We start from the raw sequence: 72,089 nt of genomic DNA on the forward strand, positions 1-72,089 counted from the left end.
AGTGGCTTGATATTTATTTTTAATACATTGTATTATATTTTTAAACTTTAAAAACGTTCTCCTGAAAAATCTTTTTATTTTTATTTTTGACGTTCTTGAAAGAAATAAGCGACAAATTGTTTGAATATTTATTATCAAAAAAAGTAATAATGATTTTAATTAATTAATGTAATTTTGATTTTAAAATGCAAAAATGACGCTATATCTCTCCATCACCAATTGAAATATTGAATTCAATAGTAAATAGTAAATAATATTAAAATATTATTATGTCTGCGGTGACATATTTCTCGTGTGCACAAGAAATTAGCAACAGCTTTTTTGCTTCATATGTAATAAATCACATGTGTAGTCATCTTTCCTCGTCTGAAAATTTCTAGGTCACACTTAAAATATCACTTGGCATTCTGAAATCTATCATTCAGTGACCATTCCACACCAGTTGAGTTTATACCTATAAATAAGTGTAATAAATATTAATTTAATATTGATAACTATCTAAATAAGTAATAACTTTTAACTTTTTTACTTGGTAAATACCACTATTTATAGGTAAAATATCTATTGTGAAACGTATTTTGATGCATTCCGCATCATTTTGAAACGTCGTATGATGCATTTGAAAATAATGAGGAATGCATCGAAAGTCGTGTCACAATAGATTTTAAGGAATAGTGGTATTTACCAAGTAAAACTTAAATTAAAAATGGATAGATATTACCGCGAAGTGACTGCCGAATCAATTAATGAAACTTATAACTTATACAGAAAAGCGAAATAAAAATTGTGCGAAATTCGTTCAAACATATTAACGTAACGATAAATGAATTATTATTTAAAAGTGAATATTTTTATGCGGTGGTTTTATAATCGATAATTGGACGAGAATCGAGAGTGAAATTTCAAGGACGCGTCACGTTTATTAGGCGCATTTCGTTACCCGAGAGAGAAGAAAGATATAACGTAGCGAGAAGGAGAAAGAAAGCTATACATTCCGACGCCACGCGAGTGAAGCAAAAGAGAGCGACGTATACACAACGATACAAGTGATAGAGTGAGATAGTGTCGCGCATGCGCGCCTTGTATACGTGCACGTCAGACGCTATATATGAACACCTGAGGTACCCCACGTTGTGTAAGTAATATTTATTATTTTCTTCTCTCTCTCTCTCTCTCTCACACACACACTCACACACATACACACACACACACACACACACACACACACACACACACACACACACACACACACACACACACACAAATCTCTCTCAGTCTTTATTTTTAATGAATTTTAGCTTCTATCGCTATACAGTGCTGCCTCGCATTTTTTCTTCAATATCCGAGAATGCTGATTCAAGTTTTTTGTAAATTTTTAATAAGTAAATTATATTGTGTTATTTTCATATTAATTTTGGTTGTTATAACTCGATAGATTAACTTGTTAGATTACCTTCTTAAATTTTGCAACTTCATATTGTAATACAACATTATGATGTTATATCTTAGAAATTATTCAGAGAGTTAACTGCAGCTCGGTAGCCTGTTATGCGGAAATTGACCAACCCAAAAGAAAGTATGTAAGTATGTGAATTTCATAATAGTTGAGTTATATTATTTTATTAACACAACCAAAGTACATATTCATGAGTTTATGCTCTTAAAACCATAAACTAACTAACCAACTAACCATCAAGCCGCTTCCCCTCAGGGGAAGGCAGAGTGAATAGAACGCCACACCAATCTGTCTTCGCAAACAATTTTCACCTCTTTCCCACATTCGTGCTTCTCTTCATACATACCCGAATATTATATCGATTCTTGACTTTACCACAGTCAAGTATTTTAAATATTTGTTAATATACTCATTAATATACTCGCTAATATACAATGTTTATTGATTGTACTTAATTAAGGATATTTGTAATAGCCAATTTCGTTGTATTATTTTTGTATTATTTTTTTCAATTAACATTTATATCCGAAAGGTTATTAATAATTAATTGATTCCCAAATTAGAATTTGTTGGATTTGTTGATGTAGCATTTTGTTATTCTAAAATCATTTTGGAATCTCAAGGATGTACTTTTTAAAGCGGTGTTGCATAAGCCGTAGCAACTTGGCTTAGCCATAGCTACGTAATTACTTTCCAGGGATCAAAGGAACTTGATCGTTTTATAAATATATAGTTAGTTTTATATTTATATTTATATATATATATATATATATATATATATATATATATATATATATATATATATATATATATATATATATATATATATATATATATATATATATATATATATATATATATATATATATATATACTACTACTACTACCATCACGCCGTTTCCCCGCAGGGGTAGGCAGAGAGGATGGAACGCCACACTCTTCTGTCCTGACATACACTCCTAGCCTCCTTCACATCCATACATCTAGTCATACATGCCCTCCGATTACGCAGACTATATATATATATATATATATATATATATATATATATATATATATATATATATATATATATATATATATGTGTATATATATATATATATATTCATTCGAACCCTTATCCGCACCCCAATGGTGCATAGGGCACTGCATCATATAAACGCAGTGTTATCTTGATCGTTAACACATGAAGGAAAGGTGATCAGCCTTCCGTTTCAGGTACCAGTCCAGGGTAATATGGAATAAATATTAGAGTGAAAAAATCACTTATATTTATTTGACCCCCCTGGGAATTGAACCCGGGACCTCCAGATATATATATATATATATATATATATATATATATATATATATATATATATATATATATATATATATATATATATATATATATATATATATATATATATATATATATATATATATATATATATATATATATATATATATATATATATATATATATATATATATATATATACATATATATATAAACACAAACAACTATAGATTGTTCCATGGTTTCTACATGTCTACATTGGGAACTTGATATATATATTTTTTAAATTACTTTAATATTTGTTTTCTGAAATTTGCTAGCATAATTTTGACAGAGTTCAGAGCGTTGTTGTACGCTCCTAATAATTATTGTAACAAGAGTGTAATGTTTATGCCTTTTTTTCAGATGATGCTATCACTGACAGTTGTATTGAGCTTTCTTTTTATACATGGCACAAGCTCGACTCCCATACAATGGAAAGGAGTCCAGCAAAATGACAAGTTTTCAACTCCAGCCCAATACGGATCGATGCCGAAATTCCCCGAATACCAAACACAACAAAATTACACAAATAACACAATTAGACACATAAATAATGACGTTTTTGAACCTATGAGAAGGAACGACGAAGAAAATGTAAGAAATGAGGGATGTAATTGTGAAAAAGAGATGATGGAAATCAAAGGTGAAAGACAAACAAATCGACCACCAGAGAGAATGCAAACATTTGCTAAGGTGGCTATAGATGTTTTATGTAAGTTATGATTTATTTGAAATATATTTACAATTTATTATTATTTATTTAAAGTGATATTTCAATAAAGATGAAGAAGAATATGGAAATCTAAGTATTTACATATTGAATAAATATAAGAGTGAAAATCACTTATATTTATTTGACCCCACCCCCCCTGGGAATCGAACCCGGGACCACCAGCACGGTAGGTGAGCATGCTGACCATTACACTACGGAGGCGGACATTGATTTTTCACTCTAATATTTATTCAATATTACCTTGGACTGGTATCTGAAGCGGAGGGCTGATCCCCTTTCCTTCATGTGTTAACGATTAAGATAACACTGCGTTTAAATGATGCAGTGCCCTAAACACCATCGGGGGCAGATAAGGATTTAAAAAAGGATTTACACGACTTAAGACCTGTTATAGACTGGTTAAAGTGATCACTTTATACACGTAATATTCTATTCATCATTCTACCCATGATTGGAATAGTTCATTTCTATCATGGGAAGAATGGTGAATGTTACACGTATATAAAGCGATTATTTAAACCAGCCTATGATAAATCGTAAGCCCTGTAAATACCCAGACTCCGTATTTTAATTGTAATGATGTCAAAAATGTAAAAAAAAATGTGTTTTAAAAACTAAAAATAAATAAAGTTATGTATAATAAATTAAAAACTTAATCATCGTTTACGAGAATATGGTCTTTTCAACGTATGAGGAGCTCCAGAGAGTGGCGCATAATATACCAGAATGGCGAAGGAGGTGTCATTTGTTACTGCAGACCGATCCACAAGATTGAGACCACAGAAAAAGAAAGAAGAAGTTTTTCCACATAAAGTACACGTGGAAAAAATTATATAGTTGTTATTTTATCATAATATATAAAATGTATTTCCACCAAGAAATGACATTATAAAACTTCAATGCTATTTAAATAAAATATCTAGATATTTTTAGTGACCCTCATCCAACCCTTGATCGGACTACCAGGAAGAGTACTAGGAAACGTAGTGAAGCCTCTTCTGGTCTACCTCGCATCGAACATGTTCTCCAGCGGAACTAACTTCTTCATGAACATGATGAACGACGAGTAAGACATTTATGAAGACAAAAAATACCAGAGATTGGAAATGAAACACTCGTACTTATATTTGTATAATCTTTCAATTTCAGAAGTCAGAACGCGTTTCGCGATGAACCATATGCAGCATATCCAGTCTTTATCCCTGGTTATGGATCGTATATACTCCTGTCCAACATCGGACCTTCTGAACTTTTAAATATAACCTCGTTAAATCAGGAAGATTCGGATGAGATGGAAACAGAAAACGATCATAAAACTACAGAAATGATCAATGATGATAACAAATCAGAAGAAAATAACGACGCCGAAAAACAAAAAGGTCTGAGAAGAAAGGATTGTGAAAAAATAGACAAAGTAAGACATAAACCAAGTGATAAAGATAAAAGTGACGATACCGAAAGCGGTGAAAATACTGCAGATAAAAATGGTAAAGTTAAAAGTAAGGACACAACATGTAAACCCTGTCAAAACGATGATACAGAGGAGGGAATAGATGATGGTGAAAAAAATAAGACAGAAGAAGAGCAAAGTGATTCAGAAAAAGAGAAAGAAAGTAATCAATCAACCAAAGATCAGACAAAACATGTTATAGATAATTCCAAAAAGACTGACAACACTAAAACGAATTTCAACCCTTTGTTTTTAGGTCAGACTCATTTGATACCAATAGTCCAGAAACCAAACGTGTTTGAAAGTGAAAAAGATATAGAAGAAGCTAACTGGAGCGGAGAAACAGACGAGTCTATAAGAGAGAGTATAAAACAAATTGTTGGATCTGGAACTAGAATGAAATCTTTGAAAAAGAGACTTTTGTTAAAGATTTTGGAGAACTTACGCAAAGCTATTGTCGAAACATAAGTACAGCTAGCTTTAACCAATTAAATTATGTCATTTATAACAGAGTGGTATTAAAATGTGATTCTTGGAATTTATTTATTTTAATGGGAATCGAATTGGAAAGGGAATCAAGAAAATGGTTATTGGTTTATAGGGATGCAGTCGACGAGACGTTTTGTGATATTATTATTATTATTTATTTTATAATCCCACCAAACAAAAATTATGAGGCCGACCGGATCACTTCTTTATTTATTTTTAATTTTAAATACATACTTCTATAACGTTTTCAAAATAATCAAAAGTTATTATTTTTTATTCTACAAATATTTACGAGTAAAAGTGGTTCGAATATTATGTCAATTGTTAGTTTTTAATCATTATGTATATTTTTTATGTAAATAAAGGCTTTACTATCGTGATATGATTTTATTTTAAGTAGCATTTTACCCTTTGTTTAAAGCAAAAAAAAAACTTATCGTGCAATGGATATCCAAGAAGAAAAAACAATTAGATTGTACAAAGTAATAGTACATACTTAAATAAATTTTTTAATTATTTAATAATTTTCTTTATACAATGACACTGGTTTCATTACTCTCACGATATAATCAGTTTGCTAGGATAAGACTGTTACGTATATCTCAAGTAAGAAAATCCAGTAGAAAATTTATGACTCATGGTGTGAAGGAATTATAACAAATGCAGTGAGATGGAGAAATAAGGAAACTCACTCACTAGATCTATGCATCAGGTCTCTTCGCCTACGCATTGCCGTCCTAGTCAGCCGTCTCATCACCGGCGCTGTCTTCACCTCTACCCTGGACGTTTAAAAGTAAAGAAGTGGTGTTTCTACACTATCTAGAAGGCACTGGAAGAAGTCATGAATACACTGTCACGCACCATAGGTAGGTAATACCTAAACACATAAAACACACCTGATCAATATCACACGGAAAACCGGAAAAACATATTGTATGTATTTTTTGCTCTCACAAAAATGCACTGGATTAAACAAAATAGTTAGAAAAGATACGAAAATTGAAGGTTTTGTATTTGAATTTGAACTTTATATTAAAATAATAATTTTAGATAGGTACGCGAAATAAAACACCGGGTCCTCAACGATCGCGAATTTTTAACTGGATTCAAAAGTTAACAATACATTGTGACAATATGATTTCAATTTCATTGCAGGAAATGTATTTTTGTTATTGTTGTAAAAATAGACCGAATCACAATCAGGTACCAGACGGAATGTAAATAATTTCGATTTTAATAAAAATAATAACTAATAACTAATAATACAGATGATGATGACTAATAATAAAAATACAGATGGTTTTAATATGTTTAATTGTTTTTATTAGATATCATTCACGGCATTCCTTGTAAACGTTTAGTTTTATAATATTGCTTTGGTGGTAGTATATGTAGTAAAATAATATAAATTAAACTGTATTATGTATTAAAAACATGAATTATAAAGTACCATTTATAAATAGTAGTGATAATAATAAAATAAAAATTAACTAGGTAGGTACCTCAAAATGAGTATTTAACAAAACATTTTTCATTAATTGCTATTATTATTTCGTTTGTTAATAAAAATAACACATGACATTGGCAGCAACATCCTCTCACTGGGTGATATGCCAAATAAATAAATAAAACAAACCTGAATTTTAAAACAGCAGGTGAATTTGCAAGAATATCATGAATCGGAGAGATTTCGGTTTACTCCGGTCAATTCTAAGCCATCAAGTATAATTAAGAAAAAAAAAGTACAATAAAATCCAAAATCAACATGAACACAATGGGGAGAAAATAACCATTTTATAAAAAGAAGAAGAAAAATTATATTTCGTAAAGAGCGCTATATTGCATGAAATGTGTCAACATTGCGTGTTCATATCAGTTGACAATTCTTTTACGAACACGCCTCAAATGAAAATGGCTACCTCGCAGGTGTAGGTGTCTTTGGTGGAACGTCTGTAAATGTCAGCGTTTGACATATTTAATTTTGAGTGATATGTGGAATATATTTTAGGCAGCGGAATAAGTTTAAAGTAAGCATAATATTTAACACCTCAAGTATCCGTTCACCGCTTGTTTCGTTTGTTATTATCGGTTCGGTGTCGACGTCACCTTTGGTTATGTCTTTCGGTCATTACGGCGGAAATATGCTGGTGTTTTAAGTGGTTTATCTCCCTTTTTGCAGAACATAGAAGATGTCGTCTTCCGCGATTTATATTTTGGACGTGAAAGGGAAGGTGCTGATATCCCGGACGTATCGAGGTGACATCGAGCTCGGGGTAATCGACAAGTTTATGCCCTTGCTGATGGAAAAGGAGGAAGAAGGGATGTTGACGCCTCTGCTGCAGACCAGCGACTGCACGTTCGCCTATATTAAAACCAATAACCTGTACATAGTGTCGACGACGAAGAAAAACGCCAACATCGCTTTAATATTTGTGTTTTTGTATAAAATAGTTGAGGTTATGACTGAGTACTTTAAAGAGTTGGAAGAGGAGAGCATACGGGATAATTTCGTCGTCATCTACGAGCTGCTGGATGAGCTGATCGACTTCGGGTATCCTCAGACCACGGACAGCAAGATTCTGCAGGAATACATCACGCAGGAGGGCCACAAGCTGGAAATGCAGCCCAGGATACCGATGGCGGTGACTAACGCGGTATCGTGGCGATCCGAAGGCATCAAATACAGAAAAAACGAAGTTTTTCTGGATGTTATTGAGTCTGTTAATTTGCTGGCTAATTCCAATGGGAATGTTCTGAGAAGCGAAATAGTCGGAGCAATCAAGATGAGGGTTTATCTGTCAGGCATGCCGGAGCTAAGACTCGGCCTGAATGACAAGGTCCTCTTCGAAAGCACGGGGCGCGGTAAGTCAAAATCAGTAGAACTCGAGGATGTGAAGTTTCACCAGTGCGTGAGATTGTCGCGGTTCGAAAACGACCGCACTATATCTTTCATTCCCCCTGATGGTGAGTTTGAGCTGATGTCTTACCGCTTGAACACGCACGTAAAGCCTCTGATCTGGATAGAATCCGTCATAGAACGCCACGCACACTCGCGCGTCGAGTACATGATCAAGGCCAAGTCCCAGTTCAAGCGGAGGTCTACGGCGAACAACGTCGAGATTGTAATTCCCGTGCCTGCGGACGCCGATTCTCCCAAATTCAAAACCACGATAGGAAGCGTCAAGTACACTCCGGAACAAAACGCGATAACATGGTCCATCAAATCCTTCCCCGGCGGCAAAGAATACCTGATGCGAGCCCACTTTGGCCTGCCGTCTGTGGAGTGCGAAGACAGCGACGGCAAGCCGCCGATCCAGGTGAAGTTTGAGATCCCGTACTTCACCACATCCGGTATCCAAGTCCGGTACTTGAAGATCATCGAGAAGAGCGGCTACCAAGCCCTGCCGTGGGTCCGCTACATCACGCAGAACGGTGACTACCAACTGCGGACCAACTGATAATAGTTGCACATTCCATTTTGTTGATAAATGTATTTTATACGCAATATTTTAATTATCATGAATTATTTAATTGTCATTTATCTTTTTACATCAAACACAGTGGCTATTCGGTTGTCCAAACTCAAAACACAGTAAGGGACATTTTTTTGTAGTACATTTTTTTTTGCATTTTTGGAGTAGATTCTACTTAGTCCAAAAATGCAAAAAAAACGTACTACTACAAAATGTCCCTTACTGTGTTTTGAGTTTGGACAGCCTTATTGGTGACATAGACAATTTATAAATTGATCTATGGCCGTAATGTCAAATATAAGATTATAATTTATATTTAAAGCAATAAATTTGTGATTTTACATTTAATAATTAAAATTTAACTTAGTTTTAAAATCTCTATGAATATTTTATTATAACTTAATTATAATGTCTACCAGTTAGCTGAAAAAGAAGCGGCTAGCTTCGAAACCAGTAGACATTATAATTAAGTTATAATAAAATATTTATAGTGATTTAAAAGCAAAGTTATATTTTAATTATCATTATCAATTATTTAAATGTCATTTATCATTTTACTTATTACACAAGAGGCTATTGGTATCATAGACAATTTCTAAATTGATCCATGGCCTGAATGTCAAATATAAAAACTGGTTCAAAGACAATTTTACTAACATATTTGCGAGAAACGCTTAGCGTCTTTTACATACTGTTAGTAGAGAGCGGGAGACGCTTACAAGCGTTTCTATTTGCTTACTTTTGGTAGAGCGCGATATATGTCAAAAAACATTGTACAGATCGGAATTGGGTTTGCGGTTACGTATGATTAGTATACTGACGGTCGGGTGACTGTCTGAGCATAATAGGGTGGGGGTTGATGAAAAAACCGCCCAACAACAATGTGTTAATATTTGGTACATCAAAAAAATATATAATTCTATGTGATATCTCCAACAAGGGATGAAGTAAGTGTACTAAGAAAGATATAATTATATTTATTGATTTGGCGTTTGATTTGTAGAACACCATTTTAATTTATGTATTCATTTTTAAATCCAACATAGATTTTTTGAGTCCACTAAGTTGTATTTCATTAACAAAATTAGCTTTGAAACAATAATTTAAAAAAAAAATTGTTGTGTCAATAAATTCTTGCCTTTCCCAGAAAATAAATATAAGGGTACATACCTACATCCCCCATTAGTTGTCTCCCATAAATTATTGCTGCATATGTTAAAACTGTCACTTAGAATTGCTACATAAGGACCGTTTAATCTTCACATTCGTTTGAAAATGCCATTACTAGGCGAAACAATTGTCGCAATATTAATTTTTAATGTGTTTTTGTTAATATAATACAACTCAACAGACTCAATAAATCTGTTTGATTTAAAAATTAATACATAAATATAATTATATCTTGGGCTGGAATTTTAGTGAAAAGATAGTATATGAACTGAGTATTGTAAATCACTTAAATCTCTTTGTGCGTACTGTCCCAACTATAAAATAGCAGGCCAGATAGTGTATGGCCTCATGTTTGGGGCTTAGTGATTATTTCTCGAATATTTCCATATTATGTCAGGATTTCGGCCACCAACATTGATTATTGATGATACAACACAATTAAATCATTTATCGGCTAGTTACCGTAGAACGGGGCTACTTGAACTTTGATGCGTTACTTGAGCCCAGTACAAAAAAAAAATTTAGATCTGTATTTGGTCTACAATAATGAATGTATCGACATGATTCATTGTTTCCCTGACAGGTGACACTTATTGACACAATACGTTCATTATTGCGGACCAAATACAGATTTAAATCTCTTTTTTGCACTGGGCTCAAGTAACACATCAAAGTTCAAGTAGCCCTGTTCTACGGTACATGTTTTCTTCTTCTTCAAACCCTTATCCGCACTCCAATGGTGCATAGGGCACTGCATCATATAAACGCAGCGGTATCTTGATCGTTAAAACATGAAGAAAAAGTGATCAGCCCTCCGCTTCAGGTATCAACCAGTCCCGGGTAATATTGAATAAATATCAGAGTGAAAAAGTCACTAATATTTATTTAATCACCCCCCCTGGGAATCGAACCCGGGACCTCCAGAAGAGTAGCTGAACGTGTTGACCATTACACCACGGAGGCGGACATTACATGTTTTAACGACTGAATGAACAATGTTTTAAAATATCATTAATATCTTACTACTTGGGAGATTTACTTTATTTCTGGACTTTTAATTCTAACGTATTTGGCATTTTGAAACTGGTCATCCAACTGTTTTGTCAAGATGTTAATAATACCGAAAATAAAATTAAAGAATATTTATTTTTCTCTTAATCTTCAATTTTTATTTTCATAGATTTGGCAGTCACTTTGTGGTAATATATATCCATTTTGAATTTAAGTGTTACTTTATAAATATTACTATTTCTTAAAATCTATTGTGACGTGTGTTACGATGCATTCCGCATCATTTTTACGATGTTTGAACTTAAAGTTAAACTTCAATTTAAAATAGAAGATTTAGTATTTTAAACTAACAAACATTAACATTTTTATTTAAATAGATAAATAATATTTTAAATTAGTTTTTATATTTGACGTTACGGTGATAGATTCCTTCATATATTGCTCACTCCTTTCAACAACGTCATATATCAAAAATCGTAAATTTTCAGTTGTGCATGTTTTCGGAATGCCCAGAAAATGTACTATATCCCAGCAAAAGTGGCTTATTTTTAACTTAATATTTACCCGCTACAGGGCAGAAAGTGTTGTTTTTGCGTTTTGAAGAAAGGTATTGGTTTTTTATTTTTAAATATACTTAATATTTCTCAAATGGAGAAAAAACATTCTGGTTTTACCTAAATAATCTGTTGCATAGTAAAAAGTTCAATAAGTAGTTTGATATTTATTTTTATTACATTTCATTATATTTTTAAACTTTAAAAACGATCTCCTGATAAATCAAGTTATTCGATTTATGACGTTGTTGAAAGGAGTGAGCGATAAATGAGTTGTCTCTGTAAACATGAGCTTCACATACAATCATATTTTAAGTTATAGCGTTTCAAAGTTAGCGAGTGAAAAGTACTTAGTCCAGAATAAATTGGGTTTTTGAATTCAACGTCTTTTTGGCTTTTCGAGTTAGTCAATTACCTCGAGTATTTTATCACAAGTTTTGAAATATGGAATCTTTTACGTATAAGTGCCACATTATTTTATAGGTATGCTTTTATTTTTAAATTGACCTATAATTAACTGTCCTACCTTGGAAAAAGTAGGTAAAAAATCCTCAAACTTTTTTTTTTCATAAGTTTTCTCAATAGCAATACTTATTTACAATGTATTAGACAATTTTTTTGAAAAATAGACCTATTTATGACTTTTTTTATATATTTATTGAATTTTTTCGCAGATACTTTGTGGCACATTTTATAAACATTATAAAATAAAACAACTCTTTTTCAACCACTTTTTATTGGTACACTTTATCCAAACAAAAAATATAATTTAAATTATTATTTTTAAATCATATTTTCATATGGTGTACGGAGTGTGTGGAGGTTTGTGATATCGTAAGGGGAGGGTAATGAACTTTATATTATTTCGAGAAATAAAAATACTTTGTGTTCTGATCCACTCACATTTTTATTAACCAACTAGTTTCGGCAATTCAATTTTTTTCAATTTCAACAACAACCTGTTGCCCTCTTCAGGGTTACATTTATTACTATAACTTCAGGGTTACATTTATTACTAGTAATAAATGTTACCCTGAAGAGGGCAACAGGTTGTTGCCGAAACTAGTTGGTTGATAAAAATGTGAGTGGATCAAAACACAAAGTATTTTTATTTCTCGAAATAATATATCAATATGATCCACAAAGTTAATGCTTTCAATATTCAAAACATAATGAACTTTAACCTAACTATGAGTATTTCAATGTTTTAGAATTTAGTACATAAACCCTGATGATGTCAAGGTTCTTGTCGAAACCGGTTGGATAAAGTGTACCAATAAAAAGTGGTTAAAACAAAGTTGTTTTATTTTGTAAAGCTTTTTATATACTTTGCAAGTCAGATAAGATGTTGCCAGATAATTCTTTGTAATAAATTTTGAATATATTCTGTATTCAATGTAATATAATAATAATAATAAAACCCTTATCCGCACCCCAATGGTGCATAGGGCACTGCATCATATAAACCCAGTGTTATCTTGATCGTTTACACATGAAGGAAAGGTGATCAGCCCTCCGCTTTAGGTACCAGTCCAGGGTAAAATTGAATAAATATTACAGCGAAAAAATCACTTTTATTTATTTGAACCCCCCTGGGAATCGAACCCGGGACCCCCAGAACGGTAGCCGAGCGTGCTGACCATTACACTACGGAGGCGGATAGGTTTTAAATGTGTGTTCGTATGGGTAGGGCGGTCAATTAACTTAATTTTTGTCCATTAATTAATATAGTTGTGGGAGTTATAAATATAGGTATTAAATAAAAACCTACAGTATTAACATTTGTATGGTTTACAGCAGAGGTTCCCAAACTCTTTTATCTTGTAGACCCCTTGCCTTACCTGATATCGATTTTTATCAAATTCATTAACTTCAAATGTATTTTTGACAGCCGGTATATGTAGTGTTACTCACTTTGAACCACGCATGTTAGGTTTTATACGTTTATATTTTAAATTCAAATTAAAACATAGACCCCTCGCAAGTTGTCATAGACCCCTGGGGGTCGATATAGACCACTTTGAGAATCACTGGTTTACAGGAACACTCGTGAAATACCCGTGTTTCGTAAAAAATAAGTCTTTCAAATTTATATTTCCTTAACCTGTCCAGGAGTATGGTCGTTTGTATACGACCAATATATGACGTGATTTATATCTAAACATGGTTAAAACATGATTTATGTCAAAATTATCGGTGTATCAATAAATCATGTTTTTTTAAAAAAAAAAAATTATTAAACCCTTATCCGCACCCAATGGTGCATAGGGCACTGCGTCATATAAACGCAGTGTTATCTTGATCGTTTACACATGAAGGAAAGGTGATCAGCCTTCCGCTTCAGGTACCAGTCCAGGTTAATATTGAATAAATATTACAGTGAAAAAATCACTTATATTTATTTTACCCCCCTTGGGAATCGAACCCGAGACCTCCAGAACGGTAGCCGAGCGTGCTGACCATTACACTACGGAGGCGGACAAATCATGTTTACTGGTGTAAATGTTTTTTTTTATATTGAAGAAAATATGATGCTTATAGCACCAACTTCGATATAAAATTATAAAAAAATATATATATATATATATAAAAACAACTCACTCCTGTCCAGGTTAAGTTGTTCAGTCTCTTTTCAACTTGATTCACTTAGTATTATAATTTTCAATTTTTTTACTATTAAACTCTTATCTGTTCCCAACGGCGCACAGGGCACTGCAACACTCTATCTATGCAGTGTTATATTGATCATAATTGCATGAAGAATAAATATGAAAATCACTTTTATTTATTGTAACCCTCCTGGGAATCAAAATGCTTGCTACTAAAAATAATCACGAGTAGAATGCTGAATGTTACACTTGTATAAAGTGATCACTCTAACCAGCCTCTGACAGGACTTGTAAATACCCAGACTTCCATATTCTATGTTGAGATGTCAATATAAATTGCCCTGGACTGGTACCCGAAGCGCGGGATTGATTGCCTTGCCTTCATGTAAATAACATTCACAATATCTACACTGCTGAAATACGATACAGTGCCCTATGCACCTTTGGGAGGGGATAAGAATTACAAGAAAAAGATGAAAATTTTCACATTTTTTCTTTCAACGCCTTTAATAAAGAAATAAATCAAGAAAAAAAAAAGAAATCACTCAATGAATTTGTTTTAAATTTTGACAGAATTTGTTTAAAGAACGTACTAAACAATCTCCTCTCTTTCTGTGAGTGTCATGTCATGTCTTCTTGACGTCGACTATCACTTTGATTTGGCAGTCACTTTGTGGTAAAATCTATCCATTTAAGAAATAGTGGTATTTACTAAGTAAAAGTATAATTAATAATTGTCCTTGTTCTTGTATTGGGCAGCTCTAAACGGCACCTCGACGGTCCTGATCCCCGTCCAAGCTCGTATATTCCGGAGCAAGGAGATCTGTCTTCTGCCCAAACCTCGCTTCTACTAAACAGTGGCAAACAGATTTAGAAAGCTACGACGCTCTCAGTCAATAAACACGGGAATGTATTTAATTTTTCAAACCGCAAGTGTATTCAATTTGTATCTAAGTTTATATTATTTTTTGACATCTCATCAAAGATAAAGAAGAATATGGAAGTCTGGGCATTTACGGGGCTGACGACCGTCATAGGCTGGTTTAAGTGATCACTTTACACACATGTAACATTCACCAATTCTACCCATTATTTGACAACCACACTACTCAAATTCTTGGAAGCTCTATATATATGAACCAATTTTGAAACATTATTCTTGAATCACTAGAACTTCACTAGAGACATCTATTGGTGAGATGAAAAGAAGCTTTTTAATTAGCAGAATGATTTGAATGAGAATGAGAACAGAATGAGAATTTTAATTAGAAAAAAAAATTATATGAAAATAACTCCTGTAATTGGAGATAATCCAGATTTTGTGAACAAGTAATTGGACACACTCAAAATGTTGTATCTAAGTTGTTTGATTTTACAATAGGGTGCTTTTTGTGACATAGAAAGTCATTTGTATAGTATGTAATTATATTTAAACACATTTTTTTTCTCACATTTGATGGAACAAATTATTTTGTAAAAAAGAAATACAAACACATTATTGTTTCTGTAACATTATGGCTGGTTATAAACTAAACTTCAACCGTTTTAGTGCTGAGATTTTGTAGTCTTATATCTATGATAAAATTGCTGAAGACTCTTTTGCAAAAATGGTCCATTTCATTAGGTGTGTCCGAAATCAACAATATTTTTCTCAAACATTTACCGATTTCAGTATTTGTTTCTGGTAGTGGTAGAGAATGTATCATTCTACTCAAATAAAACAGCATTTTATAATAAACATACTTATATATGTTTAAAAATAAATACAGTTTGAGAAAAAAAATAGGAAATTTTCATTCACTAGAATGTGTCAAGGTCGTGTGAAATTGGCTCATCCTTAAGGTGGACACTGACCGTAGCATTTCGTCGCAACATAACATCATAACATCGCTCTCCGATCATCACTCAGCATCCAGAGCATCACCGACCATCCGAAACTATGGATGGAGCTCTCGGCTCGGTGTACTGACTGCCTGAATGCCCGCATCGTTACGTGTTACGTTACGACGAAATGCTCCGGTCAGTCTCCACCTTTAGAGTTTTCACTATCGATGCACATCCTACAATTAGAAAACATGAATTGTGCAATGTTTGACAATCGCTTTCAATATCACTGTTGGACAAATCTGACATTTTAAGGGCGTAAACATTAGGTTTTTATAAAAAATGCATCTCTATTTTTCACTAAATATTAGTTACAATGATTAAAGAAAATACTTCGTTTTTTACCACTTGAGTTTTATTATAGACTACATGTTTCAGAAGTTAAACTTCCATCATTCAGGTCTGTATAATAACTAAAATATAAAATTGTTCTATAAATAAGGAGAGGGGAAAGTAAGGGGAAAGGGTTAGACAAGGAACGGAGTTTGAAAACAAAGGAAAAATGGAAAGTTAATGCCGAAACAATAAATAAAATATTAGTTAAATTTGTTTTTTTGTGAACATTATTCATGAATCAGAACTTAAGAAACGGGCACGCTGCAACACTACCTCTCAGCTCGACCACTAAAATACACTGGCATTATCATCGATATATCGACGGCAAAGTATACCAGAGTCGATATATCGATTCTCAGCACTCTAACGGTTAAAGAATGTCGATATCTCAAGATATTCTCATCATATTTTGGTACCTTGTTAATTATTTAGAAATTAATTTATAAACATGTATGTATGTAGATTTCTTTGGCAGTTTTATAGGGTTGACAAAATTTTATATTTCAACCAAATTTTTTTCATGCACTGATGTTGTAAATATTGAATGTAAGAAAAGTTGAATAATTATATGTAGTTGTAAAAAAAATCCAACTATTCTTGAAAACACTAATTATAAATATGAATGCGCCTTATGTAATCTTTAAATGCTGATAAATAAATAAATTCTGTTACAAAATTTTACCATTTATTTATTTTTGTAAAATTAATTTTCAATAGGTTTAAAAACATGGAATTGGCAGAAGGATGAAAACAGAGTGAACGCAGTTGAAATGCGTTCCCTCAGACGAACGTGTTAAAAATCGATGTATGACAGAATTAAAAATAGAGATATCGCTCACTCCTTTCAAGAACGTCATAAATCAAAATACTTGATTTTTCAGCAGAACGTTTTTAAAGTTTAAAAATATAATACAATGTATTAAAAATAAATATCAAGCCACTTATTGAACTTTTTACTGTGCAACGTATCTGTTTAGGTAAAACCTGAAGGTTTTTTCTCCATTTGAAAAATATTTAGTTTATTAAAAAAAATAATTAAACAATACCTTTTCTTCAAAATGCAAAAACAACACTTTCTGCTCTGTAGCGGGTAAATATTAAGTTAAAAATATGCCTCTTTTGCTGGGATATAGTACATTTTCTAGGCAATCCAAAAACATGCACAACTGAAAATTGACGATTTTTGATTTATGACGTTCTTGAAAGGAGTGAGCGATATTAGAAAATAATATTATATTGATAATTGAAAAGATTACAAAATGTTCTTATAAGGTGGTATGGACATGTTAATAAAATGAATAAGAAAGTATATTTGGCAAATGTGAACGGGAGAACAGAACGAGGATGACCAAAAGAGACTTGGCAATCTTTAATCTTCAGGTATGTATGAGGAGATGCATGGATGTGGAAGAGACGAAGATCGATTTTAAAGACAATTTTCAAATAATAAAAAACAATTAAAAATATCTTAAATATATAATTTAATTTTTATGTAATAATAAAATAAGTTGTACAAATAAAATTACATAATGGAAACTTTTAATAATAGTATGAAAAAAGGCAATGTATATATGTTATCACAGAATAAAATTCTTATGGTTTTATGTACAGAAATGAGTATTTACAAATAATTTAAAAATGCTAATACATATGTCCATAATTATGATGGAAGAAAGCCTGTCGGGTGGTATTGCTCAGACACTCGGTGTGGCGTTGGTAACATAGTGTAGCGCTGCAGTTCATTCACTTTGGATTGGCCTAAAAGTACACCCGGTTGGTTTTCTGCTACCGGTTTGATATTTAGTGGTTTGTTCCTAGGTATGTTGTGCGGGTATATTCTTTTGTCGGGGTAACTGTGTCTGGGTTTCACTGTGCTGGCCGCATATGACTCCTTGGACTTGACTTCGACGGGGAATGGTTGCGGCACATATATTTTTACAGGGACCGCAACCTTCGATTCGACTTCCACAGGGAATGGGACTTTCTTTTCCACGATGAACGGAACTTTAACTTCTACTCTGTAAGGGACTCTCTTTTCCACCGGATAAGGTTGAGGCACGGGAACCTTAACGTTGACTTGCTTCACAACATGTTTGACAACAGGATATGGTTTCCAGATATACTCTTTTTCAACGACTTTTACCGGATATGGTTGCGGGACATTGACTTTAACGGGGTACGGAACTTTCTTTTCGATAACTTTATGTACAATTTTTTCAACAGGATACGGTACCTTTTTTTCAACCACTTTATGAACAATTTTTTCAACTGGATACGGTACTTTTTTCTCTACTGGATACGGTTTTTCGACTATCACCTTGACTGGAACTTTCTCAATGACGGTTTTTACATGATTGTGATGGTGGTGGTGATGATGATGCTTTATTTTGGTTCTGTACTCTATATGCTTGACAGGAACCGTCTTTACCAATTTCACTGTGGTTTCCTGTGCCAGGTTATCAGGTATTAGAGACTGATCTTCCTCCGTGTTAGTCACTGTACCGGAAGTTCTCCTTTTGGGTCTGATGTAAGTAGGATTTACAACATAAAATCGTTTGGGCTTGTGCGAAACATGTCTTTGATATCGCGGAGGTTTCGTATAGCGTTTCTTGTTTGGATTTCGATTAGGACTAACAGGATTAGAGTTTTGTTGCGGTTTATTAGAGGACTGTTGAGGTCTTTGCTGCGGAGTGTTTGTTGTGAAATAAACAGTAGGTTGTGTAACGGGGTTTATCGGCAACCAGCCATCGTAGGAATCGTCCACGGAAAAGCTCGATTTCAATGGAGCTTCTGTCGTAATTGGTTTGGCTTCCGGTTTATTAATTTGTCGGTTTCGGGGTGGTGGCGACGGGCGTGGTCTGGGACCTTGCGGTTTGGGTGCATTGCCAGGTTGTTTCGGTTGAAGTTTTGGAGTGGTTAAAGGCTGTCGGTGCCTGGACCTATTCTTCGGTCTGTTACTGGGTAGGCTGGGGGCATTTCGTTTGTGGGGAGGCAACCGAACTTGTGACCTGTCATTATATGGTGGATTATATAATACAACTTTCTGGTAAGATCTGGATTCCTCGGCTATTTGATCCGGGTATTCCTCACCATTAATGTCAGTGAAGAATAAGAGAAACGTTGTAATCACTGACACCTGGAAACATAATGCAAAGTTGATTGTTAAAAACCGGTTCAATCATTAGGTACCTACACTAAATATTATGGCAACATTATCATATCATCATGTCTGTGTAAGCGCCCTTGAGGTAGTAATTTAACAAAATGGCGCTTTAATTATCCAAAATTATTATTATTATAACATTATTATCTTCTTTTGGCCAATCAGTCCACATATCTTCAAATAACAAAAGTAATAAAGAAGGTGATTTTTATTTTCATAAAGTAAAGTTTAAAAATTGTGTTTATGATAAACTATAGTTTTTTGAAGTATAGTTTATCATAAACACAATTGTAAAATGATTATATAAATCCCTATTGTAAAAAATTAAATCTTTATAAATAAAAATGTCAATGTTTCTTTGTTTAAAATCTTAAATTGTCCAAAAGTTATCCACCGATTCCTTTGAAATTTTCACGCAACATTTGAATACACTTGTGTTTTTACATACTCCTGTGACAGATGTTTTTACCAGTGACAGGTAAAAACATATTTTTAAAGCTTTTTTTGGACTGCAATGGCAGCGCCATCTGTTGAACATAATAGCAACATACACAACACTAAACATCGCTCATGGGAGATAGAGTAAAGTTGCTGTTTCTTGGCATTTTTAATATTTTCGATTGCATTGTTTTTCATAGATTTTTAAAAATATTTTCAATGCTTCCTAAGCATTGTGTAATTAAACATATTATAAATGTGTGCTCTCTATTATCTTTCTTTTATATTAAACCAGACTGAGCCATGGCAATGTGTGGCTAGGTGCAGCTAATAAGTAATCAAATATTAAGCACTACACACAAGAAACTTTATAAACACTTTCTTCTGATCACTTTAATACTAATCACCATGTTGTTTTACACTTAAATGGGAAACATGTTTCTTCTGGGTAATAAGCATGTTTGTACACAAGTGTCCACTTTCCAGGTTGATATAATAAGTACTTATCTAGTACCTACATAAGTTTGTGACGTATAACAATCTGTGTCATTCTCGCTTTTTATAGTCAACCTTCTCTTAGGCATCATGGTTTCAATTGCTCCTTTATCGTTCCAATTTTTATTTTTGTTATCATTAATACCATATTTATCTAGAAAAATGCACTTAGAATCTAAAAAGGCTTGCTCATAGATGCATTTTATAATTTTTTAGATTTCGCCAATGAATTTGTTTAAAACTTTAGCTGGATTTATCGAAAATTCAGAAAAGATCTCTTTGAATCTGAATGGCTTGTTCATAAATGCCACATTTTAAATCATTGCATTCTATATGTTTTTTCTTGATGCATCTTTTCATTTAGTAGACTTTGCAGACAAATCTGTTGAAAATGTTAGCTGGATTTAGTGAAAATTTTGTATCGGTCATTATTACCCCTTAAAAGAAAATTCTTCAAACCCTCATTTGCACCTGATGGTGCACTGCATCATATAAACGCAGTGACATCTTGATCATTAACACACGAAGGAAAGGTGATCAGCCGTCCGCTTTAAGTACCAAGCCAGGGTAGCATTGAATACATATAAGAGTGAAAAAATCATTTATACTTATTTGACTTCCCTGGGAATCGAACCCGGGACCTCCAGTACGGTAGCCGAGCATGCTGACCATTACACTACAGAGCCGTACAAAAATTGCACACTTTTTTATAAAGACTAGCTTTAATTTATTTATTTTTTTAAATATATAAACGTAAATCAAGAAGATTGTCTGTCTCCATAGCAAAGTGGTCAATTTTTTTGTCTATCGTGCTGGAGGTGTTGAGGAGCCAAAAAAACCATAAATAATTTTCCGATCCAATATTTATATAATATTGCCCTGGCCTGGCAGTAAAACGCAGAACTGATAACATTGCCTCTATAAAATTGATTATCAAGATAACACTGCTTGGATATGATTCAATGTCCTATTGGATGCAGATTAAAGTTAGCAGAATATATTTTTTCACTTATAATAATAATATTTTACACTTTATGTGACACATTGTTTACAAAATACACAGCACATTTTAAGTATTTTATTTATCATAACTAACACAATTTATTTTGATAAGAAATAAATAATTCACACACTGCTATATAAAAATAATAATCACTGATATTAAACACTTATTTAATTATTAAAACCCTTATAATTAAAGTTATTATAAATTAATTATTGAAGATACTAACTGACAATTTCATTTTTCATAATACTGTACGCACATGTGGGTAAGAAATGATATAAGACTTGAGAAGCAAAGCTTTATATGGGACGGGTTCATTGCTTTGTGTGTAGAGTCGGTTTATTTACATGCGATGCTTTCACCTGAGAAGTGGCTGTGTTAGTAGGTACCATACACTTACCAGCCTACCACACTTCACAGGAAGTGTTGTCCATACTGTAACAATGCGAGGAACACAGCAGAACATTGTTTTGTTTCTTAAATGACTTTCCAGGTATGATATTAGTATTTGAGTAATTATAACAATAGTTTTACCCTTTATAAAACTGTCAACAACACTTTTTCAATAGAATAATATAACAATACTGTACTAGAACCGCCTCTATAGCGTAGTAATTAGCACATTTAGCTACCATTCTGTAATTTCCGGGTTCAATTCCAAGGGGGGTAAAAGTAATAATAATGTAGTAATAACGCAGTTATCAACCGTGTTGGAAGTCCCGGGAGGATCAAAATAAACATGAGTATTTTTTTACTTTAATATTTATGTAATATATCCTGGATTGGTACGTGAAGTACAGGACTTCATAAAGTTAGAAATCTATATAATACTGTTTCAGTACGATGCAGTGCCCAGTACACCATTGGGTGCAGATAAGGATTAAAAGGAAAAATAAAGAATTATTTTTTCTAGCTTTGAATGTGGATATTCCCTAAGTGTTTATTACGAAAGTATATATAAGTCTCTTGAATGTTTTTCGCAGATACTTTGTGGCACATTTTATAAACTTTATTAAATAAAACAAGTTTGTTTTTAACCACTTGTACATGTTAAACCCTGATGATGACGAGGTTCTTGTCGAAACCGGTTGGAGAAAAAGTGTACCAATAAAAAATGGTTAAAAAAAATTGTTTTATTTTATTAAAGTATATATAAGTAATTTATTACGACCTAGTGAGTGCATAGGGTATAACTGTATTGGATTGATGCAGTGCTATCTTGATTATAAAAATGTACAAAACCAGACAGTAACGATCTAGTGCAATATGTAAGTAAATTATTATGATTTCCTCGAAGGATTTGTGTAAATAGATGTTACTCATCCATCTTACACAAGTTTTTATGAGTACCGGTATGCAAATATGAGTACCTGAACCATTCCTGCTATTCTTATTTTTCCTTTTCCTCATTAATATTAGTAATAATTATTCCTACACCGCTTCCTTTCCTATGTAGCAGTAATATCCATAACCCTGAGCTCTTGTACTTAGGTCATGTATAAACCATCTAATATATTCCACTTCTAGATTCAAAAGTCTGGAGCGGAGGACTGATCACCTTGCCTTCATATTATCAGTTTCACAAACTAACTTGATCAGTTTGAGATCTAATTTATATAATGAAGTCCCCTTAGGGTGCTGATAGGAATAAGAGAAGAATCATAATTGAAAAACTTTTAATTCTACTAAAATTGGAATGACAAGAACAAAAATCTATCCCAATTATTACACATGTTGGTGTAGTTAGTTTAAGTTGGCACCCCTATTTTCAAATATGTACGTACAGGCTAAAGCAGACATATTAGTCTATTTAATAAACATAGTCTGTGGTCTATTTTCCCAAACTTATATTTTTTGAGACCTGTATTTTTTATCTGGATGTTCTCTTAAACATGATCCTACTAATACAAAGCTGTACTAATAACTTACATTGTGTTACTTTTTAGAATATGTCTTGCAATTTTTATTCCAAGTGCACTTACCTTTAAATTAATAACTAAAGGAATTAAAAAATGTAAATGTAGTTGGTAATTTTTACCATTCGCATAATCAAGCATCAATCAATATCATGTGTCAACAGCCTTCATTATATAAAGGTTTGGAAGAATATCAACTAAAGTACAGTAATAAAAAAATATGATATGTGGTTAGAATAAAATACTCTAATATTTATTTAATATTACCCTGGACTGGTTCCTGAAGCGCAGGAGTGATCAACTTGCGTCCATGTGAGTAACGATTAAGATAACAGTGCGTCAATACGATGCAGTGCCCTATGCACCATTGGGAGCAGTTAAGGGTTAGAAGAAAAATAAAAAAATAAGACTCAATTTTTTTGTATAGTAAAATGATAACCATTTATTTTTTTTACACATAAATTTTATTAAATCAGCGACTGGGTTTCATCATTACCATCATCACCAGTCACAAAACCCGGTCACTGGTCAGCTAAATTATATGTGGAAAAAACAATACGATTGTTATTTACAACATTTTTAAAGTGTCCAAATTAGGATTCGGATCTTACATACAAATTAAAGAGTTTCTGCTCAAAAAAAGCTTTTTTCATCTCACCATAGATGTCTCTAGTGAATTCAAGCACTATGTTTCGAATTTGAACAATATATACAGAAGTTTCAATAATTTGAGTAGTGTGGTTGTCAATCGTGGGTAAAATTGGTGAATGTTACACATTTGCAAAGTGATCACATAAACCAGCCTATGACGGTCATAAGCCCCGTAAATGCCCAGACTTCCATATTCTTCTTCATCTATGTTGAGATGTCAAAAAATAAGAGTTGTTATTTCATTATACACAAAAATGCAGTTCCATCAAGAAATGTCTGTACAAATCATAAATGAATTTTTACTTATTTATTTTTTTACAAAAATGTTAGTAATATTGGTAAATAACCACTCTCCAAGATTTTTATGCCTACCGGTTTCGAGACCTACCCGTCTCTTTGTCAGGACAATCACTACCACAGCATGCAAACAATACTACCCTTCACTATCATAGCACTATTTACATGCTTAAAACTACTCAAAATGTTTTTTAACACATCGCTCACTCCTTTCAAGAACGTCATAAATCAAAAATCGTCAATTTTCAGTTATGCATGTTTTCGGAATGCCCAAAAAAAGTACTATATCCCAGCAAAAGCGGCATATTTTTAACTTAATATTTACCCGCTACAGGGCAGAAAGTGTTGTTTTTGCATTTTGAATAAAAGGTACTGTTTAATTATTTTTTTTAAATATACTATGTATTTTTCAAATGCAGAAAAAACCTTCAGGTTTTATCTAAAAAGATCTGTTGCACAGTAAAAAGTTCAATAAGTAGCTTGGAACTTATTTTTAATACATTGTATTATATTTTTAAGCTTTAAAAACGTTCTGAAAAATCTAGTTTTTTGATTTATGACGTTCTTGAAAGGAGTGACCGACATGTGATTTTTGGTCGACCCGAAGCCCTTAAAACAGTTCTTATATCCCAAAGTAACTAATCATAGTAAAAATAATAAATGGAGAAGAATAATGTAAAAAAAAGTAAAAATTACTTACCACAAAGCAAATGCTTTTAATATTAATAATATTGAGTATGATTTTTTGTTAAAAAATAATGAATAAATAAAATTTGTGTTATATGGCCCTGATCGTTTTTGCCGTCAGTTCTATTACAAATTCGCATGATTAATAGTGTGTGCATCAAACGTACAGTATAGGATATGCATACATCACACGTTCATGCCCATTTCATGACCTTAGTTGCTTCGGTCTAGCGATTCCAGTGCAGTGCTGGAGATACAACACATTCACTGGAGCGGAATTCGAGTAGAAAGTATTTCTGTACCCAGATTCTAACAGAAGCAGTGAATTAACTAAAGTGCTTAATGAGGAAATCAACAATGAAAATGCATTGCATTTCCTACACATTATGATGCCTAATTAAATAAAATAGGAAATTGGAGTCTATGTTCCATTATCATGACGTAAAATATGTATAAATTTATTCCTATAAAACCAACATAATCAACTTAATTTTGGACAACTATTTATTTATTTTTACATTTTTTTTATGGTCAGGATGCTCGGCTACCATACTGGAGGTCTCAGGTTTGATTCCCAGGGGAGGGGGTCAAATAAATATATGTAAATTTTCACTCTTACACTTATTCAATATTACCCTGGACTGGTACCCGAAGCGGAGGGCTGATCACCTTTCCTTCATGTGCTAACGATCACGATAACACTGCGTTTATATAATGCGGTGCCCTGTGCACCATCGGAAGCGGATAAGGGTTTGAAAAAAGAGAAAAAAGTACACATAAAATTTTTCCTATAATACCGAAATTAATCAATTTAATTTTAGGTGACTATTTATTTATTTTTACATTTTTATTATGTAAAAATTAATAAATAACTTGAATAAATAAATAAATGTTTATGACCTGTCATAAGCTGGTTAAGTGATCACTTTACACACATGCAAAATTCTACCCATGGTTGACAACCACACTACTATTATAAAAGTTTTGGAACTCCTACATATATCATTAATTAATATGAGTTCACTTGGATTGGGAAAGCTTTTATTAAGCAGAGACCCTTTTTTGGATTGTGCAAGATCCAAACCCCAGATTATTTTTACATACTGCGAAACGCCTGAAAATATGAGTTCACAATTCAACACAACTTTAACATCCTTCTTCTAGCCCTTTTTCACACCCAATAGTGCATAGGGCACTGAATCGTGACACAGCGTTATCTTGATTGTTACTTACATGAAGGCAAGGTGATCACTGCTGCGCTTTAGGGACTAGTCTAGGGCAATATTGAATAAATATTAGAGTATAAAATCACTAATATTAATTTTAACCCCCCCCCTGGGAATCAAACCTGGGATTTCCAGTACGGTAGCTAAATATGCTAACCATTGCACAACGGAGGTGGACATCCTACAGTTAAAAAATAAAACAATACTTTGATTCTTTCATATATTTTATTTCTTATAAAAAAATATAAAATAATATAATATACATGATATCATTACTTAGTTGTACTTAATTGTAGGTACATGTACATTTTAAAAGAAGTAAAAAATACAATGCTTAGCAAATACATGGGCACTCCCCAGTATGCAGATTTTGTATGGAGGATAACGAAACGCCAATCCACATTCTCTACAATTGTGACGCACTCGCTCGCAAACACAGTCACATCCTTGGAGGACCACTACTGGACTCCGAGAAGGTGAAGCTCCTACCACCAAGACAGGTCGTGAGTCACATGACTCACGTAGGTCTTGGCAGTGAGCTGTAATACAGAGGGAGGTCAAAATAGACCTAATATGGTCGCAGTGACATAAGGGATGCAAGATCCCTTGACCTCAAAAAAAAATACATGAGCATCACCATATAAAACATATGTTTTCAATGTCGCAGATATTTCTATCAATCGTGGCTAATGGGTTGCCATAAAAAGCTACATCAATCAATCTATTTTGACAGACTATACTTTTGAGGGTTTATAAGTAGAAACCATACTACATATAATCACAGATGTATGTACAGTGGAACCTCTCATAAAGAGCATGATTCGTTCCAGAATCTTAATCATTAAGCATTTTTTATTTTGACTGGCGCAGAAGTCCCGGCTCAAGTGAATATTGTGAAAAATGGACTCTCCCTTTCTCCGTAACTCGTTATGCGGAATGTCGCCCGTAAAGGGAGCAACTTTTACCATTTTTTTGGTTGTAATGCAAATTACTCGTATGGTGGGAACTGACCGGAGTTATTTCGTCGTAACGTAACACGTTATAATGCGAGCATTTGTATAGTCAGTACAGCGAGCCCAGCTCATTCCGAGTACTCCATCCGATGTCGGATGCTCGCCGCGAATGTTACGTTACTTTTTTATTTTATTTATTTACTGAACGGCTAATGCCTTTAACATGATACATGTATACAGTATCTAATATAAAAATACACTAATGAATACACTAATTGAGAAACGAAAAGTCTTAAACATAAAATAATAAATAGTAAGCACTGGTAAATACATGTCTTTTTTTTTTTGAATTACCTAACGTCCAAGTGACTCTAGCTACGGCTTATGCAACATCGTTTATCATGTCCCTACTCAGGCTTCAACTTTATAAGTTTAATAGCCTATGCCTACTCGTGAGTGGATTTACTCTTTATGTTTAAAGTTACTATAATTTCATGTAATTCATGAGTGAAAATTCTAGGCAAAAACACTCGCAAAATACATGTCTCCTTCACACACTATTAAATGAAATGTAGAGGTCAGTCCCCACCTTTATGAGAGGTTCCACTATATTTAAGTGCACATCATTCGGTTCCTCGTATCATGTCCAGAACCTTGGCCTTGTGTCGGCTAGTCGGAAAGAGAACCCTGATGAGGAGGATGACCTCCTCGCGAGAGAACGCTTCCAAGAGTGGTGAGTTGGGCAGGCGGCAGCGACAGGCGATGGTCATGATGGGGCTGTTCAGCACGGAGACCAGCTCCGTGAGACGGAGCCAGTTTCGAGACTCCTTCTCTAGCTCAGACACGTCCTGGGGAATAAAAAAGTGCAATTTTATGTAAAATTATTTATCCACTTAATGCTCACATTTTTTCATGAAAATAAATTTTTGAATTAGAAATATCATGTTTTTTTATTTAACCATTCTACCTTCGGGTTATTTTCAGGCATATTTTTTATAAACAAGCAAAAAATCACAATGTTTGTTGTCACAAAATATTGTCAGGTATGAAACCTGACAAAAATTTTTCAGTGTATCCGGTACGCATTAAATATTTTTGGAACAGATATCCTTTTTCGTGTGCGTAGGTCATACAGGTTAGCACGGAATGGTGAAGAAAAACCGCACGTATCACGTACGTTCGTATGTGTAGGGTGGTTAATGAGTTATTACTATTATTGTTATTAGTTGAGACATAATTTAAAAGTTGTCCAGTTCAAAAAAAATGTTATTTTTTTTACCTTCTAAAAAAATTAAACAAGTCAAACTATAATAGTAAAATAAAAAGATAAAATTCAATCATTTATCAAGTAAATTCTAATAAAAAATGTCGAGTGGCAACTGGCAAGCTCAGTTGGGTTGTTAATCTTACATAAAAAAAAGTGGAAACACGCGAGGAGTGCTCGGGTTGGCACACTATGATACATGCGCCATCCACAAACACTGTCCTTCAAAAGCATTAACCTTTCCAGGAGTATAGACATAAATGAACGTCCAAGTCCGTCTGTCAGTTGGTACGATGTATCTTGCACAGTAATGACATCTGTGGATATTTGTACGTAATTTTGTCGTAAAATAAAACCTAGTGATGGTGAATTTTACTTTTATTTTTTATTTCTACATAATTTCTATATTTATAATATGTACATAGATTTCGTGAAATATATATCTTTATTCATCAGTTTGTCCGCCTCTGTAGTGTAATGGTCAGCACGCTCGGCTACCGTTCTGGAGGTCTTGGGTTCGATACCCAGGGGGAGTCAAATAAATAAAAGTGATTTTTTCACTGTTTATTCAATATTACCCTGGACTGGTACCTGAAGCGGAGGGCTGATCACTTTTCCTTCATGTGTAAACGATCAAGATAACACTGCGTTTATATGAAGCAGTGCCCTATGCACCATCGGGGTGCGGATAAGGGTTTCATTATTATTATTAATCAGTATAAAATCAACCGTCTCAAATTATAACTGAAACTGAAGGTAACTCACAGTGAAAAGCAGCGGGATTTCTTCCAGCACAGGCCCGTAGAGCTCCGCCACAGACCTGGCCAGCTGCTCCCCGAGGCCCTGCCCCTCCGCCCCCTCCCTCAGCGTGAGCACGGCCGCGACCAGTTCCCCGGCCAGGCAGCAGGCCAGCCCGCCCAGGGTGCGCCGGTACACGGCCGCGGGCAGCACGGGCCTCCACAGGCGGGACAGCTTGCCGAGCAGCTCCAGGCACGAGGCGATGCAGCCGTTGGCCTCCAGCGGACCCGACAGCTTGCTCAAGTCTGGAGATCAAGCAGTTTAACATGTTCAATGTATCGTGAACAATCATGAGTTGCAAACAGAATTGTAACAAAATGCTAAAACTACCCGTTCGGTATTTCTACCCGTTCGGTCGATTGATGCTCAAGAACGGGAAGGGTTTTTTTTTCATTTCAAGATCAGAAAATAAGAAATAATTTAATGTTTTTACACAAGTATTATATACCAATTTCTTTGTTAAGGTCTTAACTGTGTGTACACAATTATCGATCCCGCCGCCAGCGGTTCGCAGGCGTAAAAAACACCCATCCTGAGTGTGTTAACACACGGGACAGATGTTTTTTACGCCTGCAGACCGCTAGACACGGAATTTGATAATTATATACATATAGTTCAGACCTTAACAAAGAGATTGGCACATAATATTCTTATAAAAACATTAAATATATAATTCCTTCCTTTCTGACCTTTAAATGAGCTGGCGCAAAAGGTAAAAATACCCTTCCCGTCTTTAAGCATCAATCGACCCAACGGGTAGAAATACCTTTCCATTCCTTAGTGTGTTAACCTGTCCGGGAGTGTGGCCTTACATGGTCGCCCAAACAAAACTTTCCTCAGAGGAGTGTGGGCGTACAAGAACATCCGCGCTTATAACTAAAACACGGTGACATTTATTTCTAAAATGGCACTGTACTATCATCTGTGGTTGTATTTGAACATTAAAATCACACTTCAGATTAGTTTTCTGTTTTACTCATTACATTTTATATTGTAATGACGCTGTCCATGAAGTAAAACATTGATAATTTTGACAAAAAGATAATAATCACTAGGGGAAATGTTAGATGTATGTGCCTGGCGCGTACGCTGTACCCAACATGTTAAAACAGACCTGACTTAATGTCCTGTCATTATATCCATCTGAAAAAAAAGTATGGATATAAGAGACACCTAATATGAAAATAATCAGTCTCGGTTTGACTGTAAAACAAAATATACTTTTTATTATTAAAAAAAAATAATATATCGCACTAAACGTGTTAACACATTGTTTGTGGGCGGTTTTTTCACCTATCCCGACCCTAATTATACTCAGACTGTCAGACTGCCGCCCGACCCTCAGTATACTAATCACAAGTAACTGCAAACTCAATTCCAGTCTGTACAATGTTTTTTTAGCGTCTTTCGCGCTCTACCAGAAGTAAGCAATAGAACGCTTAAAAGCGTCTCCCGCTCTCTACCAACAGTATGTAAAAGACGCTTTTAAGCGTTTCCCGTAAGCTATGTGTGACTTAAACTCAGTACTGGGAAAGAGAGAAATATTATGTAGCAGGTTTCATTATATTGAAAGCTGTCCCACCGCATGCCCAGATCTGATACAGAAGCATCTAGGCTTCTTGACAGATCTGCTCTTGCTAAGCAATTTTTTTTTTGAACTAAGTTGCGAAATTTATTGAAAATGTGAAACAATATAAAATTGTATCCCGATTTTACTGTGAATTTACATTTAAAAGCTTTCAATATACCTGTCACTGCCAATCTAAATATTACAAGATAAGTCCATCACCAAATTTTCTAGAAGTTCCCCAGTGTAGGCGGTGAAAGGGATTAGTGTTTAGTTCAATTAGTCAGCTAGATCCGATTCCGACTCGACATTGGCCGGTACACAGACACCCACAACCCCGACCAGCACAGCAGACAGACACGGAACAGTGCAAAGACATTTACAGAAAATGGTCAGTCATTGCATTTTCACTCAACCAGCAGGTTTCATTAAAAAAAAAATTTACCACTCTTTTCAATGAATTGTTTGATGGTAGCCTTCTGATCCTTCACAAATGTGGCCAGTTTCACGATGGCCACTCTCCGCACGCTCTGCACCAGGTCAGCTAAGACCATGGTCACTCTGTTGGCGAACCCCGTCTCGTACACTCGACTCCAGGGGTGCCCAATCATTCCGTGCGCCAGGTAGAAGCAATTGTTGTAAAACAGGGCTGCAAAAATCAGCTACTTTAGAACTGAAGAATAGCATTTTTTGGTAAAATTAATGCGTAAGCTAGTGTGATTTTGATAGAAGTAGATTATGTCAATGCTAATATAGTTTTGCCAATCAAAGGTAAAGTGATTTTTTATTGTCTGCCTTCGTAGTGTAATGGTCAGCACGCTCGGCTACCGTTCTGGAGGTCCCGGGTTTGATTCCCAGGGGGAGTCAAATAAACATGAGTGATTTTTTCACTGTAATATTTATTAAATATTACTTTGGACTGGTACCTGAAGCAGAGGACTGATCACCTTTCCTTCGTGTGTTAATGATCAAGATAACACTGTGCTTATATAATGCAGTGCCCTATGCACCATTAGGGTGTGGATAAGGGTTTGAATTGAATCGATTTTTTATTACAATATTTTATAAATCCATTCGTTTGTACTACTACTACCACTACAAAGAGGAAATATAAAGTTTTCAATTATTCAAACTATGTACATAAAGAATTTAAAATAAAATTTATTTGAAATTTTAATCCTTTTTTGACGCTTTAATCAAGTCTTTAAAAATCTTGAATCAGTTAGTTTGTGTGGTACAAGTCATGCACTGATCTTTCTCAGCCTCAAATGCTGCATCAAAATGTGATGAATTGAATCATTGGAAATATTTCATTTCATTTCCATGTATCGCAATGAACATTCCAGCTCTTTCCTGATAAATTCAAATTGAAATTCTTTGTTCCAAATTATTGCTAAAATCAATTTATGTCCTAACTAATGCTAAAAACACACTTTTCACTTTATGCTAAATTTCTCTGCTTCTAATGTTGCAAAAGTCGTGAAATTTTTACATAACCTTAGTAAAAGATCTACCTGTCCGACTCTAATTTTTGTTAATAGATGGCGTTACTTAACCCTTACTGGTCCAATGTCGAATCTCATTCGACATAGATGTTTTGCTCTTGGGTCCCATGTCTGATGTTATTTGACATTTTTTTCATCATTAGTATAAAAAAAAAAAAAAAAAAAAAAAACTAACCATCACGCCGCTTCCCCGCAGGGGTAGGCAGAGAGAATCGAACGCCACACCACTCTGTCTTTGCAAACATTCTTTGCCTCTTCTACATTCATGCATCTCCTCATACATACCCGACGATTATTACGACTCCTGACCCGGCCGCTTTCAAGTATTTGACATACCTGATTGTGCCAAGTTTTCCTCGGTCGTCCTCTGCTTCTTTTTCCAACTACATTCGCTCCATAAATTTGTTTAACCGTTCTTTCTTCGCTCATACGCTCCACATGTCCAAACCATCTCAACACACTTTTCTTAATTTTATCGATAATGCTTATCTCAGCCTTACATTCTTTCCTTATTTCATCATTCGAACATCTATCAAACATCGTTTTGCCACACATTCGTCTGAGGGATCGCATTTCGACTGCATTCAGTCTGCTTTCATCCTTCTTTTGCCAACTCCATGCTTCGCTTCCATACATAAGGGTTGGAACCAGAACTCCATTGTGTACTGCCAGTTTAGCTTCCGCTGATAGATTTTTATTTGCTAAAACTGATTTTAGTGCACCATTCACTCTGTTCCCAGCATTCACTCTCCTTTCTATGTCTTTATCAATCTTTCCATCCCTAGAAAACATACTACCCAAATATATGAAATCATCTACCTGTTCCAAAATCTCCCCATTTACCAATATTTCACACTCAGATCTACATTCATCTCTTTCAAAAACCATGATTTTGGATTTGCTAACATTCATCAATAAATCATTAGTATTATTTATTTAATTTCCAAGCTTACATTTTTGTCACTCGTATCTATTACAACAGTATGTGGAGCAGAGGACAAAATATTTTTTTCCATTAGGAATGTAACTGTCTACCTAGATTATTTTTTTTAATTTTGGGGGACCGGAAAGGGTTAATGTATGTAAGTAATTTAAGAATGTTCCGTTTTCTGTGAGACGAACCTTGTATAAATCTAAATAAATTATAAATTCTTACCCAAGTCCAATGCATTGCTGTTAAGTACATCTTCATGATAGGCCGGAACCAAGGCGCAATACAGCTCAAACACGTTCCTGACTGTGACCACGATCTTGCTGGCCACATCGGGACTGGAGTTGTGAGCCAAATCCAATTGTTCCAAGACAAGCTGGAGTAACTTCTTAGCGCTGAGAGAAATGCTGCAACGCGGCAGCAGAAATGGACATTCCAGAATATCCTGGCTTCCATCATCTTTTTCCAACATCTTCATTTCGTCAACACACAGCTCCATAGTTTGGTCCTTGCAAATTTCTATTATATCACGCTGTAGGTTTGTTTTCATCAGTTCTCTCGCAACGCCTAATACGACCTTACATCGCTTTTCGCATATTAGATTACGAGTATCGCTTACAAATTCGGTTAAAGGAGAAGTTTCTTTATCGGTAAAGTTAATGTCGCAAAGATAATTGCTGAATTTTTCTATTTCGGCCGCAATCGGAACGTAATAATCAACTTTGTCCTCTTCGGAGGTTATCAAATTTTGCAAGCAGTTTTCTTTCAGCATTTTGAAGAAGTCCTTTCCCATTATTTGACCGAGGATTGAAAATACTGTGCGGTTATCCTCCCAGCGGCAGTCGATGTTCGACTGGACCGTTTCAAAAAAAGTAACCAGGTTTTTTAGTATGTTTTTAATGTCGACATTTTCTTTACTGTTTCCTCTCTCTTGATGCTCGACTTCTAGGAGTATTTTGTGAAGATGTTCTCTTACGACCATAGAGCAATCTTTCATCAGGAGTGCCGGCATAAAAGTCTTGATTAGAAAATCGGCAAATCGCATCAATTCTACATTAATCCGTTTGGAACTGAAGAGGGCATTAAGTATATCTTGCAAGTTTTCTGGATCGCTAACATTAATCTCGATAACGACTATTTTTCCTTTGTTAGTTGTGTTTTCCGACCATTTTAATCTGTCACGCCATTCTGTTGTTATATTATAAAGACATTTGACATGCTTGAAAGACACGGCTTCCTTCATGAATATCACTAATTCATTCAAATCTTTGTACGAAACCGGTTTATTTAAAATTTCTACGAGTTTTTCAAGTTTTTCCGAGGCTTGCTTGTATCGACGCCTCTCTACAAACCGACTCGATACTTCCAACTCCTTAGAACAATGGCCGAGATCACTTATAAACTGGAATCTGTTTTTAGTGATGTTAAACTCTTCATAAAGAGCTTGAAACTTTGGGTTATTCATTGAATTATTTTCTAGTATTTTGTCAATAAACTCTTGCAATTCCATGCATTCCTTTTGCAATTTCGCCTTCTTGTCCACAAAGTGTATATAATCCAGACTCTTTATTGGAATATAATCGACAAATCTACTCACGAGAACTTCTTTGACATCAGTTGTAAAATGTTTAACGTTGTCAACAAAGAAAGACGTTCTTCTGCTGAGGTCTTTAAACTGCACTTTGAAATCATTACGATTGGTTTCATCCGTAACCTGCAAGATAGCCGATAAAAGACTCATAATTGAGTTTTATTGAATTTATGAAATTGAAAACTTATAACAAACTGCTCAACTTGGCCCAAACTAACCCAACTTAAAAACTTTACTTCAAATTTTGAAAAAGTATCGGTTATAAAATAAACAGATATGACATTTGTAGTGTTGCCATGGTAAATTTGCGTTAGTTTATGCGTTTGCATAGGGATGATGGGGAGGAAGCTAAAAAAGTCCACCCTAAGTCTTTGTAAGTTTTTTTTTAATTATTTATTTGGCAGTCACCCAGTGAAAGGATGTTTCTGCCAGTGTCAAGTATTATTTTTATTTACAATAAAAAATAAAACAATAAATACAGGGGTTCTCAAAGTGTGCGCCGCGGCGTCCTGGTGCGCCGTGAAAAGTAAAAAGGGGCGCCTCTATCATTATCCAAAACCACAAATATTCTCGGGTATCTATATAAAGCAACAATTTCTCTTTTGAGAGTTAGCATCTTTCTACCCAACTACTTTTATTGTAGGTAAGTACCTATTTCTTTCGACTTAAATATATGTACAGATATATAAAGTCACATTATCTATTCCAAATAGCTTACTAAAGTAGGGCGCCGTCACAAAATACTAAGCTTGTAAGTGCACCGCGGGCTGAAAAAGATTGGGAACCCCTGAATTAATACATAATTTCATAGTTCTAAGACATAGGTAGTGATAAGGGCTTTTGACAACACAGAAAAAAATATACGTTTAAAAAAACAATAGGTTAGTAAAATGGGCTATCCTTCTCCATAGTACAGTGGTTGGAACATTTGGCTACCGTGCTGAAGTCTCCAGGTTTGATTCCCAGTTGGGGTCAAAATAAATAAATGTGATAAATAATATTTGAAACCGTAAAAAGAGTGATTTTATATTTTCGTGATGTTCTGGTTCGATTCCCAGGAGTGTAAAAAAAAACTTAATATTCTTTGTAATTACAAAGGATTGGCCATGGTTCTCATATTATGACAAATAAATAAATACCTGTTGAAGAGGTGGACGAGCACTCATTTTTTACGAATCAGCAATCACAATTATATTATCAAAATTGATTTTATAAAACTTTGCAAAGTTTTTGAGCTTGATTTGTTAAAGAGTTTGTATTTTGCCGTTACAACACTTGATTTGACATTTTAAAACTGATTTTAAAGTACACTATTATTGTTGTCATTACAAAGTAGGTTGATTTTTTTTTCTTTTACAAATGTTTATATAAAGATAATCACATTCGGCGATAATGAAGTAAAAATATATGGAAGTTTTAAAAAACATTTTTTTTTTGCTTTACACCTTGAAACAAAACAGAAATACAAAAAATTGTTGAAAAAACTAAATCAAAATAATTGAGTAAGTACTTGGATCTCTACGCACAGTTGGTAACATGTGGCTTTGATCTGTGGTTTTGGGATTTGACAGTGACAGCTGTCATTTGGCTGCCAACTTGTTGATTTTTTAGTGTACCGCGTGTCCGTTCCATTTTAAAATAAATATGTTGTGTTGAAATTAATGTCGAAAAAATGAGTGCCGCCGAATTGATTGTGGGACAATGCAATCACTTTGTGACTCGAAAAAAGAGGTTTTGTCGCATGACAGTTCGTACTGGGGCGACGTATTGTGGAGAGCATGAACCTAAAATAGAAAATTCTAAGGAGGCGGTGCCAGTAAATCGAATTTCTATTAGTTTTCTGTATTAAATATTTTGTTTTATTTATATGTGTTGATTCTGGTTTTCGTTTTAGGAAGACACGAGGCTTCGGATGGCTTGTCCTCTTGATCCGAAACAGTAAGTTTATGTATAGCAGGGGTGGCCAAAACGTCAGTCGCCAACTGATATGTGCAATTCAAAAAAATTGCCGAAAATATGCTAACTAACTAACTAACCATCACGCCGCTTTCCCACAGTGTAAAATAACAAATATTTATTTTCACCCCCCCTGGGAATCGAACCCGGGACCTCCAGCACGGTAGCTAAACACGCTGACCATTACACCACGGAGGCGGGAAAATTACTACTTACTTATTATTTTTTTTTTACAAAAATGTTAGTGATATTAGTATATAACCACTTACGGAGATTTTTATGTCTACCGGATTCGAGACGTACCCGTCTCTTAGTCAGGACAATCACTACCACAGCATGCAAACAATACTACCCTTCACTACCATAGCACTATTTACACACTTAAAACTACACAAAATGTTTAACATGCCATTCTGGTGTACCTGAAGACCAACATGCACTAGGGGTTGCAGCACAAACATGCATTAAGAGCCGAGGCCGGACATGGACTAACATGCATTTTACCATCATTTAAATAAAAAAGTAAAAATAACCAACCACAGAGTAAATGCTTTAAGTATGAATAATATTGAGAATGAATTACTACTTTTTTATGTGCACTTAACACGTACAATGTTAGTAGACCCCGCCTATAATAATAAAAAAACAGGTGGTTCGCAGTGATCAACAGTTTGGCCACCCCTGATGTATATTATTGGTTACTTTAATGATTTACCCATTGGATTTTCACTGAAATTCCCTTTATATAATAGATTAATTTGCCATTTTCTTCCAGCACTTGTTACATTAGCAAGTTAGAGAAGCATTTGAAGGTGTGTAACGCCAAGCAAGGGGAGCTTCCCCCATTCATTAAAAAGAACTGCAATGTACTAGCCAATGATATTAGTAGTGCTGCTATAGAAGAAGGGCATAGAAGATCACTGGCGCGAGTATCTGATGATGTCTTGAAAGTGGTTATCAGTATTGTTGAAAAAATCTACAATGGTGAGTAGAAATCACACATAAAAAAAAACTAGTAAGACTCTCTGGAGCATACTGCGTATGGAAGCGAAACGTGGACTATCGGGCAGGCAGAATGGGGGCGGCTGGATGTGTTGGAGATGTGGTACTACAGGCGCATGTTGGGGATTTAATTTTTTTATTATGAGGTCAAGGGATCTTGCATCCCTTATGCTACTGCGACCATATTAGGTCTGTTGTGACATCCCTCTGTGTCATAGCTCACTCTCAAGACCTGTGTGAGTCATGTAGCTCACGACCTGTCATGGTGGTAGGAGCTTCACCTTCTCGGAGTCCAGTAGTGGTCCTCCAAGGATGTGACTTCGGTTGCGAGCGAGTGCGTCATAGTTATAGAGAATGTGGATGGGTGTTTCGTTATCCTCCATACAAAATCTGCAGACTGATGAATCATGCAGTCCAATTTTTGACATGTACTTCCTCAGTCTGCAGTGTCCTGTCGAGGTCATTGTTGGGTATTCATCGTTCGGAACATGTAAGGAACAACGAGGTTTTAAGCAGGGCTGGGGAGTCTAGGTGACTAACTAACTAACTAACTAACTACCTAACCATCACGCCGCTTCCCCGCAGGGGTAGGCAGAGAGAATAGAGCGCCACACCACTCTGTCCTTGCAAACATTCTTTACCTCTTCCACGTTCATGCATCTCCTCATACATACCCGCCGATTGTTACGACTCCTAACTGACCACTTTCAAGTATTTGGCATACCTGATCGTGCCATGTTTTTCTCGGTCTTCCTCTGCTTCTTTTCCCACTAACATTTGCCTCATAAATTTGTTTTACCGTTCTTTCCTCACTCATTCGTTCTACATACATGTCCAAACCATCTCAACACACCTTTCTTAATTTTATCGATAATGCTTATCTCAGCTTTGCATTCCTTCCTTATTTCACTATTCGCACATCTATCATACATCGTTTTGTCGCACATTCTTCTTGAGTCTAGGTGCTTACTCCATAAAGTAATACAACAGTGAGCCGAAAGGATAGGCCATAATAGAAGACACCCAGGCCTGCTTCTTAAGATTGCGGAGGATATGTACGAAGGCACAAACTACAGAGGATAACCCCGCTTAACCTACATGGACCAAATTATCTCCAACATGCTCGTAGCGTGTACTTAACGTTTCTTAAGGGACTGTAAAAAAACCTCAATTGAGGGAATATGCAAATGTATTAAAACACTTTAAATTTGATTTTTTATTTTAAAAAAATCATGAAAATATATAAACATATCGCTCACTCCTTTCAAAGACGTCATAAATCAAAAAACTTGATTTTTCAGGAAAACGTTGTATTAAAAATAAATATCAAGCCACTTATTGAACTTTTTACTATGCAACCCATCTTTTTAGGTAGAACCTGGAGGTTATTTCAAAATTTGAAAAACATTTAATATATTTAAAAAAAAAATTAAACAATACCTTTTCTTCAAAATGCAAAAACAACACTTTCTGCCCTGTAGCGGGTAAATATTAAGTTAAAAATATGCCTCTTTTGCTGGGATATAGTACATTTTCTGGGCATTCCGAAAACATGCACAACTGAAAATTGATGATTTTTGATTTATGACGTTCTTGAAAGGAGTGAGCGATATATGTATTAGTTTTGTTCCTTTTTTGTATAATTGTAAAGAAATTTAGACTTTATTTGTTTAATACAATTACAATTTATTTTAAATATATGTATACTTTGTATTAAATAAACACGTTGGATTGTTATATCTTATATCATCCATTATATTTATATAAAAGAAGAAAAGAAAAAGAGGAAAAAAGCAGAGGAAGACCAAGAAAAACATGGCACGATCAGGTATGCCAAATACTTGAAAGTAGTCAGGTTAGGAGTCGTAACAATCGGCGGGTATGTATGAGGAGATGCATGAACGTGGAAGAGGCGAAGAATGTTTGCAAGGACAGAGTGGTGTGGCGCTCTATTCTCTCTGCCTACCCCTGCGGAGAAGCGGCGTGATGGTTAGTTATATTTATATTAATTTTATGCTGGTGTTTTTCAGCACAGAACTCTAGCATAAAACAAGGTTTACCTGTAATTACACCCATTTGGCAGGCAAACATTAAATCCGGGATGTAAAATCCTGGTTTCATTAATATTTATTTACATGACATGGCGTAGTTGAGTAGAGGCTCGACTGCGAAACTGGCATCGCGGGTTTGATTACCGCCAATTGCAAAATTAATGCAAGAAAGATTTATTTTCAATTGGTCTGGGTGTTTGTGATGTATTTTTCACATTTACCTGCCCTATACTTACTATCCTACCTGCAGATAAGCGTCTAAAAGAGACACTTTGCGGGTTATTCCTTTTTTTTAAAAAAAAAAATGTTTTAGATGTGATATCTGGCAACATAGGCGAATGCAAACAGCACGACTGTCATCCCGCAGTCGTGGGGGCTTTGGACACTGGGGGTCGAGGAGATAACACCAGGAGACATCTGCTGCAGACGTCGGCGCTCATCCACATCTTGCAAGACCAGGGCCTCGTCTCTCCGGAAACTTGCTATGTTGAACTCGGGGCGGGGAAAGGTTCATAGTATTCCATGATTTGTAAATCTTGTGTTTGTGCTGAAAACTCATTGATAACTTCACCAAGCCATGTCGAAATGGAAGATTTACATTGATATCTCAACAAAGATGAAGAAGAATATAGAATTTCTTGAATGCTTTTTGCGGATACTTTGTGGCACATTTTGTAAACTTTATAAAATAAACAACTTTGTTTTTAACCACTTTTTTTATTGGTACATTTTTTCTACAACCGGTTTCGACAAGAACCTTGGCATCATCAGGGTTTAACATGTACATGTTAAACCCTGATGATGAAACCAGTTGGATAAAAAATGTACCATTGAAAAATGGGTAAAAAACAAAGTTGTTTTATTTTATAAAGATTATAGAAGTCTGGGCATTTACAGGGTAATTTTTTTTAGGTCATCTCTCTTTCTACTTAGCACGAACTGTGGACCCAGTTCCGGATTGTTCTGTGCTCCTAGTTGACCGGGCTTCCCACAGGCACAAACAGGACAACAAGTTGAGAGAGGACATGTTGGTGAAGGTTGATAGAGTCAGAGCCGATATATCAGACCTTCAACTATCAAAAGTGGACTGCGTTAGCAAGTCAAAGTCACTTGTCGCGGTGTCCAAACATCTGTGCGGTGTTGCTACTGGTGAGAAAAAATTATACTCTCAAAATTTGAATCTTTAAAGCATTTATTTTGTGGTTACATCTATTGCTTTTTGTTGTTGTTTCTTTTACAATACGAAAGAAGATGGAAGTTTGAGCATCCTAGGGCTTACGACTTGGCATTTAGCCTTAGCCATATCCTAACAATAACCTTAACCATACCCAGTTTTATTGGAATCTAACGTCAAAGATACTCGATGTTATTGTAATTTCACCTAAACTATACCCAGTACACCTCCGCCTCCGTAGTGTAATGGTCAGCACGCTCGGCAACCGTTCTGGAGGTCCCGGGTTCGATTCCCAAGGGGGGTAAAATAAATATAAGTGATTTTTTCACTGTCATATTTATTCAATATTACGCTGGACTGGTACCTGAAGTGGAGGGCTGATCACCTTTCCTTTATATGTAAACGATCAAGATAACACTGTGTTTATATGACGCAGTGCCCTATGCACCATTGGGGTGCGGATAATGCGTTTTATTATTATTTATTATTATACCCAGTACATATTATCGTAATTTAACTCTTACTTTACCCAGTTTTATTGTTATTTACCCATAACTATCTCTAGTATTATTGTAATTTAACCTTAGTTATACCCAGTATTATTGTAATTCAACATTAACTATACCCAGTATTAATGTAATTCAACCTTTCAGATCTCGCTCTCAATTGTGTCACAAACCCTGATGTTATGGAGAAGACAGCTGGACTTGTAATGGCAACATGTTGTCATCATCGGTGTGTCTGGGGAACCTATGTTGGCAGGTCATTTTTAGAGGTTGGTATGCATTTATGATACACTTTTTTTAAGAGTGTTATCAGATATAAAAATAAATATTCAATATATAAAGAAATGTTATTCCACAAAATTAATGCCAAATCAATTAAAAACATAGTTTTAAGCTTCACACAACATTATTTTATTATATGTATTATTGAACCATATCCGCTCCCTATGTGGCGCATATGGAGTCCACAAACTGTCTCCAGGCTTTTCTGTCGGCAGCCAGCTCCCTTGCATCCTTTCAAGTCAGGTCCGGGTCCCGAAGTTCTGACGAGAACTGCCGACGAATTGTCAGCAGTGGTCGTCCTGGGCGGGGCAAACCTGATGCCTTGTAAAAGAGGAAAGCTTGATTAAAGCCCTCGGGAGGCATGCAGAGTACATGGCCACGCCAGACAGCCTTCAACTATTAAATGCGGACCCTACGAGTCCTAATCGCACCCCTAGTTCCTTTTAAAGACTGCCATTTTCAGTTACGTACGCTCTTTAGTACCTACATGAAACTCTCGACTCTTTTGATGGGCTGGCAACTCAATGTCAAGGTTGCTTGGCATCTAGGTACAACATACCGTTATGTTAATTAATATGCCCATTTTGTGTTATTGTTTCAGCAATATAACATAACACAGTCACAATTTGATGTTATTTGCGGCTTGGTGTCTTGGGCGACGTGTGGATCTGGACTTAGCAGAGAGCGGAGAGCTCAAATAACCAAATCAAACGCCAAACAAGCGAAGAAAGCTAAATATGACAATGTGTCTAATGAAGCATCAACCAAAGTAGAGAATGAAAAATCCCCTATCGAAGACGAATTGATTGATAATGATTCCATTACCGATGAAAGTGATTCTGACTCTTCAAATGATTCCAGTGATGATGTTAAAAAGATCACTAGTGATTTGCAGTCTAATAAACGTAGTATTTCCATCACTAAACATTTAGGCTTGACAGTGAGTCAACGAGAAGAAATTGGATTCAAAGCCAAGGCCATTCTGGATTGGGGCCGTTTGCTTTTCTTACGAAGAAAAGGTTTCGATACTAATCTTTGGTTTTATGTAGATAAATCCCTTTCACCCGAAAACGTTTGTATTGTCGCTGTTAAATATAATTCGTCTTTGATGTAAATATATTTGTTTCATGGTTTTGTAAAACAAACTAACTAATCATCATGTCGAAGAAAAGGTTTCGGTACTAATCTTTGGTTTTATGTAGATAAATCCCTTTCACCTGTAAACGTTTGTATTGTCGCTGTTAAATATAATTCGTCTTTGACATAAATATATTTGTTTCATGGTTTTGTAAAACAAACTAACTAATCATCATGTCGAAGAAAAGGTTTCGATACCTACTAATCTTTGGTTTTATGTAGATAAATCCCTTTCACCTGAAAACGTTTATATTGTCGCTGTTAAATATAGTTCACCTTTGACGTAAATATATCGATATCATTATTTTTATGTAAAACTCACTAACTAATCATGTTGCTTCTCTGCAGCATACTTTCATACCTTCATACTTTGCATGGTCAGGTTAGGAGTCGGAATAATCGGCGGGTATGTATGAGGAGATGTATGAACATGAAAGAGGCGAAGATTGTCTGCAAAGACAGATGTGTGTGGCATTCTATTCTCTTTGTCTCAGTGGTGTGCACAGAGAATTAATTAGGGTAGGTAGCAAGGTAAGCTAGGTACTACTTACTAGGGTAGGCAGTAGAGGTAGGTAGTAAGGTAAGCTGTCACTACTTAGTAAGGTAGGGTAGTTACTGGTTGCGTTTTTATATGTCATGCGGGTAAGTTAGGATAGGCACTGCTTCTCTGCCTATATGAAAGACACACCCCTGCTCTGCCTACCCCTGTGGTGAAGCAGCGTGATGGTTAGTTATGATACTTTTGTTACAGAACAGTGCAGTTTGCAGTGCCAATGTCTGTCATTGAGGAAATTTTAAATGGATAGTAAAAAAGAAAGATTTTGCTCGTACAGTACATTTAATATTTATTTCACACAGAAATAATATTCAGCATTTATCGACAAATAATTGTACATTCCTTGATACAATAATATTTGGTTATACTATATATTAATCACTAATGCAATAAGAACATAGAAATTTTCAAAGCTTAAGAAAAAATAATTCGATAAAAACATAAATTAACTCTCTCAACAGCTTAAACGAAGTTAACAACAGATGTTGATTGGCTGGGCTTCATTTAAACAGTCAATAATATTAATTTTGTTGTGAAATAAAATAAAGATTTAAATACAGATTAAGATTGACATATAAAACATATTACATATATCTGAATTAGGACAATGCTAGAAGTGCCTTTTTAGACCTTACTTGAAAATGTTATGTGGTGCAGACAGCTTTTGTAAAATGTATTTTAAAAGTTGATTTAATAAATATAATTTATAAAAACAAACAGTTGTATTTATTGCTAGTCCTCTATGTGTAGTTGCATTTATTTTGGGCCCGGATGAGAGCCAAGAGTTTCTTTACAGGACCTGGGAATGTGGCGGGAGTTTTCAAAGACCTCTATATACAGTTTGGCAAAAAGACCTCCCGCATTTAGATAAAACGTTGTGTGAGTTATCATGGATGATACGTCAGTGCAGGGGATGTTGTTCAGTGGCAGTATACGTGACATTTTCAAAGGATGCGATGGTGTAGCAAGGAGAGCGTTGTGCGTTCGCTGTGGAGGATTATATTCAAAACGATGGTTCTGTGATCGCAATTGATTAAAAACTATTCAAGTTTGTGTGTCAAACTTTAGAACAACAGGTTCTAGACTGAACTGCACTGCACTGCCTAGCTGACCTCACCATAACAACGCCAGAAAATGTGGCGGGTGTAGGAGCATCCATCCGGTAATCTTGAAAGCATTCAGCCCTTAAACAGGTACTTCCCCTGGGATTGTCTAATAGGAGCGCAAGAAAAATCTTCCACAGAGATCTTCACATGCCCAAAATAATGGCCACCCAAGAGACAACAACTAACTGAGACAGCTTACGAAACTCACAGAGCTGTGTGTGCCGATATTCTTCATTTTGTAAGAGGTATTTTTGCCAGATTATCTATATTAAGGTTCGATTGCACGTTTTATGTGCTCACAACTCCAACAACATAAGCTTTGGCATTTATATAAATGCTGAAATGGTTTGTGCTTTGTGAACACTGCCGTGGTATCACCACTGTTCCAACATCGTACAGAGCTGGGGTTACAACCATTGAAAGCATTTTACCATACTCATTAATTGAACAGGTGAGTTTTAGATCAAATTTTGCTATATTTTGTAAAATTTCGATAAAACTACAAATATTTTTGTAGAGCTAGCAACTCTGCTTTATTAATTTACTAAATATCGAGGACCATTACAGACTGAATGCAAATTTACATCATTCAAATTTTCTACTGAGATGTTTACAATTTAAAAATATCCAAAGTTGATTTGATATTTATGACAGGCACTTCTAACTTTTAAACCACAGAGATAATGTTTTTTGTTTCTCAGAATCTATATAATAAATTTAGTAAACAGGATTATAATTATCATTTTAGTGGCAACATTACTTAGTTTTTACTTAGTTACATTGGATAATCAAAAATACTGCCAGATATTAGTTAGGTAAAGAAAACAAAATCTGTCTACTTCAAGGTGATGATAGTCTGTCATACGTTTTGAAAGACAACTGGCAGAAAAAAGTACCTAATAAATATTTTTTTAACATGTTAATTACTTATGAGTGTAATTTATAATATGAGATCTTAAAATATATGAATATATTATTTACAAATTATATTTTTTCTTTTCATAACATTCGCAAAGTATATTATTTAGACAAATGAAATAAAAAGTTTCTAATATATTTTTGATCAATTGAATAGCATCTGTAATCAAAGTGTTGCATAGGGCTGGTAAATATATATTTATACAAGTTTTATTCAATACAGTGTTTATTCTTCTTGTCTGTCCAGAAACGGTCCTTGTGAGTCTGTAATAAAAATATCAACTATTAATTGGTGAGGTTTTGAACTCAAGGAGATGAATTTTTGAGTCTGACAGGAGTAATTAGCAAGTATTATGCTATTCTAAGAGGAGTAATCAGTTGGTATTACAACAGGAGCAATCAGTAAGTATAGGCCGAGTCTAACAGGAGTAATCATCAATACTTATGCGAATCTAACAAGAGTTATTAGTTAGTATATATTACACATGTCTAACAGGAGTAATCTGCAAGGATTTTTCAATTTCAACATAAGTAATCAGTTAATTATACAAGTCTAACGGGAGTAATCAGCAATTGTTAGTATTATTCAAGTTTAATGTGAGTAATATCGACGTGCCCTATGTAAAGTGCTCTAACTACATTTTTGTCAATTTTGAGATATTTGGTATATGTTATCAACTGACCTTTATCAATAAAAATAAACAAATAAAAAAATAAAAAATAAAAAAATTACACCTAGTTTTCAGGCGTATAAAACACTATCTACATGGAATTTTCGAAATGAACTGAACTCCTAAAACGCTAACTATTTAATTTTGACAAAGCATAAAGTTTTAAAACGATTTAATACTTTATTCTTTCGTGTTTTTGAATGAATAATACTAGTTTAGAATTTCAGATAAAACCGTTAATTAATAAAAAAAATATGTTGAAAAAATCTTCTTAGCTCTCTCCTATAAAATAACAGATTTGCAGATAGAGTACTTTACGTAGGGGCCGTTGATATTACACATGTCTAACACTTAATTAGTAAGCATTATTCAATTTTAACAGGAGTCGGAAGTCTAACTGGAATAATCAGGAAGTATTATCTGAGTCTAACAGGAGTTATCAGTGTGTATAACATAAGTCTAACGGAAGAAATCAATTTGTGTTATCTTTACCATCCATTGTGTCAATGCTCCTCTTGCCCCAAAGTCCTTTTAGATTATTCCAGCCTGGCTCTCGCTTATCTGTTGATCCTGTTAAACATACACATCCTGAGTTAATTCATTCAATTTTACCGCTGTGTCAATTCGACTTTGAGGTTGATCATCGTTACTTTACTAATGAAAACTATTATGGTTCTTCAGTATGATCAATGCAGCCAGGATTTGAACCTACGACATCATACACAGTCGCTTTGCATGGAACTCCAACATTAAATATACTACAACATTTTGAGTGTGTCCAAATACTTGTTCACAAAATCTGGATTATCTCCAATTACAGGAGTTATTTTCAAGATGAAGAAGAATATGGAAGTCTGGGCATTTACGGGGCTTACGACCGTCATAGGCTGGTTTGAGTGATCACTTTACACACGTGTAACATTCACCAATTCTACCCATTATTGACAACCACACTACTCAAATTCTTGGAAGTTCTATATATATGAACCAATTTAGAAACCTTGTTCATGAATCACTAAAACTTCACTAGAGACTTCTTCATCTTTGATGAGATGTCAAAAAAAAAAAAAAAATTAAATATACTATTTCAAACGTTTATAAATGCTATACGGTTTTACTAATTTTTTTGATCAATTGATAAATTGCAGAAATTCTACATTAGGCACTGCAATATTTCAAAGCAATGTGGTGTTGAATTTTAATTCTACAAAGGCAAGATGATCGGTTCTGTTTTTCAGTTATTATTTCATCCTGGATGATATTTAGTAAATATTATTGTTGTCTCATTAAGATGAAAGTCTATTATTTCTATACAAAAGAAGATAAAAGTCTGAGTATTCTATTGGTTTACAACCTGGCAGTTGGCTAGCTTAAGTGATCACTTAACACACTTGTGTCATGTTAACATTCTGCCCATTATTGAACCTCTATATTGCATTAAATCTTGGAACCTGTATAAATGCAATGAGGCTTAGATCCTTCCGCATACCAATAAGGTCTTCTTATAAATTTAAGAATCTGTCTGTTTCGTTATCCCTCTCTTGTGATATGGACTGCCAGCTGTCACGCCATCACTTTGGAGGTCTTCCAGGTGGTCTTCTTCTGTCTAGGTTCTCTTGAAGAGCAATTTAAGCTCTATTTTCTTGCATTTCAAGGAATTCCAGAATCATCTTCGTTGTCTTCCCCATCTGACTATATCCTCCATACAACATATTACTTAATTTTACTTAAAAAAAAATCATATTTGATTATATTCTTTATTCGCAACCAATGATGCATAGGGATAACTGCATCACTGCATCGTATCGACGTAGAGTTATCTTTGTCATGGGGATCAAACCCGGCACCTCCAGCAGGGTAGCCAAACGCGCTTATCACTACACTACGGAGGCGGACTGCTAATTTTACTTTTTACTGTACTCAATATTCGCAATTACATATGATTACATATTATACGATGTACTTACTAGATCTTAAAATATGCACATGCTTTTGCTTGCATTTTATAAGCAACAAAGTTTACCATCCGCTGTCGAAATGCAAACATCCCTGTAGGAGTTTTATGGGACAATTGGTATTACATTCAGTAGATGTTACATACATACATCTTTTTTTTATGAAGGAAGATGGAAGTTTGAGCATCTTAGAGCTTACGACCTGGCATTTGGCTGGCTTAAGTGATCAATTAATACACTTGTGTGACTTTCACCATTCTGCTCATTGTTGAATATCCAACAAATCATCAAAAGAACATCCAATATTAAAAAATGAATGCAATATCATTCATTTTTTAAACTTGTACATGTACAATAGGCTTGGACTCTGTTCCCATGTGAGTATAACTCAAGTGGTAAAAAACGAAGTGTTTTCTTTAATCATTGAGTATAACTCAATCGATTTGGCAGTATGAGTTATTAGTTGGGAAATGAGTGAAGTACGTATATGTATAATGTAAAGTATACTAAAACGAGTGGAGTATATGTATATTATAAACACTTAAAAGTGGTATTACACAATGTGAATGGTGAACGATAAGGAAGGTGTTGTTTTAACCTGTCTAGGAGTGAGTTTTTGCGGACAAAACTGTATCTGGGGAGTGAGTTTTAGATCTGGGGAGGATAGTTGATGCTATAAGAAACATACTTTCTTTAATATTTTTTTTAATTTACACCAGTAAATATGATTTGATTTGTGATTATATTGTTTGAATACAATCACAGATGGCAGTACAAGTGCTATTTTATGCATATGGTCGTACATGGCAGGCGTCGTGGCGTAGTTGAGTAAACGCTCGACTGCGAAACTGGCGTCGCGGGTTCGTTTCCCGCCAATCGCAAAATGAATTCAAGAAAGATTTATTTTCAATTGGTCTGGGTGTTTGTAATGTATGTATTTTTCACATTAACCTTCTCTATCCTTACTATTCTACCTGCAGACAAGCATCTAAAATAGATGCTTTGTGGGTTATTCCTTTTTTTAAAAAAAGTATGGATCATACATGTAAGACCATACTCCTTTGAGGGAAATTTGGTATGGCCGTAGTCCTGGATAGGTTAATAATATTGCTCATTAGTTAGCTATCTCATAAACGTTTGAGCAATTTGCAAAATTTCAGTAGTCTACCTCCATATTATCCCGCACTGTGACCAAAAAGGTTGCACGGGATAAAAAACACAATTTAAATAAATCATGAAGTAAAAAAAATGTGTATTTTATTTGAATAAATAAGGATGCTTTAAATATTGGGTAACCGAACTGGGTTCCATGCATTCGGTAAACATTCTGTAATTCTACTTTCATTATACTTGTACAAGCAAGCGGGATCTGCATCATTCAACTGATTTAAACAGGCTGAACATACCGAGCTTACCTCTGAAGTTCCCCTTGTACCCGGACCGCTTGCCCCAGGTTCCGTGGAGAGAACTCCAGCTTCTCTTTTCAGCGTCTTGGTCGGCATCAGCGTCATACATCCTCTCTGCGTTGTTGTTCAGTACCTTTGTAATTATTCATACATCTTATTTACCAAAACATACTCCAGCTAATCTGATTTATAATTATATGTTTTTACTGGCCAGAAAGCGACAAGGCCTGAAGCGCCAATTTCAGCATTTAATAGCGAAGAAATTTGCCTTAAGCTTTTATTTTTACGTAGAAAATTATGTATATATAAATATTTAAAATATTTTTTGTAATTATTTTTTTAAATTATTGAAAAATGAATGGAATTGATTAAGAAAATGTTGATAAAAATAGTACAAATCTTTGAATTTAATAATTTAATTAAAGGTTTTTTTATTCCAAAGGTTTGAAAAAATGTGGTTTGAAAAAAGGATTTTATTTGCGAATTGTGAAATTTTTTATTTTCAAATCTGAAACCGGGTTTATTAAAGTTAATTTATTAAGTATTCCATTTTAAAATAATAATTTTTATTTTTAAATTAATGTTCTTATCTAAATATGCATCTACTAATAAGAATAATCATGATTAATGTACCAAAATTTGTACATTAATTGACTTGACTAACCCCTTCCCCTTACTTTCCCCCTATCCTTATTTATAGAACAATTTTATATTTTATATTTTAGTTATTATACAGACCTGAATGATGGAAGTTTAGCTTCTGAAACATGTAGTCTATAATTAAACTCAAGTGGTAAAAAACGAAGTGTTTTCTTTAATTATTGTACCAAAATTTGTATATGAATCAAATATACATGAATTAAATGGTTGATTTTCTTACATATGGTGTTCCAAAAGGGACGTTTCTATGCCTCTTAAAATATGTTTTATTATGTATTATTCAAACGATTTAAAAAAAAGTGATTTTTAGCAATCTTAGCAATAAAAGAAATCATATTTGCTACTTAATAGACGAACTACAGAGCAACCAATATCGTTAGCTTTTATAAGTAAATGTCACTATCAACTAACTGACTAATATCTCTCTAGTTGAGATGTAGGGGGGATGAATTTCCAATGTTAATTTGATTAAAAATATTACTAAATATCTACATCTAGAACATTTTCCACTATCTGATACCATACATGACATCTCCATCGGACAAGATTTTGCAAGACCAACGGCGTTTTGCCTACCGCTCCATGTTTTATTTAGTATGAAATGTTGTGTTGAATGATGTGTCGTATGGCATTGAATTCTGGTCTATTGTAAAATGTATTACAATAATAGAAACAGGGCCCTTATGAAGTTATCCTGACACTGTAGCGCGAGTGGTATGTTTGCTTCAGCATATATACTACTCTAATTGATACCTTATTTGTTTTTGGTGTTTTTGTGTGTTTTCGGCACCATCTATATTTGAGTAGAGTAAGTTTAAAAAAATATTTGGGAAATGGTTAAATTAGATGTTTTCAGAAGATCTAGCAATATTTGGTAAAATGGAGATGTCTAAACAGCACAGTAAGTAGACGATATCATTAGCGTTTCTCTGCCTTTTTCAAAATATGATGCACCTAAGATATACCGGCATTTCAAGATTCCTTCAAGGCTGCTTTTAGTCATGTCGGGGTCAAATAACTGTTTTCTACTTTACAAACTATAAAGCTTACTATGTTAAGGGGTTTTCTATCGACCAGGTGCGTAGTTTGGGAAGAAGAATGACCTATCTCATCAAATGATATGCCGGCGTTTCAAGTTTCCTTCAGGGTTGCAATCAGCTATGTTTGGCTTGAACAACTGTTTTCTACACTACAAACTATAAAGCCTACTGTGTTAAGGGGTTTTCTATCTAGCAGGTACTAGGAAAGAAGAATGACCCATCTCATCAAATGATATGCCGGCGTTTCAAGTTTCCTTCAGGGTTGCAATCAGCGATGTTTGGCTTGAACAACTGTTTTCTACATTACAAACTATAAAGCTTACTATGTTATGGGGATTTCTATCTAGCAGGTACTAGGGAAGTATAATAACCTGTCTCATCGGAGCGTAGGCGTCGAGGGGTCCTGCTTCCATGTAGTCCTGGTCAATGGGAGAAGGGCTGGCGGACAGGAGTTCCAAGAGATCGGCAGCAGCGGAGTCCCTCTTGCCCCATCCTCCGTGCAGATTGTTCCAGGCGCGCTTACCCCAGCCTCCCTGGATTCATAATTAAATCTATTATTTTATACCATCTTTTTTTTAAATCTCTGAATGTTTTTTAATAGTTTTATAACATAAATGTGGAATTGTTTAGTTGGCTTTTTTTTAACGTAACTATTTAGGTTAATGTAATGTAATGTTTATTATCACCCATTTTTTTATTTTGTCCGCCTCCGTAGTGTAATGGTCAGCACGGTCGGCTACCGTTCTGGAGGTCTCGGGTTCGATTCCCAAGGGGGGTAAAATAAATATAAAAAAAATAAAGTGATTTTTTCACTGTAATATTTATTCAATATTACCATGGACATGGTACCTGAAGCAGAGGGCTGATCACCTTTCTTTCATGTGTAAACGATCAAGATAACACTGCGTTTATATGACACAGTGTCCTATGCACCATTGGGGTGCGGATAGGGGTTTTATTATTATTTTATTAACTATTGTTTATTACATAATTTTTTTATATGTAAAGCTGTACAATTCCCGAACAAATAAAATAAAAACAAATAAAATATTTCAACAAAAGATTGTTTGGTAAAATAAAGATAAACAAATTTTGATTTGAAGAGAGAATAAGTGTTTACTGTGGTCCCCCAAATGTAGACGTTTTTTATAGCTAGATATTTAAATTAGATATTTTATGTGGTACCCCAAATGTAGGATTTTCAGAGGTTAAAGATATTTCAAGTAGAGATTTTTTTAGATCTTTTAAGAAAGATGGAATTATTTTTATGAATACTGTTTATTGTGGTGTCACAGATGTAGGATTTTGAGAGATTAAAGATATTTAAAGTAGAGCTTTTTTTAGTCTTTTAAGAAAGATTTAGTTATTTTTATGAATACTGTTTATTGTGGTGCCACAAATGTAGGATTTTGAGAGGTTAAAGTATAGATTTTTTTAGTCTTTTAAGAATGATGGAGATATTTTAATGAATACTGTTTATTGTGGTGCCACAAATGTAGATTTTTGAGAGATTTATAGATATTTAAAAAAAATATGCAGTTTTTCTTGTGAATAGTGTTCATTGTGATGCCCCAAATGTAGGGTTTTGAAATATTTATAATTATTTTATTGATATATTAAGAAAGACTGGAGTTATTTGTGAATACTATTTATTGTGGTGCGTCAGATGTAGGTAGGATTTTGAGAGTTTTATAGATATTTCAAGTAGATATTTTTAGATTTTTAAGAAAGACGGAATTTTTGCCAATGCTGTTTATTGTGATTGCAGTTTGATTCTCTATAAATCAATTATAAAAAAATAAGGATATCTCCACTACCTAATGTTATTTTCACATGTAATCGATACCCTATTTACAACATTTTGAGTGTGTCCAAATACTTGTTCACAAAATCTGGATTATCTCCAATTACAGGAGTTATTTTCATATTATTTTTTGACATCTCATCAAAGATGAAGAAGAATATGGAAGTCTGGGAAGTATATATAGAACTTCCAAGAATTTGAGTAGTGTGGTTGTCAATAATGGGTAGAATTGGTGAATGTTACACGTGTGTAAAGTGATCACTTAAACCAGCCTATGACGGTCGTAAGCCCCGTAAATGCCCAGACTTCCATATTCTTCTTCATCTTTGATGAGATGTCAAAAAATAATATGATACCCTATTTATTCAAACCGAAGCGGATCCAGTCATAATAATTATTAAAAACCCTTATCCGCACCCCAATGGTGCATAGGGCACTGCGTAATACAAACGCACTGTAATCTTGATCGTTTACACATGAAAGAAAGGTGATCAGCCCCCCGCTTCAGGTACCAGTCCAGGGTCATATTGAATAAATAGTACAATGAAAAAATCAGTAATATTTATTTCCCCCCCCCCTGGGAATCGAACCCGGGACCTCCAGAACGGTAGCCGACCGTGCTGACCATTACACTACGGAGATGGACATAATAAAGTGAGTTTTATTTTTACCACACTCAAAAAATTAAGACAAAGGGAACTTACGTGCAGGTTGTTCCAGGCTCGCTTGCCCCATGCGGCATTCATGTCCTGCCAGCCGCGCTTGCCCCACCCCCCGTGCAAGCTGTTCCAGGCGCGCTTGCCCCATGCGGAGTTCATGTCCTGCCAGCCGCGCTTGCCCCATCCGCCGTGCAAGTTGCTCCAGGCTCGCTTGTCCTCGTCCAGCTCGGAGCTCATCGGGTCCATAGGCTGAAAAACGGTTGATATTGGTTAAAACGAGTTCAGAGCTCATTGGATCCAAAGGCTAGATTATGGTTGATATTGGTTGAAAATGGTTCAGAGCTCATTAGGTCCATGGGGCAAAAATGGTTTATATTGGTTGAAAATGGTTCAAAGGACATTAGATCCAAGTGCCAGAAAATAGTTTATACTGGTTGGAAATGGTTCAGAGCTCTTTAGATTCATGGGGAAAATGGTTTATATTGGTTGAAAATGGTTCAAAGGACATTAGATCCAAAGGCCGGAAAATACTGGTTGGAAATGGTTCAGAGCTCATTAGGTCCATGGGGCAAAAATGGTTTATATTGGTTGAAAACGATTGAGAGCTAGCTCATTGTATCCAAAAGCTGGAAATGTGTGATTTTGAATGCAGTTCAGAGCTTGATGGATGCATAGGCTGGAAACGGTTAATATTGGTTGAAAATAATTTAGAGCTCATTGGATCTATAGGCTGGAAAACGGTTGATCGTTGAAAATGGTCTAGAGCTCCTAGAATCCACGGGCAACAAAGGTTAAAAAAATGGTTCAGAGCTCATTGGATCCATAGGTTAAAAAATGGTTGAAAATGGTTCAGAGCTCATTGGATCTATAGGTTAAAAAATGGTTGAAAATAGTTCAGAGCTCATTGGATTTATAGGTTAAAAAATGGTTGAAAATGGTTCAGAGCTCATTGGATCCATAATTTAAAAAATTGTTGCTGTTGATTGAAAACAGTGCAGAACTCATTGGATACATAGGTTGGAAAACGGTTGATATTGGTTAAAAACAGTTCAGAACACATTAATTCCATAGGTTGCAAAATAGTTGGTATTAGTTGGAAATGGTTAAGAGCTCATTGGATCAATGGAAATGTACTGTAAATGGACTGGAAAATATTTAACATTTGTTGAAAACAGTTGATATTGGTTAAAAAATGGTTTAGAGCATATTGGATCTATAGGTTGCAAAATTATTAATGTTGGTTGAAAATGGTTCAGAGTTCATTGGATGCATGGGCTGATAAATCGTCGATATTCGTTGAAAATTCATTATGATAAATCGTTGATATTCGTTATGATTTCCCATAAATATTTCAAAGATATGGGAATTCGAGTAACAAATTCCAAGAATTTGGTAATTTTTGATGTTAATCTGCGGTTTGTAATGAAACCAACTTACAAATTAACTGGTTGGATGCGGTCAGAAAGGAAAACGTTTTAACGTAAAGCTACTTTAAGACCTACTCCAAAATTCAAATTAAAACTTAATTGACGTTAATAATATTTTAATGACGCCACAAAAAAGCTACTTCAAAAGTTTGATCTAAAACGTTATCATTAAGAGTCTAAAAATAACATTTTAACTTATTACGTTATTCTGAGAGAATTTAAGTATTTCACGATGTTAACTCGTAAGCTGCGGATCGTATCTATTGTCGTTTTTTATAGAAGTACCGTTGACTGCGGATCGCATGCATAGTCGTTTTTCAACTTTACGTACTTATATGGATAATTTTAACCTATGGATAATTTTTTGCACTAAAATTTGGTTCGAGGCATGGATGAATTAGTTCTGTTTGATTTATTGTCATAAAATATCAAAATTATTTTTATTTAGTATCAACTTTATCGTGAATACTTCCGGTCGGCTCGTGCTCCGCAGATACGACAGCCGCGTCTTCTATACAGCCGCCATACTTTAGGCCGCGAGTCCGTAAATGTTAAAATTTTTGTGTAAATACAAAATAAAAACATAATAAGTAAAGTGCATTGTGTACTGTGAACATCTATGATGGATATCCGAAAGTTTCACTACAAAAAATAGGCAAAAATATGCTTTTTTGTCAAAAATATTGTCATGTAAAATAATCCAGCACAGGACGGAAAGTTTGACACTCGAAATCGAGCAGCATAGAGGTTAAAATAATAATAACGCCTAATTTATATGTTTTGGATATGTGGAACAAATAAGTGAGGAAAGAATATAAAAAAATAGATTTGAGAATTAATGAAGTTGGGAATGGTAGAGAAGATCCACTAAATCCTGCAAATAGCCCAATACTTCATAGTGATTTATTATAATAATATAAATAATTTTGTATAATTTATATAGCGCCATTTTCGTATAACCAATGGCGCTACCTCGACTCAGCCGATTACCTTAAATCAAAACGCCTTTTCAATTAGGCGGACATAGTTTTAATCTCGGGCCAGAGTATAATTAAAATATAACAAAGTTTAGATAAACAATTTGAGAAATAGCGCCCGTAATAGTTAAGTTTTCCAATAAAACTCCCCTTGCGCTGGAAGGGCCCGAGCACTGATTGACTGCGCTAATTTAACTTTATTTCTTCCCCTAAAAGTTTGCAAAAGAAAATAATTAACAATAAAAAAGGTAAAATGCCATTGGTTTTGTACAGATTTCTTTACGTAAACCATCTTTATTTACCTTTTTGCTGTCGTTTACTTAATTAATTTTAAGGGTACGTTTTTCAAGCCCCATTTTTGATGAGGATACTTTGAAATACACGATATTTCAATGATTACCTTCGACTCGGTGCGTTATATTTTTCAATTTAAATTTCAGTTTGTATGTACCAATATTTCCTTAAAGTATTTTAAAGAACGCCACACCAATATGTATTTTTCAAACAATCTTCGCTTCTACCACATTAAGACTCAACATACGATAAATCGCAAATCAATTTTCTTTGAACCCAGGTAACATTTGATGTTTTTAATTGATGTTTTACTTAGTAAATACCACTATTTCTTAAAATCTATTGTGACACGTGTTTCGATGCATTCCGCATCATTTTCAAACACCGTAATGATGCCGAATGCATCAAAACACGTGTCACCGTAGATTTTAAGAAATAGTGGTATTTACTATGTAAAACATTAATTAAAAATGGATAGATTTTACCACAAAGTGACTGCCGAACCAATTAATGAAACATTTGACGTGATTGAATTTGTGTTTAAAATACCGTTTTATATTGAAAAAATAAGTTCTCCTTCGAAATAAATATATGATGTTGAAAAAAACAGAGTTGTTGAAAGGTAACGAGTTAAAAAAAATCGGTAGCTACATATTCTAAAAAAAAATAAAAACTGTAATATATAAAGTATTTTTAAAAAAATGCGCGTAGTCCTCACGTGGGGCTTCTTTCGCAGCCGGGCGCTTACTGAACTGGATGTACTTGTAATCAACCGAATACTCCCCCTTAATAAATCTCCTCATACATACCCGCCAATTATTGCAATGGTTATTATTTATTTAGTTTTCTTCCCCGTTTAAAACTATTTTAAGTGTTTTTTTTCTAGAGAGTAGAGACACCATTAAAACTAATGGCGTACACGAAATACTGATGATCATTAATATTAGATTCTCAATACGAAACTAAAAAAAAATCATATCAAAAGTGAATTATTTAAATGTAATGTCGCTTCGATAAGTTCCCACGCGATACAGCAATCAGAATATAACTTTTCAATGTAATGATTCTAGATATATTTTAAATTCCAGAATTACTGGCGATCATTGACAAAAAAAACGCTGAAAAACGTATTATTTTTCTAATAAAATATTGTTAAAAAAAAGTTTCATTACGTTATTTTTATAGTCTGAGGAAAGTCAAATGGATGAAATTATGAAAAGTGTGTTGAGGTGAATTAAAAATGTGAATCAAATGAGTGAAGAAAGAACAGTAAAATTAATTTATGGACGTGAAACATGGAATTGGTAATTATTAAAATAAAAATAAAAATGTGTGGTCATGTGCGTCAAAGCGTATGATAGATGTGGTGTGATAATAAGTAAAGAATGCAAGGTTGAGATAAGCATTATCGATAAAATTAAGAAAGGTTTGTGTATTCAGATGGTATGGCCATGCGAATCGATTTTAGATTAATATTTTTTATTTGTATACATTCATTTAAATCACATTTTTTACATTTTAAGAACATTTTTTTGCAGAGACCCACCAAGCCACCTTGTGTGTCTTGTCGGTGGAGTTCTTTTTAAATACATTTTTTATTTTTAATTAATGTTTTACTTAGTAAATACCAATATTTCTTAAAATCTACTGTGACACGTGTTTCGATGCATTCCGCATCATTTTCAAACACCGTATGATGCGGAATGCATCGAAACACGTGTCACAGTAGATTTTAGAAATAGAGGTATTTACTAAGTAAAACATTAATTAAACATCGATAGATTTTACCACAAAGTGACTGCCGAATTTTTATTTATTACCCTACAAACCTCAATATACACCTGAATATTTTTTTTACTATCTTTTCACTACTTTTACCTTTTAGGATTTTTATGGAGTGTGTGGAAGTTTTTAGTGAGAGTATTTTAATGTTTTTAATATTTTTGATTTAAAATAAACCCTGATGATGACAAGGTATTGTCGAAACCGGTAGGTTAAATTGTATTAATAAATAAGTGGTGAAAACAAAGTAAATTAATTGTATAAAGATATTATAAAATGTGCCACAAAGTATCTGCGGAAAACATTCAAGAATTTTTTTTCACTATTCACGTGAATATGAAAACATCTGTAGTTTTCGAAACTAGTCGTGTGTAATGAAATAAAACTCATTAAGTGTTTAATAAAAAAAACATGTCATTCCAAAGTTAATGTCGAATCAATAAATAATATTTCAACATATATGAAGAAGAATATGGAAGTCTGGGCATTTACACACGTGTAACATTGACCAATTCTACCCATGATTGACAACCACACTACTCAATTCTCGGAACTTCTATATATATATGATCCAATTTTCCTATAATTGGAGATAATCCAGATTTGTGAACAAGTATTTGGATCCAATGACAACGTTATAAAAAATATTTAGTAAGTTAGATTAGGTGTTACCTGCGATTGGAGCTGCGCATTCGGGGGGCCCGATATGGGGTCGGCCGCCACCGCAGCCGCCAGGGCTACCACGGCTAGGCCTAGGAGCCCCCATGCCGTCCTTCCGTGTTGGCTAGACTGCTTCATCTGCAATAAAGAATGATTTTTTTAGAGCTTGATTGTGAATTAAGGTTGTTTTTTTCTGTCCATCACTTGTTAGGATTATGATACGTTTTGGTCGAGAAAAAAAACCCAACTTTTAAAAGGGTTCCCTAATAGAATGACGATGAAAAATGTTTTAATGATTAAAGAAAACACTTGTTTTTTACCAGTTGAGTTTTATTATAGACTACATGTTTCAGAAGTTAAACTTCCATCATTCAGGTCTGTATAATAACTGAATGATGAATGATGGAAGTTTAACTTCTGAAAAATGTAGTCTATAATAAAACTCAAGTGGTAAAAAACAAGTGTTTTCTTTAATCATTGTAACATGTCTTACCACAAAGTTAATGCCGAAACAATAAATAAAATAAAAATGTTTTATTTTTTTATTATTTTTTTTATACATATAATATTCCCGATGAGTGTTTTCTAGGTTGAGTGGGAATTGCTTTGAAACTGTTTCGTATCTGTCTGCTGTGCTGGTTAAAGTATTGTCAAAATAAATAAATAAAATATTTCATATGTGAACATCTATTTATACTCAATAAAAAGACAAAGAAAAGCTCTACGTATAAATTAGGATATGACCATCAATAAAGCTCCCTTATGACGATTAATATTATTGAGCTTAATGAATTATTGCCCATAAACATGACCCAAAAACTGCAGTTTAGTAGTTCGAGGGCTGTTAATAATTTAGTAAGTATGTAATTTTATATTGATATTTTTTTATTAAAATAAAACACTGGTAGACTGTAGAAACACTTCTTAACACAAGTAGACTGAATGCAGTCGAAATGCGATCTCTCAGAAGAATGTGCGACAAAACAATGTATGATAGATGTGCAAATAGTGAAATAAGGAAGGAATGCAAAGCCGAGATAAGTATTATCGATAAAATTAAGAAAGGTGTGTTGAGATGGTTTGGACATGTAGAATAGTTTTAAACAAAAATTTTCATGAACATAGTACTAGAAATAAGGATAAAATAAGACTGCCATTTTTGAAAAAAAACGAAGTAACAAAATTGTTTAATGTATAAGGGTTTAAAATGTATGATGAGATGCCTGAATGTGTAAAGAATGAGAAGAGTCTGAAATAATTATAAAATAAATGTTTTGTTTACTGTAAAAAGATGTAAATATATATAGGATGTAAAAAAGTGTAAATAATAGTTGGTATTAAATATAATATAAGCTAACTAAAGAAATGAAATACAAAAAATTTAAAAATAAAAAAATAAACGACTGTTACATACTAGAAAAAAATCTGGAAAGACTTTCGGATTGGCGCAATAAAAATAAAATCCATCTAAACTAACAAAAATGCAAAAATTTTCTAGAAAAACAATAAACCATTATTTTTTGTCTTTATTTTATAAAATGGAAAATTACAAAGTTAGTGCTTTAAATATAAAACATAATTTTTTTATTCTCGATTAACGAAGTATACCTAGAATCGGTAAAAGAAATAGAAAATCTAGGTATAATCTTCGATACCTAACTCAGCTTTCCATCGCACATTAACAAAATAACCAACAAAAGTATGAAGATGCTCGGTTTTATAAAAAGAATTACTAAAGACTTCGATATTGAAAGCTGTCCCACCGCATGCTCAGATCTGATACAGAAGCATCTAGGCTTCCGGACAGATCTGCTATTGCAAAGCTATTTTTTTTAAACTAAGTATCCCGATTTTACTGTGAATTTACATTTAAACGCTTTCAGTATACCTGTCACTGCCAATCTAAGTAAAAAGAAGTTTGTAAATCCATCACCAAATTTTCTAGAAGTACCCCGGTGCAGGCAGTGAAAGGGATTAGTATTTACTTCAATTAGTCAGCTAGATCCGACTCCAACCCGACGCTGGCCGGTACACAGACGCCCACAACCCCGACCAGCACAGCAGACTTCGATGGTATAAATACACTTACACTCCTGTATAAAACGTTAGTAAGGAGTCAATTGGAATAAAGAATACATTAATTAAAATCATCATATCCGCTAGCAGCGAGAGAAAGAGTTAAATAACGTCACAGAAGAGCCCTTAAGGTAGTATTTTACGAAAATTGTATTATATAAATTATCAAAAATAATTATCATATATTATAATTATTTTACATAAACAGTGGAGTTTCACCAAGAAATATCAAACAACTACAAGACGTCTTATATTCACGAAGTGGTATATTCAAGCTGTGACATCCAGATATGCCGAAATATTCATCAGTAATTTATGAATAAATAATACACTTCGGTAATTCAATCATAAGTAAGTCATGATACAACTATCAACATTTGAATGTTAGTTTGCGTATGTGACTAAACCAACAGAGCTACTCACTACGCCAAACTAATGCCGGAGAATGTTCGGATTAGTCGAGTTGGCTGAGAGTAAATTTAATATCATTAATACAATACACGATTATATTAATGCGTATTTATTCAAAGAATTAATCACACATATATGTCGTTAAGTCATCTTGTGTATGATGAGGATGTGAAGATTTACAATACGACTAGAATCTATTTATTTTTCATCAAACACATAATTAGAAATTACAATTTATAATGATGTGTCCTCGCTGGGTTTTATTTAAATTACTTAATTATAAAACTTCATAAAAATAAAACTGTTTATTACATGCATTCAAACCGTTATCCGCACCCCAATGGTGCACAGGGCACTGAATTATATAAACGCAGTGTAATCTTGTTCGTTAACACACGAAGGAAAGGCGATTAGCCCTCCGCTTCAGGTACCATTCCAGGGTAATATTAAAAAATATTAGAGTGAAAAAATCACTTATATTTATTTGATCTCCCTGGGAATCGAACCCGGGACCTCCAGAACGGTAGCCGAGCATGATGACCATGACACTACGGAAGCGGACAATATATATATATATTAAACCACTAATTCAGTTTTATTTCACGATTAGTTTTGAAAACTACAAATGTTTTTATCGACAGGTGATCACAAAAAAAAACTAACCAATTTTTTCTATGCAGTTAACACGCAAATTTATCGATGTAATCCCAGTCTAGAGCGGTTTAAAATTTGACTTCAGTGCTTGTTCAGAGTAACAAATCGGGATGAAAAATTACACTGAGCTTTTATCTGTATAAATTACAGAAAGCTTTACAAAGAAATTTCATTTACTGAAAGAATTTCACGAAACATTCCGTGAGTAGCGTGTGAAATACTGAAGGTACATAATATGTGTAAATGGAACCATTTACCGTTATTGCTACCTCTTTGTATGAACGCATTGTGTCATGTGGGAGGTACATATTATATTCTAATAAAAGCAGAGGATATGGCATTGAGTCGTTCGAGTTGTATGGAAATATTGAAACTATTGTATTTTGTGAAATGTGAAACGCTTTTTATGCAAATTTTAAAGAAAGGAGGCTTTCAAATTAATTTCTATTGGAATTGAATAAACATATATATGTATATATATATTTATAAATATATATATAATACATATATATATATATATATATATATATATATATATATATATATATATATATATATATATATATATATATATATATATATATATATATATATATATATATATATATATATATATATATATATATATATATATATATATATATATATATATATATATATATATATATATATATATATATATATATATATTTAAATAAATATATATATATATATATATATATATATATATATATATATATATATATATATTTATATATATATATATATATATACATACATATATGTATATATATATATATATATATATATATATATATATATATATATATATATATATAAATATATATATATTTATATATATGTATATATATATATATATATATATATATATATATATATATATATATATATATATATATATATATATATATATATATATATATCGGATACCAATCATGCTTTACGCTCAAAAGTGGTTCACGTTAAATAAGGCGCCTTACCCAGCTAACAGTAACAATATAATAACCAGCCTATGACAGATCGAAAGCCCTGTGAATACACAGACTTTCATATTTTTCTTTATCTATGTTGAGAATACAGAAAAGCTCTAGTATTATATTTTTTATTAAAAATTTACTTTATAAATAACACTGTACCAAATAAATAAAATATAAATTAAAAATGGTTAGATATTGCATTTCTTTTTATATATTTTTTTTTGTTTATTTTATTTCATTTCATAAAAAAAAAAGTTGTAAAACATATATGGCTGACTAAGTATTGCACCCACCACTTAGACAAGCTGGAATAAAGATTTATTTTTATTATTATTATTATTATTATTATTATTACCACAAAGTGAATTCCGAATCATTCGATCTAATATCCTATTTAAAAATGCTAAAATTTGGAGGTGTAAAACAGTTAAGCCCCATTAGAAACGCAAGTAGAAGGAAGTTTCGTCCATTACCGGTCACAGGCAGAAACGTGAGAGCTTTTCGTCAAGCCGAAAGCTTTCAGTGTTCCCTTCACTATGGAGTACTATTCCATTTGCACAAGGAGACAGTATTTTGTACATTTAATCTTACGAATAGTTCTGCCACGTGGTTCAAAGTAACTTTATAATATAGTCAAAACTGGTTACAAGAGACCTGGATATAAGAAAAAACTCTAAAAGAGAGCTGGCTAACGTTTCGTTATTTTAACATTATGTATGATAAAGCGTGCATATAAGAGAGACCTTTTATGAAGAGATTTAGACAACTTTTATGTTCAAGTTCGACTGTTTTATTTATTGATTTGACGTTTAATTTGTAGAACTCCATATTTTTATTTAAAATGTTTAAATGAAACATTGATTTGAGTATACTAAAATGGATATGTAATTTTATTTTTAAAAACATAAAAACGAAAATTCTCGTGACATTTGTTTCGCCTTGATAAAGGGTTTTCTCAAACTAATGGAACAGTTGAAACTGAAAATTAAATAATTGTCACGAGAATTTTTGTTTTTAAAAATATTTTTTGTGGACCGAAATCAGTATTTGAATAAAATATTTAAAATATCGACTGTGTGAATGTTATAATAAATTCACATACCTAAACCATCTCAAAATATCTTTTTTCATTTTATCGATTGCATTATTTCCTTGCATTATTTCCTTTTATCACCATTCAAATATCTGTCATGCAACGTTTTGTGGCACATTTGCCTGAGATGTGTGGTGAGATGGTTTCGGCATGTGAATCAAATGAGCAAAAAAACTGTAAAACAAATGCAATACATCGAATTGAAATTCGACAAAGAAAAATCTTGTTAATACAAAATACAGGCAATCGTTAACGAGAAGTGTTGCCATTGCCAAAATTTAACAAGGAATAGTAATTTACTATGTTATATTATAGATATAAATATTAAACTTAAAATTAAGTTCTAGAAATGAGGGTTTAAACAAAATTATTAAAATAAAGGAGTATATTTAATTATTCTGCCTTAAATTATTCGTCCCGTGTTATTTCTAGGCAGTAGTATTTACAAAACTTTAGAAAGTTATGTTACAAAAATAATAAAATTTAATAAGGAAAAACTTAAAGCAAATGCACATATCTTTTTACTTTTTAAATGTTTAAATAAAATGTCAGATTTATTGTCGACGGTGTATTGCTGTAAGGCTACAACCAATAACGAAAATTACAGGATTTCATAAATTTCTCTGCTTATTTTAAAAAACATTTTACGCAGTAGGTACCTGTCTCAATTGTTGCTGACGCCCGTTGCCAAATGCGTTAATTATGTATTCTACTTTTTTAATCTTTTATCCACACCCAATGGTGCATAGGGCACTGCATCGTTTATAAAAAGTGTTATCATGAACACATGATCAGCCATGCGTTTCAAGTATGGTCATAAGAACTCTAAATACTTCCATATTCTTCTTCATCTATTTATAGGTGTCAAAAAAGTTTAAAAACGTTTATGCATTGAACTGTGCAATGTACATATACATGACTGCGATTTTTTATTGCGGATGATTTGTTTGAGAATTGATGCTGCATTTTATTCTTTATGTATGTCGAGATGTCGAAATAAAAATTTAACTTTTTTTATTTATTATTTTTTTGACATCTCATCAAAGATGAAGAAGAATATGGAAGTCTGGGCATTTACGGGGCTTACGACCGTCATAGGCTGGTTTAAGTGATCGCTTTACACACGTGTAACATTCACCAATTCTACCCATTATTGACAACCACACTACTCAAATTCTTGGAAGTTCTATATATATGAACCAATTTAGAAACCTTGTTCATGAATCACTAGAACTTCACTAGAGACATCTATTGGTGAGATGTAAAGAAGCTTTTTTTTGTGAACAAGTATTTGGACACACTCAAAATGTTGTAAACTTTTTTTTGTTCTTTCGGGGATATATATTTTTTTTTACTTAAATCTACCTTATAAGCAATAACTAAGAGTCTTGTCGCCTTTTGTGGAAAGACAGAAGTTCTTATATCCGTTAAATTCAAGTTTTACGAGATCCTTCGTCCAATTTCATTCCGCCATTGAATTCCTTAAAGACACTAGCTCCAAATATTATTCTTCGAAAGCCTTTAAATTTCACGGTACGTATTGGAGTAATAATTTAATTTTCTAATTCAACAAGGCGAACTGTTTGACTTTTCTTTTCACCGTTTTCTAATCGGGTTCTTTTATCTTTTAAAAATCCTTAAAACAACATTTTCAGTCCGGTTTTGTTTTAAAGATAAAGCAATCCTTTTTCAGGAATTTCAAAAGACACAAACTTTTGAATTAAACCCTGTTTGACCTCTTGAGAATTCGATAAAATATTTTAAGATCGAAATCGTGAAAAACTCTTGTGTTTACTCAATTAGTTTTTGTTCTACGCTGGTATTATCGTAGATTTCAGTCTCTGAGATTCTATGGGATTTTTAAGGATTTTAAAGCATTTATCTCAGGATAAAGAATGACAAAAAGGCAAAATATTTCTTTTACGAATATTGATAAAATTAAAAAAGGCGTGTTGAGATGGTTTTATGCACATATACATAGTTAAGACTTTATCCGCCTCTGAAGTGTAATGGTCAGAACGCTCGGCTACCATAACGGAGGTCCTGGGTTCGACCTATGGGGGGGATCAAAAAATATAAGTGTTTTTTTCACTCTAATATTTATTCAATATTATACTGGACTGGTACCTGAAGGGAAGGGCTGGTCGCCTTTCCTTCATGTGTTAACTAACGATGAAGACAACAATGCATTTGTATGATGCAGTGCCCTATGCACCACTAGGTGCGGATGAGGATTTGAAGAGGTTACAACTTTAATATAGAGATTGTTATGTAATTTTTGTATAAAACCTTGGATAATTCCTTTTTTTCTGCCTTTGAAATGAGGCCGGCGCAGAAGGTAAAAATACTCTTCCCGTCCTTGAGCATCAATCGACACATTTCTTGTCCGAATTAATTATATTTAAAAAAATGCATTCGTGTAACGACCACAAAATAGATTTGAGAGGTAATTCAGAGGTACATATAAATTAGCAAAATTAAATAATCAGATTAAATAATAATCTTTTTAATTGAAAAGATTAGGAAGAGTTCTTTACGGTGGTATGGACATGTGGAGCGAATGACTAAGATAAAAAATATGGCGAATGTGAGAGGGAAAACAGAACGTGGACGACCGAAAAAGACTTGGCACGATCAGATCAATCAGAACCTAAAATCTGGCGGTGTCAAGAGTATGCGTAATCGGAGGGCATGTATGACTAGCTGTATGGATGTGAAGGAGGCGAGGAGTGTATGTCAGGACAGAAGAGTGTGGCGTTCCATTCTCTCTGCCTACCCCTGCGGGGAAACGGCGTGATGGTAGTAGTAGTAGTTATTATTTTTTTTTCTATTTATAACCCTTATCCGCACCTAATGGTGCATAGGGCACTGCATCAAATTGACGCAGTGTTATCTCGATCATTACTTACACGAAGGCAAGGTGATCACTCTTACGCTTCGGGAACCAGTCCAGGGTAATATTAAATAAATATTACAGTGTTAAATCGCTAATATTTATTTTCACCTCCCCCCCTGGGAATCGAACCCGGGACCTCCAGCACGGTAGCTAAACACGCTGACCATTACACCACGGAGGCGGACAAAAGGAGTAGTAGTAGGAGTAAATAATCAGTTCAAACTTTCAGTAGGAGCTGCTTCTCTCGTTTGGGTACCGAGGGTTAAGGGTGGCGGTCGTAGAGAGGGTGTGGGGGTGGGCTAGGTAAACCCAGAAGGGTGGTAATAATAATTACAGCGTAACAGGTGTTCACGCTCGCGCCAACAGGTGTTGACATAGAGTACCTGTTTACGGTGGGCTGGACAATAATTATACGTAATCGAAAGCTTATATTTGTTTTACAGTAAAATACGATTATTTAATATAATTACAAAAAATATCACTATTTAATTAACTTTCTTAATATTTTTACTTTTAAATATCGCTCACTCCTTTCAAGAACGTCATAAATAAAAAAAATCGTCAATTTTCAGTTGTGCATGTTTTCGGAATGCCCAGAAAATGTACTATATCCCAGCAAAAGAACATATTTTTAACTTAATATTTACCCGCTACAGGGCAGAATGTGTTGTTTTTGGATTTTGAAGAAATAATAATAATAAATCCCTCACCGCACCCCAATGGTGCATAGGGCACTGCTTCATATAAACGCAGTGTTATCTTGATCTCCGCTTTAGGTACCAGTCCAGGGTAATATTGATTAAATATTACGGTGAAAAAATCACTTATATTTATTTGACCCCCCCTTGGGAATTGAACCCGGGACCTCCAGAACGGTAGCCGAGCATGCTGACCATTACACTTATTTAATATAATTACAAAAAATATCACCATTTAATTTATTTGCTATATTTTTACTTTAAACATAAAATATCTTAAATTTTGAGATTGCGATGAAAAATATATGGGTCAAACCACGAGAAATTTAAAGATTAGAATTAAAGAACATCGTAGCGGTCTTGTCAGTAATTATTTTTCGGAATTTGCAAATCACATAATAGATACAAAATCACTTATTCCACTCTCATAAATTAAAATTATTACACCTTGTACCAACAAAGCCCAAATTATGAATTATTTAGAAAATTTAGAAATCTAAAAACACCTAAATTCTAATAATAATTTATTAAATAGTATATTGTTTCAAAATTCTTCACCTTTGCCTTCCATTTTTCCTTTGTTTTCTAACTCACCCCTCTCCTTATTTAAAGAACAGTTTTTTATTTTATATTTCAGTTATGACGATGGTTTAGCTTCCGAAACTAGAAGTCATTAATAAACTCAAGTGGTAAAAAAACAAGTATTTCCTTATTATTTTTTATTTTATTTTTTATTTTATTTTTTTTTGACATCTCATCAAAGATGAAGAAGAATATGGAAGTCTGGGCATTTACGGGGCTTACGACCGTCATAGGCTGGTTTAAGTGATCACTTTACACACGTGTAACATTCACCAATTCTACCCATTATTGACAACCACACTACTCAAATTCTGGAAGTTCTATATATATGAACTAATTTAGAAACCTTGTTCATGAATCACTAGAACTTCACTAGAGACATCTATTGGTGAGATGTAAAGAAGCTTTTTACTAAGCAGAAACTCTTATATTAGTATGTGATTCATGAACAAGGTTTCTAAATTGGTTCATATATATAGAACTTCCAAGAATTTGAGTAGTGTGGTTGTCAATAATGGGTAGAATTGGTGAATGTTACACGTGTGTAAAGTGATCACTTAAACCAGCCTATGACGGTCGTAAGCCCCGTAAATGCCCAGACTTCCATATTCTTCTTCATCTTTGATGAGATGTCAAAAAATAATATGAATATAACTCCTGTAATTGGAGATAATCCAGATTTTGTGAACAAGTATTTGGACACACTCAAAATGTTGCTAATTGCTTATTGCATTTTAGATTAGATTACTATTTTTATTTGCACCTTGGGATTAAACGTGAATGAGTCAAGTTGTAGTTGTAATATTAAGGTCCACCAGGAATAATTACAAAATTAAACGTAAATCCCATTTTCTTGATTGTGTAATCCATTTATACCAAGCGCCTGCTCTAAAGAGGTCATTTCCAAGTTAAAAATAATTGAATTCGAGATGAAAATTCAGTAAGTACGTTTGACTGTAATACCGTGTTAGGCTAGGTAACACCTGTCCCTTATTTTTTAATCCATAGGGCCTATTTTCACAGCAAATACAGTAACCCGTGCTGATTTGTACCGGAACATTTTCAAACGAGCGATTGTCACTGACTCACTTTGTCGTTATTCAAATGCAATTAGTTTCGATGTTATTTTGCCATATAAGGGGCACCCTAATATGTATATGTAAATAAATATATATCACTGCATCATATAAACGCAGTGTTATCTTGATCATTAACATATGGTGGAAAGGTGATCAGCCATCCGCTTCAGGTACCAGTCCAGGGTAATATGGAATAAGTATTAGAGTGAAAAAATCACTTCTATTTATTTGACTCCCCTGGGAATCGAACCCGGGACCTCCAGAACGGTAGCCGAGTGTGCTGACCATTACACTACACTACACTATATAAATATATATATATATATATATATATATATATATATATATATATATATATATATATATATATATATATATATATATATATATATATATACATATATATATATATATATATATATATATATATATATATATATATATATATATATATATAAACACATATATATATATATATATATATATATATATATATATATATATATATATATATATATATATATATATATATATATATATATATATATATATATATATATATATATATATATTGATAATGAAAATGGAACATTTATTAAATTCATGGCCAAATAAGAGACCCCTTACGCTAATACATTTCATAATCACCGTATTTCTGAGTATGTCCATTTTTTTTCGCAAATTCTGGATTCGCTTCACTCATTTATCCCAGTTAAAATATTGTATCTTTTTGTTTTTTTTTTTAAATATTGAAATCAATAATGAGAAAAAAAAAACTTTTAAAAATAAATATGATTGGATTTACCTTAGAATTCTTGAATTTGCCGTGGCATAATCTTATTCTACAATTGATTTTATACAATGCATGCACTTCATGTTACATTAAGCCTATAGCACGGGTAGGTGGGCACTTAATAGATAAATCATTAAAATTATTCCAGCAATTAGTTCCCCGCACACGAGCGAGTTTAGTGAGTTTAGGTCGCGTTTGTTTCTGACATGATATGATCGAAATGCCGTTCTGTCGGTACTTGAGTGGGATCGGACTGACGCCGACGGCTTGATGCGTCAGCTGTTCGCGACGTCATATCTAGCAGGCTTCTGATAGAGATAGACCAATCTACGTATATTATTTTACCATACAACCTTATAACGTAATATTGTCAAGCTTGATAAGCTCTGAGTATTTGGCAGTGGCGAATCGTAAATTGTCAGATTGGGAAGCTATAGATGCAAGTATTATACTCGTATAAGTGTATAAAAGCGCCATCTTTGATGACTTTCAGAAAACGCCTGAAATATTCATGAAATCAATCATCAAATTAAACCCTTATCCGCACCCTGATGGTGCATAGGGCACTGCATTATATAAACGCAGTGTTATGTTGATCGTTAACACACGTAAGAAAGGTGATCGACCCTCCGCTTCAGGTACCAGTCCAGGGTAATATTGAATAAATATTAGATTGAAAAAATTACTTAAATTTATTTGAACCCCCCTCCAGGGACCTCCGGGATATTACTATCTATTTGTTATTAGATTTAAGTTTTGCATTGATATTTCTTCGTAGAACTGATTTGTATAGAATAAAATAACAACCATGTAGTTTTTTTCTACTTGAATTTCTAATTATTTCCTCTTCTTCGTCTTCTTCATCTAGGAAGCAAATTATGAAGGGATGGAAAAGTAGATAAATAATATATTGAGAGAAGAGTGAATGCAGTAAATATAATAAGTTATTTTGAGAAATTAAAAGACTTTGTTTTTTGATCCACTCACATTTTTATTAACAACCAACTAGTTTCGGTAACAACCTGTTGTCCTCTTCAGGGTTTAATTTGGATAAAAAAAGTATTTTTATTTCTCAAAATAAAATATCAAAATGATCTACAAAGTTAATGCTTTCAATATTCAAAACATAATAAATTGTGCTTTGAACAGAGTGATTGTAAATAAAAATGAGTCCATGGAAACCAAACTGGTTGTTCGCAACGGACTGCTGGTACCGACACTGATGTATGGAAGTGAAACATGGAACTGGCAAAGAAGGATGAAAGCAGAGTAAACGCTGGTGAAATGCGCTCCCTCAGATGAATGTGGCAAGATGTATGGCATAATTAAAAACGAAGTAAAACGAACAAGTTCGTGCACCTGTTTTAGGAATTCATTATGTACGATAATCTTGCATTCTGTAACATATTTCTCTCTTTCAAATACCATGACCTTTGACTAAAAATAAAGTAATTATATCAATTTTCAAATATCCGTGTTGTAGTATTTTTTTTTAAACTACCCCTAAGCGTTTAATTATTTTCTCTGATAGCATATCCATGTAATTTCCACCGTATACGAGTAATACTTGTGAACAAAGCAATTTCACGTTTGCGAAACGATTTAAACATGTGGATTTTCTAATATTTAGGTATTTTATTAATACATGGAGTATTACAGTAATTGGAAATGTCAAACACACTGCAAAGGCAACACCGAAAAACGTTATTTTTAATTGAAACTTGAATAAGAATGTATTCTTTATATTTTGAACATATTATTATTTAAAATATTAAATAAATCCCGAGTTTTAAATCTTTCAACCAATACCAT

The 72,089-nt window shown here is 33.7% G+C and overlaps 5 protein-coding genes across 5 annotated transcripts; 2 read left to right on the forward strand and 3 right to left on the reverse strand.

Moving 5' to 3' along the window:
* Window positions 1-7,338: 7,338 nt before the first annotated feature.
* On the forward strand, window positions 7,339-9,042 carry LOC148302906 (AP-1 complex subunit mu-1). The gene is made up of 2 exons (XM_088270868.1): window positions 7,339-7,476; window positions 7,629-9,042. The coding sequence occupies exon 2, from the start codon at window positions 7,639-7,641 to the stop codon at window positions 8,905-8,907; it is 1,269 nt and encodes a 422-aa protein (XP_088126994.1). The 5' UTR covers window positions 7,339-7,476; window positions 7,629-7,638; the 3' UTR covers window positions 8,908-9,042.
* Window positions 9,043-17,458: 8,416 nt separating this feature from the next.
* On the reverse strand, window positions 17,459-19,631 carry LOC148302907 (uncharacterized; the record flags this gene model as incomplete). Its single annotated transcript, XM_088270862.1, has 1 exon — window positions 17,459-19,631. A coding segment is annotated over one exon (1,485 nt), but the record flags the coding sequence as incomplete, so codon positions are not given.
* Window positions 19,632-27,822: 8,191 nt separating this feature from the next.
* LOC148302908 (centromere/kinetochore protein zw10 homolog) lies at window positions 27,823-35,231 on the reverse strand. Its single transcript, XM_088270863.1, has 4 exons — window positions 33,609-35,231; window positions 31,393-31,596; window positions 29,348-29,625; window positions 27,823-28,166 (listed from the first exon to the last, which is right to left on the reverse strand). Exons 1-4 carry the CDS (start codon window positions 35,122-35,124, stop codon window positions 27,942-27,944), a joined length of 2,223 nt encoding a protein of 740 aa, XP_088126989.1. The 5' UTR covers window positions 35,125-35,231; the 3' UTR covers window positions 27,823-27,941.
* Window positions 35,232-36,543: 1,312 nt separating this feature from the next.
* Window positions 36,544-44,355, forward strand: LOC148302909 (tRNA:m(4)X modification enzyme TRM13 homolog). The gene is made up of 7 exons (XM_088270867.1): window positions 36,544-36,790; window positions 36,869-36,912; window positions 37,706-37,914; window positions 40,297-40,491; window positions 40,896-41,132; window positions 41,811-41,932; window positions 42,547-44,355. Exons 1-7 carry the CDS (start codon window positions 36,647-36,649, stop codon window positions 43,057-43,059), a joined length of 1,464 nt encoding a protein of 487 aa, XP_088126993.1. The 5' UTR covers window positions 36,544-36,646; the 3' UTR covers window positions 43,060-44,355.
* Window positions 44,356-45,329: 974 nt separating this feature from the next.
* On the reverse strand, window positions 45,330-59,135 carry LOC148302910 (uncharacterized; the record flags this gene model as incomplete). Its single annotated transcript, XM_088270864.1, has 6 exons — window positions 45,330-45,926; window positions 46,826-46,903; window positions 49,704-49,827; window positions 51,766-51,927; window positions 53,903-54,106; window positions 59,010-59,135. Coding segments are annotated over 6 exons (732 nt in total), but the record flags the coding sequence as incomplete, so codon positions are not given.
* Between the last annotated feature and the right edge of the window lie 12,954 nt (window positions 59,136-72,089).

The sequence above is a fragment of the Brachycentrus maculatus genome, unplaced genomic scaffold, assembly GCF_059751285.1.
Source record: "Brachycentrus maculatus isolate JH-2025_06_01 unplaced genomic scaffold, ASM5975128v1 h1tg000398l, whole genome shotgun sequence".
In the NCBI taxonomy this organism is placed as follows: domain Eukaryota; kingdom Metazoa; phylum Arthropoda; class Insecta; order Trichoptera; family Brachycentridae; genus Brachycentrus; species Brachycentrus maculatus.

Excerpts from the sequence above, each read along its gene's own strand:
- LOC148302906 (XM_088270868.1), top strand. The coding sequence starts at position 7,639 with ATGTCGTCTTCCGCGATTTATATTTTGGACGTGAAAGGGAAGGTGCTG.
- LOC148302908 (XM_088270863.1), bottom strand. The coding sequence starts at position 35,124 with ATGAGTCTTTTATCGGCTATCTTGCAGGTTACGGATGAAACCAATCGT. Across the intron at positions 29,626-31,392 it reads ACAATTCATTGAAAAGAGTG|ACTTGAGCAAGCTGTCGGGT; the intron begins GTAAATTTTTTT and ends CTTGATCTCCAG. Across the intron at positions 28,167-29,347 it reads AAATCCCGCTGCTTTTCACT|GACGTGTCTGAGCTAGAGAA; the intron begins GTGAGTTACCTT and ends TTTATTCCCCAG.
- LOC148302909 (XM_088270867.1), top strand. The coding sequence starts at position 36,647 with ATGAGTGCCGCCGAATTGATTGTGGGACAATGCAATCACTTTGTGACT. Across the intron at positions 36,913-37,705 it reads TGTCCTCTTGATCCGAAACA|CACTTGTTACATTAGCAAGT; the intron begins GTAAGTTTATGT and ends ATTTTCTTCCAG. Across the intron at positions 37,915-40,296 it reads TGTTGAAAAAATCTACAATG|ATGTGATATCTGGCAACATA; the intron begins GTGAGTAGAAAT and ends AAAATGTTTTAG.